This window comes from Trichosurus vulpecula, chromosome 2 (genome assembly GCF_011100635.1).
Source record: "Trichosurus vulpecula isolate mTriVul1 chromosome 2, mTriVul1.pri, whole genome shotgun sequence".
NCBI lineage: Eukaryota > Metazoa > Chordata > Mammalia > Diprotodontia > Phalangeridae > Trichosurus > Trichosurus vulpecula.
Window position 1 is genome coordinate 143,601,247 of NC_050574.1, and position 72,089 is coordinate 143,673,335.

General features: G+C 37.1%; 1 protein-coding gene and 1 pseudogene across 1 annotated transcript; both read right to left on the reverse strand.

Annotated features, from left to right (window-relative positions):
* Positions 1-31,707: 31,707 nt before the first annotated feature.
* On the reverse strand, positions 31,708-32,166 carry LOC118839397 (biogenesis of lysosome-related organelles complex 1 subunit 2-like). The gene has a single exon (XM_036746855.1). The coding sequence runs from the start codon at positions 32,005-32,007 to the stop codon at positions 31,708-31,710; it is 300 nt and encodes a 99-aa protein (XP_036602750.1). The 5' UTR covers positions 32,008-32,166.
* Positions 32,167-36,944: 4,778 nt separating this feature from the next.
* Positions 36,945-37,265, reverse strand: LOC118835892 (annotated as a pseudogene).
* Between the last annotated feature and the right edge of the window lie 34,824 nt (positions 37,266-72,089).

Consider the following 72,089-nt stretch of genomic DNA (forward strand, 5'->3'; position numbering starts at 1 on the left):
CCTAAACCTACTCACTTTTCATGACCCAACCCCACCTCAGCTATACACAAAGATGGCCGTTCTTTTGATTTTACCATCACCCACAAATTTACCACTTCCATGTTCAAGATATGTTAAATCCCCCTATCCAACCAGAATCTACTAGCTTCCCATCTTCTCTGTGCCTTCCCACACCAAACCTTTCATCCACATTGTGACCTTCAATCCTTTGGGTGCTCAATTCTCTCCCAGCCCAACGATCTCAAACTAGACACTTTCTCTTCTGGTCAATCAGTTCTAATCTATACTGTTCCCTTCTTTTGAGTTCTTTGCCCCATTATCATATCTTTGGTCGCTCTCTGTCAATTCTCAGCCTTGACTCACTTCCATAATCTGCTTTTGAGCTTTTTCTTACATGCTACTGAACATAAGTAGAGAAAATAAAGCCATTGTTCTGGTTGGATTCACTAACATTTTTGCTTACTCAATCTCACCTGAGTTATCACTGCAGCTAGACAGTCCTAAATTTCCTTTATGAACACATTATTCCACTCTTTATAGTAGCTCTTCTAAAACTTTGCATCCATTTTCAAGTTATCCATCAAGGCTCCCCTCCAGTCATCTCAGCTGAGAACCTTGGCCCATAGCTCACATAAAAATTGATGGAATTTGTCAAGAACTCCCTGTTCTCCCCTCTTCTTTCCATATCATTCAAATATCTTCTTCAACTATGTTTTTCCTTCATCACTTTCTTACATGAAGAGTTGGACCTACTTCTTGTCAAGGCAAACCCCTCCACCTGCACAAGTAATCTCATTCCATCCCAACTTTTCCAAAATAATTCTTTCTGTCATTCCCACTTTCTCACGTATCTTTAATCTCTCCTTGTCTACTGGATCCCTCCCTACTGCCTACAAACATGCCCATGTCTTCTCTATCCTCAGCAAACCCTCACTTGGTTCCTTCTATCCCTTATAATTCTATCTCTTCTGTTCTTTTGTGGCAAAAGTTCTAGAAAAAGGTAATTTACAGTTAATACCTCCACTTCTTTCCTTTCAGTCTCTTCTTAAACCCCTACAATCCAACTTCTGACCTCATCACAACACCAAAACTGATCTCTCCAAAGTTGTCAGTGATCTCCTAATTGTCAAATCAAATGGACTTTTCTCAGTCCTTATACTTCTTGACATCTCTACATCCTTTGACATTTTCAATCATTGTCTTCTCCTAGATCTTCTCTTCTTTTTAAGTTTTGAGGCACTATTCTCTCCTGGTACAGCTCCAACCTCTCTGACCACTCTGACTCAGTCTTCTTTACTGGATCCTCATCTGGATCATGCCCTCTAACCATAGGGGTCCCACAAACCTCTGTGATGGGCTTTCTTCTCTTTTCCTTCTATACTTATACACTTAGTGATCTCATCAGCTTTCATGGATTTATCATCACATTTTTGATTCTCAGATCTACACATACTGAACTCCAATCTTGCTTCAATAACTGTCCTGCCGACATCACAAACTGAATGTCTTGTAGACATTTCAACTTAGCATGTTGAAAACAAAACTCATACTCTTTCCCCCTAAACCCCACCTTCCTACCTTCCTTATTGTTATAGAGGGAAAAACCATCCTACCACTCTCTTCGCCTCCCAATATAAGAGTTGTCTTGGATTCCCCATTATGTCACATCACCCCACATCCCACATCCAAGATGTTGCTAAAACCTGTCAATTTTACCTTTATAACATCTCTTGAATACACCCCTCTTCTCCTCTGACACTGCCACAATTCTAGTGAAAGTTCATTCCAAATCAGCATCCATTCATCCATTTTCCTAAAGCATAGGTCCCAATATATCACTCTGATGCTCAATAAACTCCACATACTCCTTATCATTTCCGGAACAAAAAATATAATATTCTTTGTTCGTTGTTCAAAGCCATTCATAACCTACCCTTCCCCACACACATTTTTGGTCATGGGGGTAAGAGAGGAGCAATATAAGACTATTTTATGTTCCTCCTCTCTTACCCCCATGCCCATTCTTCAATTCAGTGACACTGGCCTCTCCATACTGATCTACAAATGAGGTATGCCATCTCTTGGCTCTGGACATTTTCTCTGGCTGTCTCCCATGCCTGGAATGTTCTTCCTCCATATCTCTGCCTCTTAGTTTCCTTGACTCCTTTAAGTCCTGGCCAAAAATCCTACCTTCTATTAAAAGCTTTTCTCAATCTTTATTTTAATTCTAGTGTCTTCTCTCTTTTGATTATTTCCTATTTATTCTGTATATAGCTTATTCATATATATTTGTTTGCTTGTTGCCTCCCCTGTTAGATTGTGAACTCCTTGAGGATAGATTGTTTTTTGCACTTCTTTGTATCCTCAGTTCTTATCACAGTGCCTAGCACATAAGTCGGTGCTTAATAAATGCTTATCTTGGAGCCAAGATGGCGGCTGGTAAGCACGGACTAGAGTGAGCTCCGTACCCGAGTCCCTCCAAAAACCTATAAAAATGGCTCTGAACCAATTCTAGAACGGCAGAACCCACAGAACAGCAGAGAGAAGCAGGGCTCCAGCCCAGGACAGCCTGGATGGTCTCTGGGTGAGGTCTATTCCACACGGAGCTGGGAGCTGGGAGCTGGGAACGGAGTGGAGCAGAGCCCAGCCTGAGCGGCGTGGACGATCCAGACCAGAAGCCGGGTGGAGGGGGCCCTAGCGCCCTGAATATGTGAGCTGCGGCAGTTACCAGACCCCTCGACCCACAAACACCAAAGACTGCAGAGAAGGTTAGTGGGAAAAGCTGCGGGAGTGGAAGGAGTTCGCGGTTCGGCTTCCAGCCCCAGGGGACAGCGGAGGTGGGGCAGCTACAGCTGTTGTTACTTCCGGCTCCAGGCCCACCTGGTGGGAGGAATTAAGTGGCAGATCAGAGCAGGAGTGCAACAGCCTGCTGAAGATCTAAGCCCAGTCTGGACTGGGGGTCCTTGGGGAAGGAGGAGTGTGGCTCTGATAGAGCTGGCACCTCCCCCCCAAACGTAGAACATAGAACTCGTAAGTCTACAAGCAGTCATACCCCACTGAAAAACTCAAGGGTCAAGTTATTTGGTTGGGAAAATGGCAGGCAGCGAAAACGCACCCAGATTCAGTCTCAGACGTTGGATTCTTTCTTTGGTGACAAAGAAGACCAAAACATACAGCCTAAAGAAGACAACAAAGTCATAGAGCCTACAACCAAAGCCTCCAAGAAAAACATGAACTGGCCCCAGGCCATAGAAGAACTCAAAAAGGATTTGGAAAAGCAAGTTAGAGAAGTAGAGGAAAAATTGGGAAGAGAAATGAGAAGGATGCGAGAAAACCATGAAAAACAAGTCAATGACTTGCTAAAGGAGACCCAAAAAAATACTGAAAAATACACTGAAGAAAACAACACCTTAAAAAACAGACTAACTCAAATGGCAAAAGAGCTCCAAAAATCCAATGAGGAGAAGAATGCCTTGAAAGGCAGAATTAGCCAAATGGAAAAGGAGGTCCAAAAGACCACTGAAGAAAATACTACTTTAAAAATTAGATTGGAGCAAGTGGAAGCTAGTGACTTTATGAGAAATCAGGATATTATAAAACAGAACCAGAGGAATGAAAAAATGGAAGACAATGTGAAATATCTCCTTGGAAAAACCACTGACCTGGAAAATAGACCCAGGAGAGAGAATTTAAAAATTATTGGACTACCTGAAAGCCATGATCAAAAAAAGAGCCTAGATACCATCTTTCAGGAAATTATCAAGGAGAACTGCCCTGATATTCTAGAGCCACAGGGCAAAATAGAAATTGAAAGAATCCATCGATCGCCTCCTCAAATAGATCCCAAAAAGAAATCTCCTAGGAATATTGTTGCCAAATTCCAGAGCTCCCAGATCAAGGAGAAAATAATGCAAGCAGCCAGAAAGAAACAATTTGAGTATTGTGGAAACCCAATCAGAATAATCCAAGATCTGGCAGCTTCTACATTAAGAGATCGAAGGGCTTGGAATGCGATATTCCGGAGGTCAATGGAGCTAGGATTAAAACCTAGAATCACCTACCCAGCAAAACTGAGTATCATGTTCCAAGGCAAAATATGGATTTTCAATAAAATAGAGGACTTTCAAGCTTTCTCAGTGAAAAGACCAGAACTGAATAGAAAATTTGACTTTCAAACACAAGAATCAAGAGAAGCATGAAAAGGTAATCAAGAAACGGAAATTGCAAGGGACTTACTAAAGTTGAACTGTTTTGTTTACATTCCTACATGGAAAGATGATGAGTATGATTCATGAGACCTCAGTATTAGGGTAGTTGAAGGGAATATGCATATATGTGTGTGTGTATATATATATATATATATATATATATATATATATATATATATATGTATGTATATATACATGTGTATATGTGTATATATATGTTTATGTATATATATAAGTGAATGTGTATGCATGTATCTATCTATGTGTATATGTATGTATGTATATGTATGTGTATATATATATATGTGTTTATGTGTATGTATATATATATATATATGTAAAAGAGAGAGAGCAGACACAGGGTGAGTTGAAGATGAAGGGAAGATATCTAAAAGAAATAAAATGAAATTAAGGGATGAGAGACTAACATACTGAGAGAGGGAGATAGGGAGAGATAGAATGGGGTGCATTATCTGGCATAAAGGTGGCAAGAGGAAGCAGTTCTATGGGAGGAGGGGAGAGGGCAGGTGAGGGGGGAATGAGTGAACTTTGCTCTCATCAGATTTGGCCTGAGGGGGAATACCATACATACTCAGTTGGGTATCTTACCCCACAAGAAAGAAGAGGGAGGAAGATAAAAAAAAAATAAAAGGCGGGGGGATGATGGAAGGGAGGGCAGATGGGGGTGGAGGTAATCAAAACAAACACTTTGGAAAGGGGACAGGGTCAAGGGAGAAAATTCAATAAAGCGGGATTGGTTGGGAAGGAGCAAAATGTAGTTAGCCTTTCACAACATGAGTATTGTGGAAGGGTTATACATAATAATACATGTGTGGCCTAGGTTGAATTGCTCAACTTCTTAGGGAGGGTGGGTGGGAAGGGAAGAGGGAAGAGAATTTGGAACTCAAAGTTTTAAAATCAGATGTTCAAAAACAAAAAAAGTTTTTATATGCAACTAAAAAATAAGATACACAGGCAATGGGGTGTAGAAATTTATCTTGCCCTACAAGAAAGGAAGGGAAAAGGGGATGAGAGGGGAGGGGGGTGATAGAGGGGAGGGCTGACTGGGGAACAGGGCAACCAGAATATAAGCCATCTTGGAGTGGGGGGGAGGGTAGAAATGGGGAGAAAATTTGTAATTCAATATGTTGTGAAAATCAATGCTGAAAACCAAATATGTTAAATAAATAAATTACATTTAAAAAAAAATAAATGCTTATCTTATGCATTTGATTACATATGAACTCACTGGCTAATCATCAAAGTAGTATCGTAACACCCAGGATTTAACATAACATCTATTAACTTGCAACTCTTGTGCCTGTTATCTCATTTTCACTTCACTCTACCTATCTGTGTCTCTCAACTTTATCATAACCAATCAGTCTAATTCAAAGTAGAGTTAAGAGATGACAATAAGCGAACATTATGCACAGATTGTATGCTTTGCAGCCACATTGGTTTTAAGGCATTGTTGCTAAAATGCTGCCCTCTAATTGTATAGGTTTTTATTGAAACAATAGACAATATATTTTGATTTGCCATTTTAGTGAGAGCTCTGTGGTAGCTCAGCTTCATTTACTAAAGCATTTATGTAAATTTCTATGCTTGTAGGGGGGCTGCATAAATCAAAGTACAGGCTCCCATCATTTTGGACAGCCCTGGTATAGCACAAGTGTTTACCTTCTCTTGTCAGGTGAGTATTTAGCACTTAACTTATTTGGTCATTAGTTCCCACATTAAAAAAAATAGTCTTCCTTCTGCAAGTCAAGCTGAAGAGTATGGGAAGGTATTAAAGCCTTGTGAACTATAAATGCCATTTGCATGGCAAACTTTAAAAAGAATGCAATTTCTGGTCATTTCTGGCCATGTTCGCTGTGTCACCCTACCACAAATAATCAATTTGGTTCAAAAATAGTGCAATAAGCCCTGATAACCATAGCTTGCAGGTTTGAAAAAGCTTAATCAGTTGCCTTCACATAGTCTTGGCAATCTGTGAGTTATAAATTTTAAGCCATCATTTCAGATGTCAAGTAGCTATTTTTTTGTTCTCAAATGAATCAGATGCTTATTTATACAAGATTCAAGACTGAGGATTTTGCACTCCAGAATAACCTCAAGAATGTACATTCTGGGCCACAGGAATGCTTCCTCATGCCAAGAGGCCTCAGATTTTAAGGCTAAAGTTATTTTTCTTCAGAAAATTTAAAATTCAAGGAGATTCTTCCCCTTCTTCACCCTACCCCTCCAATCCATATACTTTCTAGGTGTTGAGGGGTAGAAGAAGACACACACATGCACTCGCAATGCAGTGTTTTTTTTGTTTGTCAAGTTCTTATTGAATAGAATGGACTCCAAATTTCTTTTATTTTCTATCAAGAGGACTGCCTGACATTAGGGCAGATGATTTAAGGAAATATTCTGAAATATCATAGAATACCTATCCTTGGGCTGCTTATTTGAAATATCATTTTTCCCTACCATTTAAGCTCTTTGAGAGCATGGATGATTTTCTTTGTCGGTCTTCATATCCCCAAATCCTGAGAGATTGTGTGACACAGAGAGCTTCTAACTTTTTTACTTTAGAGCCAGAAATACCTGGATTCAAATCCTGTCTCAGACAAATTCTGGCTTTAGGAAAAGTAGTTGGGATGGAATGAGATTACTTGTGCAGGTGGAGGGGTTTGCCTTGACAAGAAGTAGGTCCAACTCTTCATGTAAGAAAGTGATGAAGGAAAAACATAGTTGAAGAAGATATTTGAATGATATGGAAAGAAGAAGGGAGAACAGGGAGTTCTTGACAGATTCCATCATATAGCCTCGCCCAAGAACACTCTCAAAGAATATAAATTATGGGAAAAGTTCAAATCTATATTAGTAGAGAGAGATTACTCTCTGGGATTTCCTTCTACCAATGAAATGACAGACTAGAGGAGAAAAAATGCTAATGCCACCCTCTCAAAAAAATTGTCCAATGCCTTACACAGTACAAGGACTTCTAAGAAGTATTTCCTAAATCACAAATGATTGAGCTGAGTTGAAACAGATACATTATTTGGTTTCTTTGCTCAAATATCCTTTTGCCAAATTTTAGGGCTTTTGATACTATTCTTACAAAACCTTATTAGTCTTTTTGGTTCATCAGCTATAACCTTCTCTTGCTTCCATTTTCTTAGTGTTGAATGAATTCCCTGTGCATCTGTATCAGTGTCTTTAAGTACCCTTTTCCTCATCATTTTAATAGCATCCATTTATGGTCTCTTCTAGGAGAAAGACAGGTGTGAACTTTCAGCACCAATAGTGGCTGCTGAGTTTTGGCAGAAATGCAAATACTGAAATATCTATAAAATCTATAAAATATCTATAAAAATAAAATATCTATAAAAGTCACTACAAATTTCTGTTTGAACTCCTTACTTCCTATAAGTGAGATTGTCAGTCCTTGGCCATTATTATAATAAGCTTCTCTGGAAGCCTGCCGTGGCAAGCTTCTTTCAGGTTTTTCATCTTGGAAATTTGCATTCATAAGCATTTCCTGTCTTGTTCATCAGGCAGCATGTGAATAGGAGCAATAGTGGTGTATCATGTGAGTAATGCAAATTTGGAACGTACCAAGTCATAATCAGTGCTAGAATAAGAGGTTAAGGCACTCAAGTAAAGAGCATGTGTAGATCTGAACTGGTTCACCAAGCAGGTGAGATAGGAAAAGAAGAGCAATGTAGCTAACTTAAGAGAGAGTATCTGGGAATGAATTGAAGAGAGAAATTGGAGTTCAAGGGGAGGGTGGAGAACAAGGCTAGAAATTGTAAGGAAGAGAATAACAGAATGATCAAAGAACTTCAAAGTTCAAGAACATGGAAGTAGAAAACTTATGGGTATGAAACTTGTGGTATTAACATGATCAAGAGTATGAGTATCTCTGTGTAGCTGAAATGGTATGGCAGAAAGTCTGCTTTGAGCTGATTCTTGAAAGAAATTAGGGAAGTCACTAAGTGGATGTGAAGAGGAAGAATAATTTATGCTTGGGAGACAAGAATTCCTTCCAAGATGGAAAATTTTTAAGTATGGAGACAGAATTAATTGTCAGAGGACACCAAGCCTAGGTAAGTTTGAAGAGATTCATGATCAGAGGAGGCTGTCTACCAGATAATGATTTTCTTTGTTGGCCCTGGCAACCCATTCTCCCAAGGTATAGAGGTGCTTCTATAGGGGGAAGTCTTCACATGCTTGGGGTAGACACTCCCATAACCCACCAATGGGTTTCAGACCCCTTGGTTACCCTCAACCTGGTTTAGTCAGTCTGCCAAAATGGTTTACCAAGGTGTAGCCACTGTGCATGCTACAACTTCTTGGAAACAGGTGAGAGTTGGGTGGAACAGGTGTACACCAAAGGTGGAAAGTAGCCCTGAAAAGGGCTCAGCAGCCATCACATCAGAGGTACCAGTCCTCTCTGAACATACCCTATACCCCAAAGTTTGTAGATCTGACAAAGGCCTTTGATGCTGTTAGTTGTGAGGACTTATGGAAAATTATGTCAAAATTTGGTTGCTCAGAGTTCATCAGCATTGTATGTCAATTTCATGATGGCATGCTTGCCCACGTTCTCAATAATGGACAAATGCTCTCATGCTTTTCCAGTTACCAATGTAGTGAAATAAGGCTGTGTGCTTCCTCCCATGCTCTTTAGCATGATGTTTTCAGCCATGTTGTCAAATGCTTTCAATGAGGATGAACACGGAATCAAGGTCAGCTACTGCACTGATGGTAAATATATGGTATATACCATTCACTTAGTTCAGGGGGAAACCCAGAACTTCAGAGAATACAAACAGAAATCACAAACAGAAAATATCAACAGATCAAATAACCCAAACCGTTAGACAGGCTTATAGCTTTCTGTCCAACATCTCAGTACATAGTTATCAGGGAAGCACCAGCATCTGGATTTTCAAGCTGGGGGTCTCCTCAACAATGGATACCCAGAGCCCAGAGTCAAATCACACAACACCCTTCCAGTGAGAGAGAGCCCCAAGCAAAATGCTAACCTCTGAGTTTATTTACCCTGTTCAAGGTCAAAGGGTGTTACAACCATGTGACCCAAACCTATGTGAACTAGGCTTTCTTATTTCTTAAGCAGGTCATCAAAGACTCCTGGATTTAATCAAAGAAACAAATGCCAGACTCATCAAAGGCACTTGATTACTTCAGTGCCCCAAAAGGGAAAGCAGTAAAAAAGTCCCACCTTTGTACCCATAGTGGCATAAATATATGATGAAATAATTGACACAAAATGACAAAGACATGGGGCTAGGCGAGTCGTATAATCATACTATAAACTGATTTTAATGGAGTTACTGACAGTATTTTATACAAGTTAATTACTGAGTCATCCTGACTTCAAAGAAAAGTACAGTAAAGCATTGATTAAGTTTTTTATCTCCTTGTTCCTAGGAGTGAGACACTATTGTTACTCAAGTCTAACCAAATTGAAACGTTTATGTTCTCTAGCATATAGATAACCAGACTGAAACCTTTCTGTCATCACCCATGTGGGCAATCAGCTACAAAGGCAGGTTTTCTTTGCAAAGTCTTCTTATCCTAAAACTGGCCTTGCCATGCACAGGCCCATTTTCAATTGACCCTGCCTTGCAGAGGTCTAAGAGGCCTAAACAGGATATAGCTGGCTCCCCACACACCTTAAATACCATTACGTGGCTACAAGCCAAGACCAAAGAGGAAGGAGTGTTGGTGCATGATTTTCTGTCTGCAGATGATTGTACACTCAATGCAGCCTCTGAAACTGAGATGCAACAAAGTATGAATCACTTCTGTGCTGCTTGTGCTAATTTTGGCTTAACAATTAACACCAGGAAAACACAGGTGCTCCATTAGCCATGACCACACCATCCATATATGGCACCATCAGTTACAGCAAATGGAGAAGTTTTGAATGCTGTGGATAAGTTCACTTACCTTGGTAGTGCACTTTCCAGGGATGAACACACTGAAAATGAGTTTGATGAACGCATTGCCAGAGCTAGTTCAGTGTTTGTGAGGCTCCAAAGGAAAGTGTGGGAGAGAAGAAGTATTAGACTGATTACCAAACTGAAGGCCTACAGAGCCATTCTACTGATTTCATTGTTGTATACCTGTGAAACCTGGACAGTCTACCAGTATCATGCCAGGAAACTGAATGACTTCCATTTGAATTGTCTTAGGATGATTCTGAAGATCATCTGGCAGGATAAGGTATCAGACACCTCAGTGTCAGAGTCCTTACTCAAACTAAATGGCCAAGCTTTCAAACTCTGCTTCAGAGAGTGCAAAACTGATGGGCTGGCCACATTGTTCAAAAGCAAAATATACACTTGCCAAAAAGACTATTTTATGGAGAGCTCACATAGGTCAAGCATTCACTTGGTGGTCAGAAGAAGCAATACATGGAAGGTCTCTCTCAAGAACTTTGGAACCGATTATGTGACATGGGGGACACTGGCACAGGACCACTCAGTACTGTGCTGTATAAGCAAAGCAGAATTGAAACAGCTCAAAGGAAATGCAGAATGCAAAAATTTAGAGTATCCACCTCAAATATTCAGATGGACTATTTGTGCCTGACCTGTGGTAGAGCATTCCAAGCTTGTATTGGTCTGATCAGCCACAGTTGGACACATTGAAACTTGACGCTAGCATAGAGATGTCAATTTTGGTCCTCTTCAAGAACAAAGGACAACAACCAACCAACCATTTTCTATAGGAATTGATGAATAGATAGTCATCTTAACTAAAGCATGGAAACATGATGAATTAATATAACCATATGTATCATTAAACGCTATTTTATCATATTAATGTTTAGAAAAGAGTCAAGATAAAACAGAGACAATGGAGAACTTCTCAAAGAAGCAAAACTTTTATTCTTAGCTTTCAGTTAAAAGGTCTTCAGTGCTTTCTAATGATATTATGTAACTGAGTTTCTGTGGCATAGTTTATAAAAGTTTACCTTGGAACCATGAAAATATGAATTCATAACCTGTTTTGACACTTAGGGGGAAAGTGACCCTGAGTGAGTCATTTGGACTCTAAGTACTCTAAGATTATAAGTTGTGGGGAAATGCAATCTCTATGCTATTATTTATATTATAAATAGATAGACATCCATATATATGTGTGTATATATGTATGTATGTATATGTATATAGGTACATATAGATATGTATGTGTATGTATGTATGTATGTATGTATGTATGTATGTATGTATGTATATGTGTGTGTGTAGAGGAAACACCTGAACCCAGGTCTCTCTGGATCCAAGGGCAGCATCTAGATACTCTTCCATGCTATGATATAAAGCCAATACTTGTGTTTAAAACAGTAAATTCTATTTAGCTTTTATATAGGTATATAACTTCCATGTATATCTATTTATATGCATATACAATATAGATGTCTATATTCATATACATGTGTACACTTATCTAACTATATATATATATGTATATATATGCCCTTATATCTATGTGAGTAGATAGATGCACATTCTGTTGTCATGAAAAGCTGATACTTGTTTTAAACTATTGAATTTTAGAGAGTTTAGTCCATCATTGTTAGAAGTATTGGGACAGAAAAAAAATTATACATGATAACCAGAATAATTTATTTCCTAAAATTATTTTCCTTGAATATTATTTCTGTATTATTTTAATAAGATGGGGAATTTGATCTGAGCCATTAATCGATTCATTCATTCATTTGCTCATTAATTCAACAAATATTTGAGTGTCTAATGGGATCAAATCAATGAGTGAGTCATTGAATAGAGGAGGAAGACAAAAATATGACCAATGCACTTAGGGAGCTAAAAACCTAGGAGGATAAGCTTTCACTTCCAGAAATAATTCTTACATGGTACAGTAATGAGTAGATGACATAAGACAAGTAAATAGTATAAGTGTTATAAAGGTTCAGAAGGAAAAGTCAATAATTCAGCTAGGAAGATCAGGGAAACTTACTTACATAAGGTATAATTTGAGCCATTCCTTGAGTCATCTTTTCCTGGATTTTGGCTGTTGGGGATAGACTTGAGAACTTTTTTGAAAAGAGGGAGAGGAATAAACAAATAAAATCAAGGTAGGAAATTACAGGTCTTTAATATGGAATATCCATTAGTCGAGTTTTGTTGGAACAGATCACATAGGGCAGTAGGAGGCTGGAAAGGTAGAATTTGGATTTGTTTCACTAGGCAATGAGGATCTATCAAAGATGTATTAGAATCCTGTGATGTCATAAAATAGCTAAGTTAAGCTATATGTGGATGGGTTTCATATAGTATGTAAATTACTTAGATAATAACTAACCAGCTCTCATAACACACCATATTAAAGTAGAGATGTGTGTTGGAAAACAGGACAATTAAGTGTTCAAAATTGTTTGAATGGTCAAGATCAGCACCTAGGTTTTTTTTTTTAAATTGGTTTGACACCTTGAAGGAGTTCTCCAGTGGTGTGGCCACAGGATCACTGCTTGATCCTGTGTTATTTCACAGTTAATTTATGACTTGGATAAAAGAATAGAAGCAATACTTATTAACTTCAGAGGTGACAGAAAGTAAGAAGAGACACCTAACACATTGGATAATAGAATCAGTATCCAAAAAAGATATTCATGGTCTAGAGCATTGGATTCAACCTAATAAGATGAAATTCAATAAGGGAAAAATATAAATTTTGATAGTTCAGCTGAAAAACATTATTCAAAGGTACAATTGGAAAACAGTGAGACAGCCATTTTCCTTTTTTTAAAAAATGGAGTATTTAGTGACCGTAAAGTAAATCTGAGTTAGCAGGGTGATAAGACACCAAAAACCTGATAAAACTTTGGGCTGCTTTAAGAAGCAGTTTTCAGGAATAAACAGATAATAGTCCCTGCAGTCAGAACACATCTTGAGAATTATTTTCAGTTCTGGGTGCCATAGTTTAAGAAGGACATTGATAAGCTAGAAAATGACTAGGAGAGGTCAACCAGAATGGTGAAGGGCCTTGAGTCTATGTTATGTGAGAATCAATTGAAGAAACTTAGGATGTTAAATTGGAAGAAGAGGGGCCAGGTTTAGGCAAAGAGTGGAGGAGAAAGGATAGCCAAGATAGTTGTCTTCAAGTATTGGGAAAAAAATCTATCATTACTAAATGATTAGACTTGGCATGATTGGCCCCATATGGCAGAACCATAATCACTGGGTGGAAGTTTCAAAGAGACAAATTTGTAATAAGTAAAGGAAAAAAAACTTGCTAATAATTAGAGTTATCAAAAGGGAAATGTGCCAAATGACATTGTGTGGTTTCCATCATTGGAAGTCTCTAAGCAGAAAGGGGATCAACAATAGTCAGGTATATTGTACTAGATATTCATTTTCTGGTACAAGTTAGACTAGATGGCCACTCAGGTCCCTTCCATCTCTGAAATTTTGGGACATTGATTTGGACTTAGGGGTTATATTCAGGATTACTTCTAGGTAATTCTTTTATGATATATGTTCACTTTTGCCTTTTTGTAGTATTTTTCTGTTAAATGAGTTTTTAATAGATTCAGAGAAAGTCTTTCTACAGGTAGGAATTGTATGGTAGGCAGAGCACTGACTCTGGAATCAGAGAATCTGGGCCACCTCGTGACTTTGGGCAAGTTACACAAAATCCCTAGACCACAGTTTATTCAACCTTTGAAAGAAGGTGGCCTAGGTAGCCTCTGAGGTCAGTTCCAATTCTCAGTCACTGATCTAAGTATCCTATGAGAATTTTCCAAAATTCAGTAATATATCCTAGATCTAGGAAAATTCTCTTAAAATCATCTTTACTTTCAAAATTCATAAATGAAAAGAACAGTTGCAGCATGTCTAAGCATCAAGCAGAGGCCGGATTAAATTCCCCTTCCTTTACATTGCCACCAAAGTATATGGATCATTATTTAAATCTTTCAGCTAGCATGATTTATTTCTTTTCCAGAAGTAAGAATAACTCAAAGAATTCAAAGAAGATAAGGTTCAACCAACTTAAAAAAGCTTATATTTAAAGCCTGCTATTCAGGGTGTCATTCCAATAGCTCTTTAGGTTGAGAATTGGCAAATATTACAAGCTGTTGGAATCTGCTTCTGTTGCAATTGGTGTTGACACCTGAAGCCTTTATTCAGTCCTTAGAATTGTAGTTGCTGCTCTGGGAAAAAAAAAAAAAAAAAAAAAACTATCCAAATCTGTAATCTAGACAATGACCAGGAAAATCATTCTCTGTTTCAAGAGCAAAATAGATCATAAGTCAAGCAATTTCCATCTTGTCTAGTCTGAATTTTGTAATAAACCTGAGAATGGGGTATCAGACTTCTACTAAATGTCTGTGACAGTTTAGAAGTATTATTATATCAAAGAAAGGGGCTTCATTTTTCAAACTGAAAAGAATATATAGAAGAGATTAAATTAGCCAAATTGCTGCCTCTGAGGAGAAAAAAAGGACTATAGATGTAGTCATGGAAGCAAGCCCAATCTAATGATATAGGTATGAGTTAGGGAATCAGTTTCAATCTTGGTTTTGACACTGATTCCCAAGGTGACCTGGGATGCATTGCTTATTCTATCACGACGGTTTTTGAACTCAAAGAATACAAAGCCAGGTGCCCACTGAATGAGACTTTATTTACAAATCTTTACAATTTCTTTTTCGATAATGATAGCAATAAATATTTACTAAGTAACCATAATTTACAAGGTGTTGGCATTGGGTTTTTGGCTATGCAAACCCAGGAATTCTGATCCAACTTCTTCCTCCAAAGGCTTAATAGCCTATTTAGCATAAGAAAAAAATATTCAATGTGAAAATGACAACAAATGATGAAGTGGTAATAATGATGATGATATTAATAATTAATAACGGTTATATCATCTGGCAAAAAAATTTATACATATCTGCATCTCACAAAAACCCTGTGAAATAGAAGCTAGTATTATCCTCATTTTTACAGAGAAGGAAAATAAAACCCAGAATTGTTAAGTCATTTGCATAGGGAAATAAACTTAGTAAGCATCTAAGGCATTATTCAAACTCTTTTTAGTGATTCCATTTCTTGAGTAAGGTTTATCTCTTTCTGTCCTAAGCTTCTTATTCTCCTAATTCTTTTCTCCAGAGCTTTTATTTCATTGTTTTATTTCTTACTTCATTTTGCCCAGATATTCATGGAGTCTTTTTTGGGAAATCCATTCCTTTTTCTGCAAGTCTTTGATCGCATTTGTTAAGGGTTTGGATTTTCAACAATTTTTTCATGTGGGATAGTGTTTTTTTTAATACACTCATCTCTTCAGCTTTACTTTGAGAATCTGGGCTCAAACTTTTGGAGTGCAGTGATCAGCCCTACTAGTTCTCACCCTGGTTCTCCAAGATTCTTGCCCTGAACCCCACCTCCAAGCATTTGTCCACACACCCTCTCAAATTTTTAGATTGAAAGTATCGAATCATCAGGGCCACCTTTGGCATTTCAGAGACCTCAGAGTCACTGAGTATAGACTCTCCAAGTCTCATGCTATGGAACCATGCTGATCACTATCCATGGCCGATCCCAAAGGCTTCCTAGATCCTTGCTTTGGGGTTTTCTGATCACCCTGGAGCTGTCTCAGGGAAGTTCTCCACTCTTTCTTCTTCTGGTCTTAGATCCTTAGAGTCCATAAGTGCCACTGGCCAGTTTTGGTCACATTGTGGTACTAATCTTTTGTAGAGTTCATGGTTCCATTTTGCAGTTCTGAAGTTGAGGAAGGAACTTACTTTTGTTTCTCATGGGCTTTCTTAATCATTGTTCTGTCTGATGTGAACTTCAGAATGTTTTAGGGTAGGTATGTGAGAGGTAGGCAGTCTGCCTCCAGTTCAGGTTGGCATTTTGTCCAGTAGGCTTTCTTAATGAAGTTTTTGCCTCTCAGCTGTTAGAAAATCCTCTCCCCCAAATGACCATGTACTCATGCTGGATGTATTCTGTTTACACTTGCATGTGTGTTTTTCTCCATTAAAATGGAAGTTCTTTGAGGACACGGACTTTTTTATTTCTGTGCTCATGTCCCTAACATTTAGCATGATACCTGACATATAGTAAGCATTTAATAGATACTTATTTGTTGACTAATTGATCACAACAAGTATACCAATGAAAACAATTTAAAAAAATAAATTAAAAAAAAATTAAAAATAAAAAACAAGAATAACAATGTAAAAACACTAAAATGTAAAACTAAAACTAAACATAAGCTGCAAAATATTTGCATTAATGAAAAGTAAATGTGCAAATTTTAGTAAGATGGTAACAATAACATTTTAATTGTTCTCTATACCTTTCCAATCTTTTTAAGTAGTCCCAATGAGAAGTCATATATTTATTTTAATTCTGCTTTCTTTGTTCCATAACTTGCAAGAACGTTTCTGCATATCTTTATATTCTTTATGTTCATTATTTTGTGGTACAAATAATATTCCATTATGCCAACAAATCACAATTTATTTAGCCAATCTCAAATCATTGTACCTATTGGTTATTTTTTTTTATTTTTGCTATCATCATGTATATTTTATGTAGGTAAATTTTTTCGCTTTTAATATCAATTGGTATGTACTCCTAGTAGTGGCATCACTGGAATCAAAGGATATGGTGAACTTGTAACATTTCATTCTATACTGCCAAGTTTCATTCCAAAAAGATTTTGCACATGTCCACAGCTCCAGAATGTCATAATCCTGTTTCCCTCTACTCAAACAACAATAAAGTGCAAGGTTATTAATGACTTTTGCCAATTTGAAGATTATAAAGTATTAGTCTGAAAGTTGTTTGAATTTTCATTCATCTAGTCATTAGAGTTAAACAAGTTAAATTTGTTCTTTACAATTTATTTGCTCCTTAAAGACATGACTATTCATAGATTTTGATTTTGCAGTAAATTTGGGAGGAAACAGAACAGTAAATACATCAATTTTAATAAATTCTGTCCTTCCTTTGGATTGGCGTTCAGAATATATAACACTGTTCTCAGTATATAACAATAGCTAAATAAATAGTAAATATGTAAATAAATAGAATTGACCTTGAATAAAAAACAGGAATTTCAAAATTCATGCTTTCTTATCTGTCAAGTTATTGATCAGTATGATTACCATATTTCATGTTTCCATAGCTAATTATATCATATTAAATACTTTATTCTTAAATGTTGCAGTCATTGAGTTTTTTTTTAATTCTGGTTTTTTTGCTAAAATGTCATTTTGCGAGGTTGTTGATTCATACCAGAAGTGTAATCACTATTTCAGCATTCTGTTTCTCTATATTGCAAAATATTTGGACAGGGAATTTTTTCATTGTAAACAAATTGAGCTTTGCAAGCTAAATGAGTGAATAAGTGAAATTCTGACTGATATTTATACCTATTAGAAATGCAGAATACAATGATTTTTTTTCTTTCAGAATTAATATACTTACATGGTTTCATTTAAACTTCTACACCATTTAAAAGCTGAAAGAAAACTTTGAGATCATCTACTTCTATCCCCCTTCATTTGAATGATGAGGAATGTAAGACAGATCCAGGTGAAGTGACTTGCCAAAAGCCACAAAGTTAGCTAACAGTTCTTAACATCAAAATCATTGTGTCAGATAATGATTATTTAATCAGAGAACACTCTGACTAAATTAAAAGACATAAAACAGATTAGGATCCACTTTGTGTTATTCTGGAATGATAAACATTTATATTTGTTTTTAATGTCAATTTATTTCCTAACACAATTACATAAAATGTTTAATTGTCTTTGACTGGTACACTTGAGAAGGTTAATATAGGCTCAATAATTCTGAACAATCCATGAGCTTATCAGTTATTCTAATAATTTCAAAAATTGAATGAGATGAAAGCTATATTAATCTTATCAATTCCTTGTTAATGAATCCTGTTTGTGCCCCCTCCCAATACTAAATCATGGGAAAGTCATTGATTTTGTCATTCTGTTAGTTGAGCCCATATGTAATATAGTCTTACTGCCATTTATATGAGAAGTGGTGATAATTATCCTTCATAAAGAACTAGGGTCTCAGAGGCATTGACCGACTTTCCTAGGATAATGTACACAATATACCAAACTAGAAACAAATACTAGGCCTGTGTTCAGAATTAAGAGCATAAAATCTTTTGACTTATTAATAAAATTTCTTGACTATTTTAAAGTGTTCTATCCTATTGAGAACTATGAGTAGATAGTCTAGACTCCATCATGGTAATGGAGCTGAACATAAAGTGCACAAATATTTATTTACACAGTTGAGTTGTCACAAATTTTGATAGAAATTCTATAGATTTTAAACTTTTACATTTATCACTTATAGACTATACATGGTGTGTCATCCTGCCAGTTGTGTATTATCTATCAGTAGGAACATAATCATTTCCTCAAGGAAAAAAATCCAATAGCTCAAAAAAGAACAGATGTCCTGCCATGTGCAAACGTGCCCAAACCCACATTTTGACCTATAAATGTGTCCATAAAGTTTTTGTGGGTTAACTTATGCAAATAGGCAAACTGTTCTGATTTTCAGTGACTTTTAGTGACCTCCCTATTGACAAATACCTCCAGATGTCTGCTTCATGGCAGAAATATAGTTTAGGACAGCAGCATCGTATCTGTGTTCTCCTCTGGAATACTATATACCTGATCATGCTTTATGCATTTTGTCATGTATTTAAATTCCTTTTTTAGTGGATTGGGATAGATGAGTAAATCAAATGATACTGTTAAGAAAAGGCAATCGTTTTATCTACATTAATAGATAAGGGATAAATCATTCATAATTTTCTCTGCTGTGGCAACACAACAACCAGCCAATCTAAGCAACTTTTCTCAGGTGTCATTATACTATATTTATCTATCAACTAGTCAGACTGCTTTTGCAAAGTGGTCTTTAAATTATCACTGACCCTTCTAACAAGGCACATCAGAGATGACATTGCAGTGATGCTTGCAAAAGCATTCTTTAAATCACACATTTTGGAGGAGCTATAGGAAGGCAGACACATTAAAATGCTGTTGGTGGAGTTGAGAATTAGTTCAACCATTGTAAAAAACTTCTTGGAACGGTCAGAAAAATTTACAAACTATTGATCACCTTAGAACAAGGGATATCACTATAAGAAAACACAAGGATATTAAAGACCAAAATAAAGGTCTAATATGCTAAAATATTCATAGCAGCACTTTTGATGGTTGCAAAGGCTTAAGGATAAAATGAATGCCATTGATTATTGAATGCCTGAACAAACTATCATATGTGAATATAAAGAAATGTTAATATGTAGTAAGAAATTATAAATATGAGAAATTCAGAGAAATATGGGAAGGTACATGAACTGATGTAGAGTGAAAATCAGAAATATCTCATAGACAATGACTTCAAAAATAAATTAAGATTAAAAGATATCAGAAATAAGATTAAATTCAAATATCGATCTTGGTTCTTGAACACAAATGAGGAAGCATAATTCCTTGGTAGCCAGGTTGTGGACAAAGGGCATGTTAAGCTTAAATAATACATCAGTTTGTCTTAACATAAGAGAAGTTTCTGTTAGAGGTTGAGGTTATTGGGAAAAGTTTAAATTATAAGAAAAAAATTAAAAGTAGGTGGCACAGTGGATAGAGTCCTGGATCTGAAGTCAGACGAACCTAAATTCAGATACTTACCTGGATTTAATACTACATCTGGATCTCAAATAAATCAAATAAAAGGGAAATGAAATTATTTACACAGACACACAAATATTTATAGTAGTGCTATTTGTGGTGATAAAGAATTGGAAATCAAGGGGATGCCCATCAATTGGGTAATGGTTGAACAAGCTGTGGTATTAAATTGTGATGAAATACTACTGTGCTATAAAAATGATGAATAGAATGATTTCAGAAATATCTGCAAAGACTTATATGACCTGATACAAAATGAAATGAGCAGAAGCAGAAGAACATTGTGCACAGTAACAGCAATATTGTACAATGATTAGAATTGTAAGGATAATTACCTGTGAAAGATTTAACTACTCTCATCAAGAAAAAGACCTGAGACGACTCTGAAGGTCCCATGATGAAAAATGCTATTTACATCCAGAGATTGAACTTATGAACTCTGAATGCAGACTGAAGCATACATTCTTTTTACTCTGTTTCTATTGTTTTATTTTATGTGTGTTTTTTCTTGGTGTATGTCTGATAAGAAAATATATTTTTCATTACTTCACATATATAAGTGATAACAAATTGCTTTCTCAAGGATAAAGAGAGAGAGAGAGAGAGAGAGAGAGAGAGAGAGAGAGAGAGAACTGAAGTCAACTTCTTAAAAAATATTAACTTTTTTACATATAATTGGAAAATATTTAGCAAAATAAATATTTTTAATTTTTTTAAATGGTTAATATGGGGCAACCAGGTCCACCTTCAGAAATTTACTTTACATTGATTTTTAACAGAATACAGAACATTTAGACCTAATCAGGAAAAAGTAGGTGTTTGGTGTGTGTGTGTGTGATGTGTGGGTGCGCGCGCGCGTGCGCGTGTGTGTGTATACATAGTATTGTATGATTCCTTAGTGCCAAACTTCCAAAAAGTGGTGAGAGCCTAAGTACAGAGAAAAGCTTCAAATATATGGGAAGTGAAAGATGTTAAAATGTTAAAATTCATTAGATGGCAATACTAGCTAGCAGTTATGCTATGTTTTAAGATTTTCCCACATTATCTTATTTGATAAGACACAAAATGATTCATCATCAAGTGAATTAAATAGCTTATTACTCCTAACCAAGGTTAGAAGATGGGAAACCACTTTTATTTGGATAGATTAGAAGAATTTTGTGCCAACAAAAAGTCATCTAGAGCCTAAAGAATGGAATAGCAAGAATTTATGGAATCTCTGGTTCATTTAATCAAAGACTTTGTCAGGTAGAGATCAATACTAAGTACTTCAGACAATGATGTGAAATTCCCCACAATGCTGGAAGTATTATAGGTATCACTGTCCATTTGTACCATATATATCTTATATGTACAAGTTTTTTTGCATACTGTTTCCTCCTTAGAATGTAATCTCTTTGGAAGCAGAAGCTGAGTTTTATCCCTAGTGTTTATCATAGTTCTTGACCCATAGCAAGCATTTAATAAATTCTTGTTGGTCACTGATATTGGCAGATTAGAAATGGGAAAATTGGTAAAGCAAAGATATTCTTTGGAGCAAAGGGAGAAAAGATGGAAACTTTTTGATAACATTTTTCAAAATTAGAAATCCTTTATTTTTTAAAGTTGAATTGGAACTGTTTTTATTTATTACTAAGTTTCAACACCACAAAGAAAAATTTCCATACATAAAAACATACAAAATAATAGAACTGTATATGAAACTATGAATTCTACCTCATACCATTTGCTTTAAATACAATTTTGAAACAGTTCTGCTTGTCATCTTAGTAGCTGAATTTCCCTTGTGTGAATTTATGCAAAATATTACAATGCCCTTTAAGACATCATTTTTACTATTATCACATTAACTAACTCCCACCACCTTTCATTGACCTCCCTTTCTTCCTCCCAATTAAAAACACAAAAAGGCACTGTTACATTGTTGGTGGAGTTGTGAACTGATCCAACCATTCTGGAGAGCAACCTGGAACCATGCCCAAAGGGCTACAAAAATGTGCATACCCCTTGACCCAGCAACATCACCTCTAGGGCTGCATCCCAAAGAGACCACACAAGGGGGAAAAGGGACCTGTATGTACAAAAATATCCATAGCAGCTCTTTTGTGGTAGCAAAGAATTGGAAATCAAAGAGATGCCTCTCAACTGGGGAATGGCTAAACAAGTTGTGACACATGAATGCAATGGAACACCACTGTGCTACAAGAAATGGGGAAGATACGGATTTCACAATCTAGAAAAATCTATGTGACACAATGATGAGAGGAGCAGAACCAGGAGAACACTGTACACAACCACAGATATATTGATTTTGTGATGACTAACCCAGATAGACTTGGCTCTTCTCAGCAAGTCAACGTTCAAAGACAACTCCAAAGGACTCATGATGGAGAGAGAACTATCCACATCTGGAGAAAGAACCATGGCATCTGAATGCAGATAGAGGCAAACTATTTGCTCTCCTTTTTTTTCTCTTTGGTTTTCTTTTTTTCATTTTGTTTCTTCTTTCTCATGATTAATTCCATTGGTCACAACTCCTCTTTACAACTTGACTACTGTGCAGATAAGTTCAATGCGAAGTTATGTGTAGAAGACATATCCAACTCCATGTCGTCTTGGGGAGGAGGAGGGAGGGGAGAAAATCTGGAACTCAAAAAATCATGCAGAACTGAGTGCTGCAAACTAAAAATAAAAAAAGAAATCTCAATTTAAAAAAAAAGAACACGAAAAGGAGGGGTGGGGTGGGGTGGAACAGGGTAGAGAGTTGTAACAATTAAATCCACAAAGTGACCATGTCTTAAAATGTATGCTTTTTCCATCTTGTGTCATCTTTTGTCTGAAGGAGTGTTTTCAGGTCTTTCTGGAGAGTTGCTTGTTTCAAAAGTTGTTTCTCTTTGCATTGTTGTTGTACCATTTTAAATTCTTCTGATTCTGCTTATTTCACTTTGCATCAGGCCACACTACCCAGGATTCCATGAAATCACCTCTCATTTCCTTTCTAGATTTCTCTGAACTCATGTGTTTGTATTCCAAAATTCCTGCTCAACTCTGGTCTTTCCATCAAAAATTCTTCAAAATCTTCTATTGTGTTAAATGTCAATTTTTCCCCATATAGGATTATACCAAGTTTTGCAGGGTAGCTTATTCTTGGTTGTAAGCCTTTCTAAATACTCTCATTTATGGTTGAAGCTGATAGGTCTTGTGTGATCCTGACTGTAATTACTTGGTACTTGAATGGCTTCATTCTGGATTCTTGTAATATTTTCTCTTTGACATGGGAGTTCTGAATTTTGACTATGGAATTCCTGAGAGTTTTTATTTGGGGATTTATTGGAGGAGGTGACCTAGGGATTCTTTCTATATTTATTCTGCCTCCTGGTTCTAATAAACCTGGGTAATTTTCTTTTATGACTTCTTGAAATATGGTATCCAAGCTTTTTACTATATCAATGTTTTCAGGGAGCCCGTTAATTTTTATATTATCTCTTCTCTCCCAGTTTTCCAAGTCAGTTGTTTTTGTTACCAGATATCTTACAGTTTCTTCTTCAAGTTTTTCAATGTTTTCACTTTGTTCCAACATTTCTTGCTGTCTTATGGAGTCATTGATTTCTGTTTGATCTATTCTTGTTTTCAAGGACTCCACTTCTTGCATAAGGCCTACCATTTTCTCTTCTAAGTTATCTATTCTACTTCCAATTCTTTCCTCCAGGTCTTTTATTTAATTTTTTTATGCCTTCCTTCATTTCTTCTAGGAATTCATGTAGTCCTTGTGTAAAATCCATTTTTTTCCTTTGAATCTATGTTTATAGTTGTTATGGAATTGCTTTCTTCTTTTGGAGAATCTCTAGATTTGATACTGGTTGATATTTTCAACTTTAATCAACCAAAACTCCAGGTTTTGGTTCTGAATTGTAGCTTTGTACTAGGCCCAGGCTATGACTCCTGGTGGCCCTAACCAACCAGGCTGCCTCTTATCCTCAATTCCCTGGGTTCCTGCACTGACTTAATCATCCTGGGATTAGGCCTCTTTGGATTTTTGAGGTTTAGAGCTGAAACCTCAGCACTCTAGCACTTACAATCTCTCCACCACAGGGATTTTGCAAGGGAAAAAGTACTTTTGCAGGCTACAATCAATGTGAACCCTTTGGTTAGACTGGGAGATGCAGACCCTAGTTTTGTTTCCAGGCCCTGTTTTCTATTGTCTGCAGTTTCTCCTTTTTTGCAGTTCTCAGGTAGAAGAAATCCCTTTTAGTTTCTCATTGGATCTCAACTTAGAGATGACTTCATGGAATGTTGGAGTAGAAATGTAGGAGGTAGGTGGTCTGCCTTGAGTATCAAAGCTGAGACAGCTTATCCCAGATGCTAAGTTGTTGGAAATTTTGGAGAAAGAATTCTTATCCAGAACCGAGCTGGCTTAGATGACCTCTTTGAACTATGAGATTCTTCAAAAGGAGTGACCTCATAAAGCTCCTCTTCTCTCTGATGTCACAGGAAGAATTCCTATTTCCAAATTCAGTTCCCTCAAGGAGTCATTTTGGTGATTTTATGAGACAAGGAAATGGTCTAACTATTGAAAGACTTGATAAAGGTGGAATTTACCTCATTGCCTCCCTAGACCAGGTAGGTAGGTATCTCTCTCTTTAGAAATGCTTTAAATGCCAATTTATAAGGACTGTGCTGAAAATTCAAAGATAGTAACTTAAGGGAGATGATCAGCCTGTCAGAGCAGTGATCTTCTGGGAAAGTATTTAGGGGTGCATTGAATGAAGACAATAATGGCCATGAAGAATATATTTGGGAAGAAAAAAGTAAGTGGACGAGATGGGATGATAAAATATGATTAGATAAAGGAAATTCAAAATTCTTGAACATGAAATTGGAATAGTTATGAGAGTGACTGCCAGATAAAGAGCTTGACCATCCTTATGTGTAGCTGAAAAGGAGTGGAGGAGTAGATCGTGGGACTTGAGTAGATAAAGGAACTTAGTTTTTGAGGGAACATCAGTATGACTGTTGAAGTCTGTTATTATGAAATAAGAAGTTGGGGTAGAGAAGGATTCTATGGGCCAAGCACTGAAATCACAGATAAAGGAGAAAGAACATTCTTGGAGGTAGGTAGCTCATGGCCACTAGTATCTGCATTGGGCTATAAATTCACATAGTGAAATTAAAAGGAGGATAAGTTGCTTGGTCATGGCAGTAGAAGGAGAGTGTAGAAGTAGCAATGAGAATCTAGGGGTGTTCTGACTCACTCACCATGATCAGTGAAAAAAGTGGGAGAGGAAGCTCAGAAAGTAATGGAAAGAATAGCCAGGAACAAATTATCATGCAGAGAGAGCCATGTCTCAGGTCTTGATGAATACAGAAGGTAGAGAAGCAAGCATAGAAGACTACTAAAATGAAAGGAAGGATATTGGTGGTAGAATGAGAATTCCAGAGGGCACAATGAAAGAAGGCCAATTTGGAAGGGGGCATTGGGGAAGTAGAGTTGAAGTGTATGGGAATGAGACAGCAGAAAGCTGAGGTTAGGGATGAGGCTTAGGTTTTTAGCAGTCAGGAGTTTAGTATCAGTAGGATGGGGATAGTAAGAAGTGTAGTATTCTAAACAGAACATCAGGGAATGGAAGGAGACCTATTGATAAAAGTAGTGATTAGAAGGCTGATAGTAGGGGGGAATAACCAAGATGGCCACATGAAAACAGTGTGTTACTGGAGCTCTCTCATGAGTTCTGCCAGATACCTCTAAAAAAGTGAATCTGAGCAGATATGAGAGAGTTAGAAGACACTAGTAGACCGAGTGGGGCAAATTTCCAAACCAGGAGAGTCAGAAAGGTCAACGGGATGGATCTATAGGCTGGGAGAGCACTTAGTGTGTGGAGCTGCACTAGTCAGTACCAAAGCACAAGTAGCTGCAGAAACCAGCCAGCTATCCAGGCTGGGAGAAAGCTGGGTACTCGAAAACCTGCGGAGATCCCCAGGCCTCCCAACACAGGACAGTAGTCTGTCAAAGCGATGGAAGGCAGCAGCGCAGTGCCTGTGGCTGTGAGACATCTACTCTTGAGGTTTGCAGCCCAAAGGTTTGAAACATGCCTTCTTGAACTTCTGGGAGACATAATGGCCAAGTAAACAGCTCTCATCCCTCCCTCCCTCACTGACCCAGGGACTCCCACACTGACCCAGGGAATTCCTCTGGAAAATTGCTGGAACAAAAACCATAATCGTACAATATGTTATTTAAGAGAAACACAATTGAAAAAGGGGAGACACGCACAGGGTAAAAGGAAAAGGATGGACTTGAATATATTGTCTTTCTGCTAAAGTTAAAAAAAAAAGCAGGGACAGGAATCCTAATCTCAGACAAAGCAAAAGCAAAGATAGATCTAATTAAAAGAGATAAGGAAGGACACTATATCCTGTTAAAAGGCACCATAAACAATGAAGAAATATCATTATTTAACATACATCCACCAGGTGGTGTAGCATGCAGATTCATAGAGGAGACGTTAAGGGAGTTACAGGAAGAAATAGACAGCAAAACTACAATAGTGGGGGACCTCAACCTCCCCCTTTCTGAACTTGATAAATCCAACTTCAAAATAAACAAGAAAGAAGTTAAGGAGGTGAATAGAATTTTAGAAAAGGCAGATATGATAGCCTTATGGAGAAAACCAAATGGTGATAAAAAAGAATATACTTTTTTCTCAGCAGTATATGGCACATACTCAAAAACTGACCAATGTACAATCCAGTGCAGAAAGGCACAAGTAGTCAAAGCATCCTTTTCAGATTATGATGCAATAAAAATTATTTGCAATAAAGATCCATGGAAAAATAAACTAAAAATTAATTGAAAAATAAATACTTTATTTCTAAAGAATAAGTGGGCCGGGGGAGAGGCAGAGCCTAGATGGTGACTGGAAAGGAGGAACTTGGGTGAGCTCCTGCCAGGTCCCTCCAAAAACCTATAAAAATGGCTCTGAACAAATTCTAGAACTGCAGAACCCACAAAATAGCAGAGGGAAGCAGGGATCCAGCCCAGGACAACTTGGATGGTCACTGGGTGAGGTCTATCATGCACGGAGCTGGGAGTGGAGGGGAGCTGAGTCCAGTGTGGGCGGCGGCGGGACCAACCAGATCAGGAGCAGGGTGGAACAGACCCTAGCGCCCTGAATCAGTGAGCTGTGGCAGTTACCAGACTTCTCAACCCACAAACACCAAAGACAACAGAGAAGGGTAGTGGAAAAAGCTGCGGGGGACAGAGTGGAAGTAGTTCCCACTTCCAGGGCAAGTGGGGGTGGTGCAGCTACAGAACTACAGCTGAAGTTGCTTTTGGCCCAAGGCCCACCTGGTGGGAGGAATTAAGTGGCAGATCAGAGCAGGAGTGCAGAGCCTGCTTAAGATCTGAGTCCATTCCAGGTTGGCAGTTCATGGGCAAGGAGGAGTGCTGGTGCGGCAGATCTGGCTGTATAGAAATAGCTCTGAAAACAACAGCACATCCCCTCAAGCTTGGAACAAAGTACTCTTTACTCTACAGGCAGTCATACCCCGACAAAAACTCAAGGGTCAAGTAAGTTGGCTGGGAACATGCCCAGGCAGTAAAAACACACTCAGATTCAGTCTCAGACAAAGGAGACCAAAACATACAGCCAGAAGAAGTCAACAAAGTCAAAGAGCCTACAACAAAAGCCTCCAAGAAAAACATGAACTGGTCTCAGGCCATGGAAGAGCTCAAAAAGGATTTGGAAAAGAAAGTAAGAAAAATAGAGGAAAAATTGGGAAGAGAAATGAGAAGGATGTGAGAAAACCATGAAAAAAAGTCAATAACTTGCTAAAGGAGAACCAAAAAAACACTGAAGAAAACAACACTTTAAAAATAGACTAAGTCAAATGGCAAAAGAGCTCCAAAAAGCCAATGAGGAGAAGAATGCCTTGAAAGGCAGAATTAGCCAAATGGAAAAGGAGGTCCAAAAGACCACTGAAGAAAATACTACCTTAAAAATTAGATTGGAGCAAGTGGAAGATCGTGACTTTATGAGAAATTAAGATATTGTAAAACAGAACCAAAGGAATGAAAAAAATGGAAGACAATGTGAAATATCTCATAGAAAAAACACTGACCAGGAAAACAGATCCAGGAGAGATAATTTAAAAATTATTGGACTACCTGAAACCCATGATCAAAAAAAGAGCCTAGATATCATCTTTCAAGAAAATATAAAGGTGAACTGCCCTGATATTCTAGACCAGAGGGTAAAATAGAAATTGAAAAAAATCCACCAATTACCTCCTCAAATAGATCCCAAAAAGAAAACTCCTAGGAATATTTTTGCCAAATTCCAGAGATCCCAGATCAAGAAGAAAATACTGCGAGCAGCCAGAAAGAAACAATTTGAGTATTGTGGAAACACAATCAGGATAATACAAGATCTAGCAGTTTCTATATTAAGGGATTGAAGGGCTTGGAATACGATATTCCGGAGGTCAATGGAGCTAGGATTAAACCCAAGAATCACCTACCCAACAAAACTGAGTATCATGCTCCAAGGCAAAATATGGATTTTCAATAAAATAGAGGACTTTCACACTTTCTCAGTGAAAAGACCAGAGCTGAATAGAAAATTTGACTTTCAAACACAAGAATCAAGAGAAGCATGAAGAGGTAAACAAGAAAGAGAAATCACAAGGGACTTACTAAAGTTGAACTGTTTTGTTTACATTCCTACATGGAAATATGATGTGTATAATTCATGAGACCTCAGTATTAGGGTAGCTGAAGGGAATACATATATATATACCTACACACACACACATACACACACACACACACACACACACACACACACACACACATATATATGGACAGAGGGGACAGGGTTAGTTGAATATGAAGGTATGATATCTAAAAAAAATCAAATTAAGGGATGAGAGAGGAATATATTGAGAGAGGGAGAAAGGGAGAGATAAAGTGGGGTAAATTATCTCACATAAAAGTGGCAAGAAAAAGCAGTTCTGTTGGGAGGGAAGAGAGGGCAGGTGAGGGGGAATGAGTGAATCTTGCTCTCATCGAATTTGACCTCAGGAGGGAATACCATAAACACTCAATTGGGTATCTTGCCCCACAGGAAAGAAGGAGGAAGGAGACAAAAAAGGGGGGATGATAGAAGGGAGGCCAGATAGGGGGAGGAGTGTTTGAACCATCTGGCTAGCAGCTTCTGTGGGGGCATAAGATTCACCCACAGCCAGCACCCAGAAAGCTACCACCAGCACAGGTTCTTCTGATCTGCTTAATTACGGAAAGCAAGGTGAAGGGGTTGACAAGCTTACTTTTAATTCAGCATTCAAATATCATTCAGTTAGTTCAGAGGAAAAATCCAGCACCCTGAACTTCAAAACAAAATGCAAACAAATTACAAACATCAACAGACTTTGTCTGATTCAATCCCAGCACATAGTTACCAGAGTTCAACAAAATCTCAACATCCGGGTTTGCAAGCTGGAGGGCTCCTTAGCTACAGCTGCCCAGAGTCTCTTCATCAACACCATCTCCAGAGCCCCACACAAATGGCTCTGTCTTCCCTTCTTATAAGGCTTCAGACATCAAACATCATCTGACTCACCAGAGCTCAGGCTCTGGTGATTGGTTCTTGATTTGGCCCCTCTCCTTAGGACCCTGAGAGGTTCACATCCACATGGATTACTTAACACCTAATGGGGTTTGGGCCTGGGGCTTAGCACCTAGTAAAGCTCGCTGAGATAAATTGAGTCACTCAAAGAAAACAAAGTCCAACAAGGCAAACAAGGAGGTAATCAAAAGCAAACACCTTTGGAAAGGGATAGGGTCAAGGGAGAAAATTGAATAAAGGGGGATAGGATAGGGAAGGATCAAAATATAGTTAGCCTTTCACAACATGAGTATTGTGGAAGTGTTTTACATAATGCTACACATGTAGCCTATGTTGAATTGCTTGACTTCTTAGGGAGGGTGGTTGGGGAGGGAAGAGGGGACAGAATTTGGAACTCAAAATTTTAAAAGAAAATGTTCAAAAAAAGCTTTTTGCATGCAACTAGGAAATAAGTTATACAGGCAATGGGGCATAAACATGTATCTTGCCCTACAAGAAAGTAATGGAAAAGTGAATAAGGGGCTTGGGGTGACAGAAGGGAAGACTGAGTGAGGAACAGGACAATAAGAATATATGCCATCATGGAGTGGTGGGAGGGTAGAAATGGAGAGAAAATTTGTAATTCAAACTCTTGTGAAAATTAATGCTGAAAACTAAAAATATTAAAGAAATAATGATTCTACAAAAAGGATATGAACAGGTAGTTTTCAGAGGAAGAAATTAGATATCTATAGCCATATGAAAAATGCTCTCAATCACCATTGATTAGAGAAATGCAAATCAAAACAACTCTTAAGTACCACATTTCTCCTTTCATATTGGCTAAAATGACAAAACGGGAAATTATATATTCTGGAGAGGATGTGGTAAAATTGGAACATTAATACATTGTTGGTGGAGTTGTGAAGAGATCCACCTGTTTTGGAGAGCATTTGGAACTATGCCCAAAGGGCTATAAAAATGTGCATACCCTTTGACCCAGCAATACCACTCCTAGGGCTATATCCCAAAGAGATCACACAAGTGGGAAAAGGACCTGTATTTACAAAAATATTTATAGCTGCTCTTTTTGTGGTAGCAAAGAATTGGAAATCAAGGGGTTGCCCATCAATTGGGGAGTGGCTGAACAATTTGTGGTATATGAATGTAATGGAATACTATTGCGTTATAAGAAATGGGGAAGTTATGGACTTCATAATGACCTGGAAAGACCTACATGATCTGATGCTGAGTGAGAGGAGAAGAACCAATAGAACATTATACACAACCACAGACATATTGATTCTGTGATGACTAACTTTGATAGACTTGGCTCTCCTCAGCAATACAAGGTTCAAAGACAACTCCAAAGGACTCATGATTGAAAAAGCTAGCTACATCCTGAGAAAGAACTGTGGAGTCTGAAAGCAAATTGAGGCAAACTATTTGCTCTCTTTTTTTCCTTTTTTTTGCTTTTGTTTCTCCTCTCTCATGATTCATTCCGTTTGTCATAATTCTTCTTTGCAACTTGACTATTGTGTAAATAATTTTAATGCGAAGGTTTATGTAGTATTTATATTAGACTAAAAGCTGTCTTTAGGGGGAGGGTCCAGGGGAGGGGAGGGAAGAAAATTTGAAACTGAAGAATATGTAAAACTAAGTGTTGTAAATTAAAAATGAAAAATCTAATGAAAAAAATGAAAAAAAAATGTTGATAATCTCCCTCGTGCTAAAATCCTTGAAGTTTTTTTTTTCAGGGTCATATGTTGGCATTTATTATTTAAGTTCAAGAACAGGTTGTGAAAGGGGTAGGTGTGGGAGGGCCTAGAGGAGAGGGAGGGAAGAGACAGGGAGACCAGAGTCTCTCCTCTGTGTCTGCTCTACACGGGGTTGATCCTGATTTCTGAGCCTTGGTCCAGGGCACACAAAGAAGCACGCGATTAAGATAAGGTTGGGGGGTACAGGTTTAGGAAAACACGGCGGGGGTGGGGGTGGCCAGAGTTACACATCCAACCAGAGGTGGGAGCTGGGATTCTCCTTGGATCAGCAGCACGGCTTCTTTTTAGGAATTGAAGCATAGTGATAAGTTCCATCCCACTTACTTCAGCTCTTATAAAATATTCTTGTAGTTAAAAGTCTGTGCTAAAGAATTCTTTCATCGCCTCTCTAACTTCTTGTACTTTGCTTCTAGTTTCTTTGAATATGCATCCAATTTGTAAGCTGCCCACTCAAGAGCTGCAACTTGCTCCTCAATTAGAGTGATCTGACCCAGATAAGGCTGAAGTGCTGCATATTTCTGGTTTAAGTCCTTTAGGTTTCTACTTATGTTTACTGCAATATCTTTCATTTCTAGATACTTCAAGCTAGTCAGTTTGTTCATATTTTCCAGAAGTTTATAGTCTTCACTGGTAGCTGTGAGCTCGCCCGTCAGGTACGTGGCCATTTTGGAGAACATGTCCTGGCACAGCCTCGTGATGTCCACCTCGGCGGGCTCCGTGGCCTCCTCCGCTGTCTCCACCACGGCATCGTCTAGGCCGGGGAAGGGAGGTAGGAGAAAGGATGGAGGGAAGGATGGGATGGCGAAGAAAGGGGAAAGGAAGGGGGGAAGGGAGGGGGAGGGAGGCGAAGGGAGACGGGCAAGAGTGGAAGGAAAGGGAGAAAAGGAGAAGAGTCAATAGTCTGAGAAGAAGATATAAAGGGCTATGTCCTTGAAATTTAAGCACAGTCCTTAATTCCTCAGCTTTTTGGCAGGTAGTATTGAAGTGTCATATGGTGTTATTTTCTGGGACATCCTGGAGATGTTATTTACCTAATCAATGACCAGCTTTTCTCTATTATTTTAGTAGTACCAACTGTTTTCATAATTACTTATTGCTAGATCCCTTCATTCTTACTTTTTCATTGTTTTCATGGAGTCTCTTGACCTTTGGATTGCTCTAATAATTATATTACTTTGACTATTTCTTAGGGGAATATCTTGATAGTTTGATTTATAAGGCAATAAAACTGTAAGTAATTTAGATAATATGATCATTATATGCCCCAACCATGAAGAATCAATAATTCTCCAATTACATAAAATTTTTGCAATTCCTTTAATATTTTTCCTTCCTCAATTTTTGTAGTTATATTGAGTGGGATTTCATTTTTATAAAAAGTAATGTCCATAAAGATTCATAATTTTACAGATTTATTTTATATTTTGTCAACTTACATGTTGCTTTATTTTAATTGAAACTCTGGGTTTCTCTAAATAAATCATTATATTGTTGGTAAACAGGAATCATATTACTCCTTCTCTTTGTCCATGCTTATTTCTTCAATTTCTTTTTCATCATTTTATTGTTATAGCCAGCATTTCTATCATTCTATTAAATAATTGTTGTGACTGTGGAAATCCTTAACTTATTCCTGATCTTACTGGAAAAGCTCCTAATACTTCTCCTTCATTACAGGTGATGCTAGTAATTATTTAGACATAGTGCTTACCACATTAAGGAAGATACATTTATTTTCATGTTTTCCAGAGTACTTAACGTACATAAATATTGTATTATGTCCAAAAAATATACAAACCTCCCCCCACCAGTATCAGATACAATCATAAGCATTTGTTGTTTGTATGTGGTCAGAAATGTTCATAGTTTTCCTAAAGTTGAAACAATACTGTATTCCCAGCATAAATCCCAACTGATCAGAATGAATAATCTTTTTTATTGTGTTGCTATTTTCTTTACAAATACTTCATTCGATCTATGCATAGTTCCATCTCCCTTTCTTTTTAGCCACCTCTCCTTTGTAATAACAATGTTGCTAACAGCTATTGTGGGGGTGAAAGTCCAGTAACACCAGCACGCAGAAGGGCTGCTAGCACATGTCCTTTGATCTGCTTTTCTAGGGAAAGCAACTTTAAGGGGTTAACAATCTTACTTTAATTAAACATACATATATCATTTTCTTAGTCCAGGGGGAAAAGCCGGCACCTTGAACTTCAGAGAAAACACACAGAAATTACAAGTAGAAATTGTATAAACAGCAAAATAACAGAAATCAGCAGAAAGGCTTCTATCTGTCCATAGCAATACATACACCAGGGAGAAAAGCACCAACATCTGAGTTTTCAAGGCTGGGGTGGGGGGTGCGGTGCTCCAATGGCTACCCAGAGTCTTGTCTGGCCAAATAACCAACACTTTCCAATTAGTGTGCCCCCAAAGGCAAGACACTAACCTCAGAGTTCTTATATCCTGTTCAGGGTCCTAAGGGCTCAGAGCCTATTAAACAAGAAGGTGTGGGGCCTGGGGCCTGGGGCTTTCTTGTTTCTTAAGCAGGTCATCAAAGACTCTTTATTCAATCAAAGACTCCCAATTGAAACAAAAGCACTTGATCACCTCAGTGAGAAGAAGCACTCAAACAAAAGATAACAAAAAGTCCTCTTTTGCTTGCCATTACATTTGAAAGGCAAGACTCATCAAAGGTACTTGATTACCTCAGCATTCCAAAGGAGAAAACATTAAAAAAAAAAGTTCCATCCTTATTACCATAACATCCTGCAGACCAGAAACCAGGACCTAGAGGACTTAACCTTCAACTACTGGAAATTTCCACCCTGGTCACCACCTTTCACTCAAACATGCAACTACATCTAGGCTTGATGCCAGTCATGTTTCACTTCACTCCCCAGCCATATTCTCACTCTATTTCTTGGTGCCACACACTTTCTCTCACTTCTGTACTCTTTCCAGTTCTTGAAGTATAGTAAAATAACTCTTTCACTGCTCTTGGGGAGAATGTGCCATTCTAGTCTGTCATTGCTCATGATACCATGATACCATTCTAACCAAAATATCTTTCCCTGGCGACCTTGTTTCTCTACATATTATCTACTGCAAACAAAATGTAAGCTCCTTCAGAGCAGGGTCTATCTTCAATTTTCAGTGTCCCTAGAATTTAGTACAATGCTTAGCATGTAGTAAACTATCAATTTATCTGTCTGTCTATCTATCTATCTATCTATCTGTCTATTTTTCATTCATGCATCAAAGACCTTGTGAAAAGATTGGATTTTTGGGGGTGGAGGGCTTCTTAATATCTCCCTAATTTGGTTATCATACTTATATTTATTTCCTAGAAGGAGTTTGGTAGCACTCCTTTATTTTTGCAAATGATTTATATAATAATATAGTGATACTCTTAGAATATTTGATAGAATTAACTGATAAACCATGTGGGCCTGTTTTTATCCCGTTGATAAGTTTGTTTATGGCTTATTTAATATCCTTTTCTTAGATTAGGTTACTTAAATTATCTTTTATTGTTCTGTTATTCTGGTGATTTGGTCTTTTTATGAGTATTCATCTACTTCATTTGAGTTATCCGTTTAATTGGCATATAATGGGACAAAATTGTTCCTAATCATTTCTTTTATTTCTCCTTTATGACTTGCGATTTGTTCCTGATTTGGGTAAATTGGTTTTCCTTTCTATAAAATCAATAGATAATGACTTGTCTTTATTACTTTAAAAAACCTTCCAATTAATTTATTCATCTTTTCATTTTAATCTTTCCTTTAAATTTCAGATTTATTTTGTATTTGTTTAAGTGTTTTGATTTGTTTTTTTCCCCTAGCTTTGTTGTATATCCAACTGATTTATGAATTGTTTTTCTCACTTTGGTTCATGAAAGTGTTTAGAGATAAGAATTTTGTCTCTACAGTGTATTTTGGCAATATCAAAAAGTTTTGTTATAGTGTTTCATTGTTGTCATTTTTATTGTTCTTTGATAAACTTATTTATTGTTCTTGTGATTTGTTGTTGTTTGACCCACACATTCTTTAGGATCATATTATTTAATCTCTATGTAAATCTAAATCCTTTCTTCAAATAAAGTTTATTAATGATATTTTGTTGTATTGTGGTTAGATGAGCAGTTGGGGAAATGAAGAAAGATCATGGAGAAGGTATGGGTTAAACTGTGATTTGAATGAAGGAAGGGATTTTATGAGGACTCTATAAGGTATGAGTGTATTTGGGGCATGGACGTCAGCTAGTCCAAAGGTACTGAGATGGGAGATAGGATGCTATTGAGAAATAGAAGGCCATTTGGGCTGGACCACAGAGTACAGTAAGGGGAATAATGGGCATTTAGCCTCAGAAGATAGAGTAAAATAAGTCTGTAAAATTAGGTTTGCTGAAATTTAGCTTTAAAGGTGAAATGGAGGAGTTTATATTTTATGTTAGAGGTAATAGGAATCCAGTGGAGTTAATTGAGTAGGGGAGTGACATGGTCTTATTAAGAAAAATCACCTTGGCAACTAGGAGCAGTATAAACTGAAATGGAAAGATACAAGCCCAGAGCCTAATTAGGAGGCCATTGCAATAATCACACCTCCTATTATGTAAAGTAGAACGTTCCTCTTTCTTCTTCCTCATGTTTCCTCTAGTGTATTTCTTTTCTTTCCCCTTTTTTTTTACTCTCCTAAAGCAAATAAAATAGGGCAAACTAGATCAATTTTCTTAGTTCGTCTTTCTTTTCTCCTTCCATTACTTCAGAATACAGTGGGATCCTCAAACAACAATGACCACTTCTACTTCTCTAGGATGTAAGAGTCTGATTGTCACTTACCCTCTTTATTTTACTATTTGTTTAGTGCATTTGTGTTTGTAGGTTTTTCTAACGTCTTCTTTTGTGCTTTGAATATTCTACCCAGTTCTGGTAACGTTAACAAGAGTTCTTTAATGTCTCTATTCTGGTGAAGTCCAATTTTTCCCCCTGTAAGATTATTTTCAGTATTATAGGATGCTATTTTTGGTTATAATCTTTCTTTTCCTTTTGGTGTATCATTCTCCTCCTTTTCCTTGTCATTGGATTAATTGTTGAATAATCTGGTGTGAGCCTGACTGTGGTTCTTTGGCATTTGATCTATTTTTACTTGGTTGCTTTTTTTGTTTGTTTTTTTATTTGCAAACTCTAGATTTTAGCTTTCACATTTCTCTGTAAGTTCAGTTGGGGGTTCCTGTGTGATGTGACCTGTGATTTTTTTTTCCCTTTATTTTAAATTTGCCCTCTCATCTTAATACTGCTGAGCAGTTTTCTTTCATGATATCTTTTTTTTTTACACTGGTAAATGTTTACTTTTCAAAATGTCTATTTTCAGATACAGGCAGAATCACAGATCATATACTGGAGGGTGAACTACTGCCACCAACTTGCCTGGTGTGGTTGTCCTAATGGCAAAGTACAGAGAGAACTGGGGCTGGGAAAAGCAGGATGATTTTTAACCTTTGGAAGGAGATGTCTGTTTTAAGAAATATACATTTCCAGGGGACAACAGGGGATATACTTTCATCCCATCACAAAGAATGAAGCCACCCAATGTCACCACTGTCTGGCTGGTCAAGGCCTTGGCTCTTTCTTGCCTGAGTGGTGAGGTGGGGGAGTATACTTCCCTGCTTTCATTAGCTTCTCCTTCTGCTTCATGACTGCTCCCATGCGTTCTATCATTTTCTGCCTATACAAACATTCAATGAAATCCTCATATTCCAGTCTGCATTCTTTCTTGGCTCAGGTCATACCAATTCCATGGGCACACTCAATGAATTCCTTTTCAAAAGCATGGCATTGGGCTGGCATTTTGTAAGGTTATTCAGCACTCATAATTATCATCCATTTGTCAATATCGAGGCCCAGCCGGTTTTGATTATCAAAGAATGGCATGGCTGTGGCCTAGTCCAAACGCTGTGTCCCTTTCTTTCACGAGTCTCTGTAGTCCTACCCTTTCATGATATCTTGACACATGACATAGAAGTTTTGGGGGTTTTATGGTAATGATTTTAAGAATTCTAATGTGTCAAACTATCTTTTCTTATTCTATTTTTAAGGTCTGTTTACTTAATGATAGAAATTACATGCATTCTATTTTTTAGCCTTTTATTTTATTTATTTATGTTGTCTTTGTTGTCTCCTCAAATTTTTAAGTTCTCTTTTAAAATTCTGTTTTTTCACTGTGTCTAGTACTTAGGAAAAGGTTTCTACTTTCTATACTAAGGTGCTTGCTTATTCTTTTTTCATGTGTGCTAGTCTCATTCTCTATCACCTATTTCAGTGGTTTTCTTATTTCAACCATCCATTCCTGTCATCTTTATAGCCAACCCATTATATTTTTCTACAAAACTTGGCATTGTAATTATTGCCATTTTTTTGTCATCTGAAATTTTGTCTTCTCACAGTACTTCTTCCAGTTTATTAGAGATTTCCTAATGTTTTCTGAGATTTTAGTCTCGGTTATAGGAAACTGTCTTTGGTCAGAACCCAGTATATAAAATGCACTATACCATCTAATTGCCCTTAGCATGTATTCTAATGTTCTATTAATGCTCTGCCTCAGATAGATGAGTTGAGTACTGGTCCCTCCTCCCCTCTTGTTAATTTGTCTGGGGAGTTATTTAGGTTCTAGTCTTTCCTGTTTGTGCAACCTTGCATAATTATTTAATGTTTTAATATTTTATTTTTCCAATTACATGTAAAAACAAATTTTAACGTTCTTTTTTTTAAGTTTTGAGTTCAAAATTCTTTCCCTTCCCCTCATTGAGAAGACAAGAAATTTGATTTAGGTTATACATGTGTAGTCATGGAAAACATATTTCCATATTAGTAATATTGTGAAAGAAGACATGCACACACAAGAAAGTTAAATAAATTGTGCTTCAATCTTTATTCAGACACTTTCAGTTCTTTTTTCTGGAGGTGAATGGCATTTTCATCTTAAGTCCTTCAGAATTGTCTTGGATCTTTATATTGGTGATAATAGCTAAGTAATTCACAATTAACCATTGTACAATATTAGTAATACTGTTATAATGTTCTTCTCATTCTGCTTACTTCATTTTGAATTAATTTATTTAAGTTTTTAATAGGCTTTTCTGAAAGCACCTTGCTAATTCTTTCTTTTAATTTAATAGTGTTCTATCACAATCATATACCACAACTTATTTAGCCATTGCCCAAATTATTGGCATCACAATGACACCACAAAAAGAGTTGCTGTAAATATTTTTGTATGTACAAATCATGTTTCCTTTTTTAATCTTTATGGGATACAGACCTAGTGGTGCTATTTCTGGGTAAGGGTTATGCACAGTTTTATAACCCTTTGTGTTTAGTTCCAAATTCTTCTCCAGAATGGTTATATCAGTTCACAATTCTACTAACAGTGCATTAGTGCCCCAATTTTCCCATATCCCCTGCAACATTTATGATTTTCCTTTTTGTTATGTTAGCCACATTAAGTGTGAAACTGTACCTTAGAGTTGTTTTAATTTGAATTTCTCCAATCAACAGTGATTTACAGAGTTTTTCCATGTCTATCAATAGCTTTGATTACTCTATCTGACAATTGCCTGTTCATACCCTTATCCCCTTTATCAATTGCAGAATAACTGGTATTCTTGTAAATTTTATTTAGTTTTCTATATATTTGAAAAATAAGGTTTTTATAAGAGAAATTTGATGTAATTTTTTCATAGTTTCTCACTTTCCTTCTAATCTTGGATGCATTGGTTTTGTTTGTGCAAAAAAAAATCTTTTAAATCCAATGTAATAGATACAGTACTGTACTCTATGTCTTATTTGGTCAAAAATTCTTCCCCTCTCCATCCAACAGGTAAACTATTCTATGATCCCCTAATTTGTTTATGTTATCACCTTTATGTATAAATGTTCCCATTTTGATGTCATCTTTGTATATGATGTAAGATTTTGATCTATACCAAGTTTTTGCCCAACTACTTTCCAATTTTCCCAGTGATTTTTTTCAAATACTTCTTGTCAAAAAAGCTGGATTTTTTTTACTTATCAACATTAGATGACTATGGTAATTACCTGCTCTGTATTGTGTACCCAATCTATTCCACTGATTCTCCACTTTTTCTCTTAGCTGGTACTGATTGTTTTGAAAATTACTGGATGTACTACACTATGAGATCTAGTATGACTGGGCCACCTTCCATCACATATTTTTTTCATTAATTCCCTTGATATTCTTAATTATTTGTTCTTCCAGATGAATTCTCCTATTTTTTCTAATTCTATACAATAATTATTTGGTAGTTTGATTGGTATGCCACTGGATAAGAAAATTAATTTAGTTATATTGGCTCAGCCTTGTTGTTATTGTTCAGTCATTTCAGTTGTGTTCAATTCTTCATGATCTCATTTTGGAGTTTTCTTGGCAAAGATAGTGGAGTCATTTGACATTTCCTTCTCCAACTCATTTTATAAATGAGGAACTGAGACAAATAGGGTTAAGTAACCTGCACAGAATCACATAGCTTGTAAGTTTCTGAGGCAGAATTTGAACTTATGAAGATGAGTTTTTCTGATCCCAAGCCCATTGTGCACTTGCCCATTGACTGAGCCTATCTGTGAGCAAATATTTTTTTCCAGTTTTTCAGATCTGACTTTATTTGTGTGAAAACTCTTTTGTAATTATGTTTATACATTCCCTGGGTTTGTCTTGGCAGGTAGACTCCCAAGTATTTTATATTGTCTACAGTTATTTTAAATGGAATATCTCTTTCTGTCTTTTGATGCTAAATTTTGTTGGTGTTTTATAGAAATGCTAATTTTATATCCTACAACTTTGTTACAGTTATTAAGTATTTCAAGTAGATTTTTTTTGGTTGATTTTCTAGGATTCTCCAAGTATACCATCATATCATTTATAAAGACTGATAGTTTTGTTTCATCATTGCCTATTCTAATTCTTTCAATTTACTTTTCTTCTCTTATTGCTATATTTCGCATTTCTAGTACAACACTGAATAATACTGGGGAGTGCCTGGCATTCTTCCCTCACCACTGGAGGGCATCTAACTTATCCCCATTACATATAATACTTGCCAATAGTTTTACATATGTGCTACTTATGATTTTAAGGAAAGCTCCATTTATTCCTATGGTTTCTAGTGTTTTTAAAAGAATGTATATTGTATTTTGTGAAAAGCTTTTTCTCCATCTATTGAACTAATCCTATGTTGTTGTTTTGTTGGCTTTGTTATCGACATTGGTGGGGGCAGGATACTATTTTATTAAGGTCTTTCAATGCCAAAAAAGGATTTTATATTTAATCTTGGAGGTGACAGGGAGCCACTGGAGTTTCTCAAGTATTGGAGTGACATTATCTAACCAGTGACTTAGGAAAAAAAAAACATTTTGTTTACTGAATGAAGGACAGACTAGAATTCAGAAAGAATTGTGGCAGGCAGACCAACCAACAGACTATTGTAATAGTTCAGGCTAGAGCTAGTGAGGACTTGTACAGTATAGTGTTGTCAGTATCAGAATAGTGAAGAAGGGGTATTTGAGAAATATTGCAAAGGTAAAATCTTGCATATAGGAGCAAGAGGCTGGTTACCTGTTTCCAGAAGAGTTATGATGATGTGTGTTGCTGTCATTGTTTCTATCTGTATCAGTAAGGCAAGATTCATGACCTTGAGGATGACCATGAACATGCTTGTATGGTTCAGAATCACAAAGTATGAATAACTCTCTAGGTAGAAGGCAGAGGAAGTATAACATTTATTTAGACACCAGAGGATCCAGTCCCAAGACCAGTTACTCCAATTCAATATAGCAGTAATTAAGTAAGCCTACCTCAATGTAGCAACAAGGAAATTATAACACAGTATTATAGTGAGAAACAAAGTCATCCTGTAACCTTCTCTGCTGTTAAGGCCTTCCTGTAAACAATCACTCATGAATCCTAACTCTCTGCTCGGCACTCTCTTCTGCAGCTCTGTTGATGCTGGCTCTTTCAATATCTGCTCTTCAGCACCCTCTTGATGTCTGCTGCCTCAATGTCTTCCCAATGTCTGCTTTTTCATTCTGCTTCCTTGAGTTCTGCTTCTATTCAGTTCTGTCCCTCTTCAATTATGGTTCCCTCACACTCTGGGCTCTCCTTACATACAGTCCTAGTCGAGTGTCTGATTGGCTAGAACTCAGGTCTCTGATTAGCTGAATTCATAATTGACTAGAACTCAGTACACATACCATTGGCTATGTTCTTAGCAACTCCCCGTAGGGCCCTGAGGGCTTCACACCCAAATCTGCTTAGTACCTGGTAAGTAAAGGCTTTAGGCCTACTTCCAAATAAAGATATAATCAAGCTTTCCCACCTAGCCCCACCTGAGGCCTATTGAATGGGTGGGGAAGATCTTTGATCACATTAATACCACACTATCATTGTCCGTTGTCGTAGTTGTTGTTGTTGTTGTTGTTGTTGTTGATGATGAGTCATTCTTGGTCATGTCCAAATTTAATGACCCCGTTTCGGCTTTCTTGGCAAAGGTTCTGGAGTAGTTTGACATTCTACATCTTATTTTACAGATGAGAAATTGAACAAACAGAGTTAAGTTACTTGCCCAGAGTCACACAGCTAGTAAGTGTCTGAGGCCAGATAAATCAGGATGATGAGTCTTCCTGACTCCTGGCCCACCACCTTATCCACTGGCCCACATAGCTGCTCCTGTAATGGAAGGACCTGGGGGAAATTTAGAGCATGTGAAGATGGTCTTTAACTGGTTGTTTTGGTGTTTTAACTACATGATAAAGAGCAGCCTTTTTAATTTGGCTATGTAGCCAGGTGTACTGGGGACATATTTAAAGGTGCTAGTTTACTAGTTCCTTGTCCTTCACTTTGGCTAACTTTCTTCCCATCTCTTGACATTCCTATGAGGGAAGAGAGAAAATGCTCTAAGGAAAATGGCCATGAATTCTGAGCATCCAAAACTGACCTGTGATCCATGAATATGGGCCTCAATTCTTTACCTTGGTATTTTTCCTTTTGTTTTAGGTGAATGAGATTGGAGACTATGGTCACGTGAGTTTCTAAAGGCCTAGGCATCAAATCCAAGTCACTTTTTAAGTCAACCAATTCAGCTTTAAGGCTAAGAGATATGAGAAGTGACTTTCAGGCTATAGCCTAACACTAACTAAAATAAGGCCTCATTTAGTAGCTTTGCCACATTTGGGTGTGAACTTAGTGGAACTGATGTTACATAGAAATTTTGTTGGCCCATTCTCCCCAGGGACAGATGTGGTGTCAGTAAAAATGTCTTTTGATAGTATTGGAGTCAATATCCATATTTTCTTCCCTTCTATATCTTCAAAGTAAATAAATCTTTAGAAAAACCAATTGATATTAATTGTTTAAATGGAACTGTGTCACAGGTTACCTCTGTTTTATTGTAGGTGGGAGGAAGGAACCATACTGGATTGAGGCCTAGAACTAATGCATTAGAGAAGCAACATCCTAACCCCTTGGGGTTTGGGGGAGTCCTGTCACTAGAATCCAAAAAGGGTAATGTTACTGGTTTCTCTCTGGGAAAGGGAGGTCAGAGTATTCTCTTCAGTCATCATTAATAATTTGATAGGACAGCTACCTGGTACCTTGGATAAATTGCCAGGCTGGAGTCATGAAGATTCATCTTCCTGATTCATCTGGCCTCAGCCATTTGGTAGCTGTATGACTTTAGGCAAATAATTTAACCTTATTTGCCTCAGTTTCCTCATCTGTAAAATAAGCTGGAGAAGGAAATGGCAATTTTCTCCAGTATCTTTGCCAAGAAAACCCCAAAAGGGGTAAAAGAGTTAGAAAAAATCTGAAAACTGACTAAACAATACCAAAATAATAATTTGATGTCATTTTGCAGGAGGTCTCCAATGGGGTAGGCCAGGGATTTGTGATTAACCCTGTGCAGTTCAACATTTTTTAAACCGATATCTTTGATAAGGAGAGAAATGGTAACCCTATCAAAATTGCCAATGACTCAAACATGGAAGAGACAGCTGATACATGGGGTGATAGAATCATGATGCAAAAAGACCCTGACAAGCTAGTGCATTGGGCGTAACCTAATGAGATGAAATTAAATAAGAAAAAAAACATATAAAGTTTACATTTGGATTTTTTAAAAAAAATCAACATCATAATTATACTATTTTATGAGACATAATTAGAAAGCAGTTTTGGGTTTTCTTTGTTTGATTGTTTTCTCTGAAAAAGGCCTGGGAGGTTAATTGACTTCATGCTAAATATGAGGAAACAATGTGTATGATTTGGCAATCATAAAAAGCTAATGAAATCTTGTGTTGCATTAAGAAAAGCACAACTTCCAGGAATTATGAAGTGATAGTCCCCTATACTTTGCCCCCCTCAGACCACATTTAAAGTATTGTGAACATTTCTGGTTGTTATAGTTTAGTAAGGCTATTGCTAAATTGGGGAGAGTGTCTAGAGGAGGGCAACCCAAATGGTGATTAACCTCAAGTTCAAGACATATGAATATCAATTAAAGGAACTGGAAATGGTGAGCCTAAAGAAATTCAATCTCTGTTTCTAATATTTGAACTTTTATCATAAAGAAAAGGGATTAGGTTTGTCCTCTTGGTTCCCGTGGAGCAGGACAAAGATCCACAAGTGAAAGTTGCAAAGAGGTAACAGGCAGGATGTGAAGAAAATCTTCCTCATAATTGGAGTTAACTAAAATCATTGGGATACCTTGTAGTTGATTCCCCCTCTTGTTAGATCTTCAATTATAAATTACATAATCACTTATTGAATATGTTACAGAGCAGATTTTTTTCCAGAGGAGCATAAACTGGACAGATGAAACACTATGAAATCCTATGAACCTTTGATTTGTTTACTTTACATTAGCTTCTCAATGCCAGTGAATTCTACTGGTGTGCCCATGCATCCTGTAAGAGTCAATACCTCTCATTTCTAGGTACCTTCAGTTTCTTTTAAATCAAATGCATTCTTTTGTGCATGCATAGAAAATACCCTAGCAATGAGAGTAGGGGGTAAAGGAGGTAGTGTGGAAGAAAGCAGAGGAATTAATCCAGAGAAGGGAATCCAGGTGTCTTCTTTTCATTGTATACAACTGGAACACAGATGTTGCAATGTAAATGTTAAAGGCTGAAGAATGAGGCAATTAAGCTTCAAAAGGGGAGACAGGAAAGCTATGAGAATGCACCTGACACTAAATAGTAGGAGAGATACTTATTGCAGCTGTCATTGAACTGACTGTTTGAAGGCAAAGCAAAGCTATTTTGTACAAACAATATAAAATACTTAGGGAGAGGCAATTAGAATCATCAGGCCTTGCCTAAGTGAATGGCGCCTGATGGTGTTTACTTGGGAGTGGATTGCTAGGGTTTTGAAGGAAAAATAAGCCCTGAAATGTACATTGGCAATATCTCTTTCCAAACATTAATGTGGGAATGAGCTTGTGAAGTAGGGAATCCTAAAGAATAAAAACTGTGCTTGTATTTATAGGTGTCTTCCCTGAGATTTGACACCTATCCACCATCTGTTTCCATAGAAACTCCAGGTTTTCCATGAGTTCTACGAATAGAACCCAATTAATGACAAATAGTTAAATGAAAGAACTTATTTGATAGAGAGAATGTTCTGTGTGCCAAAACTTTTTGTATTGGAAATTCCATGTGCATTTAAACAACAGTTAACAGATATACATATTCTGTGGAAGAAAATGGTAATGGTTGATTGGCTATTTCTCCACTCCAAAGTCTGAAGAGATCCAAGGCAGAGTTTTTCAATTCACTTAACTCCAAAGTCAAATATTTACCAAGCCTATTACTGATAAGAATAGGCTGCTATTATGGAGACAATTTTTTGAGTCTTCACTACCCCCAGTTTGCACCTGATTTTTGTTTTCCTTGACTGACCTCAGATTGAGGTACAGACTCACCTAACTGTTTATCCAGTAAGTATACATAAGGTTGATGGTTGATAAATGTATTTTTTTCATTTATAGTCATTATGAATCACTGAATTGGAAATATAAGGTACTTTATAGGTCATGAAGTCCTCCTGTCTCATTTTACTGGTGGGGAAATGGAGGCCCAGAGAGGTTAAGGAACCTTCTCAAAGTCAAATAGGTTGTAAATCAACTCTAAAGTTCAAACACTATTCCTTTGATTCCAAATGCAGCAGATCTTTCACTTTATTCTTTTTTCCCCATTGGTTAAAGTTCTTCCATTCAGTGATTTTTGGCTTGAGAAAATAGGAATAATTTTAATAATTTATGTGAATAGATAATTATTTGCACAAAAATAAGGAATAATTCCCATTTGAGTGAACTTTGTAAAACTTAAAATTTTTTTACAACAATCCCATGAAGTAGATAGTGTAAATATTCCTCTCCTAATTTTAGAAATTAAAATGAGGCTAGGATAAATTAACAAACTCGTCCAAAGTCAAGGCAATACTAAATCATAGAGCGAATACTTGAACAAAGATTTTCCAACACCATGTTACTGCTACTTCAACTATGTCATGTTAGGCTGGAAGCTCCTTGAGAGCAATATCTGGTTTTCACTTTGTGTATATATAGGTGTGTACTTAGAACACCCTGGCACAGAGTAGGCACTTAATAAATGCTTGATAACTGACTGATTTCTCATACCATTGAATGTATCCTGTTAACGTGCTAAAAATGTTAATTGATCAAAGTAATAAATTAGCCAATTGCAATCAAGTTGATGGACCTTCAGTTACAGTACCTGAATATGAATCCCAGCTCTCCTTTGAGAGACTGGGGAATGCTCTTAATCTCCCTTTAGTTCAGCAACCTCACCTGTAAAATGAAGGGACTAGACTAAATGACCTGTAAGACCTCTTCCTGCTCTAGATCTATGATCCCATGATACCACAAACTCATGCTTGCTCTTCAAACTCTGTTGCTAAGATAGCCTGTCAGCCCTTCTTGAAAAGAAATGAGGGAATGAATGAATGAATGGGAGGGGGGAGAGGGAGAGAGACAGAGACAGAGACAGAGAGAGACAGAGAGACAGAGACAAATAAATACACAGAGACACAGACACAGAGAGACAGAGATTGAGACAGATAAAGATACAGACAGAGAATATTACAAGTAATTGGTTATTGTTGCTTTTTATGGTAAAAGGAGCTGCAAGTAATTCAAATTTCCTCAAAATGTGAGATACATTTAGTTAAATAAGGAAACCCACATAGAAGACACAGACAGCAGGTGGAAATATTGAACCCCAGGATTTAACAAGCTGTAAATCCCAGAGAAACACAAAACAGAATGTTGGAAAACCAGGTGTCAGGTAGTGTAATTAAGTGGCTGGTGGTAACTCATCAGTGTTTCACTTAAGATTCTAAATGTCAATAATGGATACAGAATCGATTTGTAGAATAGTGCACTATACAAAATTTGGAGGCAGTGTAACCTTTCTTTGGGTGAGACAGGAGTTTGGTACAGGCCCAAGGTCAATACTAAGGAACTACCAGGAAGTCCTTGGCCAAGCTGTAATTTGAATGTAGCCTCTTAGGCTTTTTAAGGAGTCTGTCACCCAGATCTCATTTGGGCAGGGGAAGGTGCCAGGGAGTGTAAGGTACTAACATAATTGCTAGGATTAGTTTTTTTCCCCATGATTTGTAGAAATCAGAGACATGAAATTTTCTTGTATATAAAACGAATAACAACAGAAACATACTATAGATTACTTTTTGTGTTCATTTTGATCCCCATCCATGACATTCCTTTAGATAGCATTCTATCCTACCCCTTCTATCTTCCGCCTATATTCCTTTGCATTGGCTTTCCACAGAGTCAGGAATATTTTCCACCCTCATGCCTACCTCTTGGAATATCTATCTCCCTTAAAGGTTCTGGTCAGGTGTCATCTTCAATCCCCTGTATTGTTAGAGCTCTTTCCCTCCCAAAATTACTTGTATTTATTTTGTTTATATTTATAGATATGTTTCTACTTATGGGTTCCCCCACAGCTTCACCCTACCCAAGTAGAACGTAAGTTCCTTTGGTTAGCTGGTATTTATATAGAGGATGTGCAAAGTGCTTTAGATATATTTTCTAATTTGATCCTCACAGCAATCCTGGAAGGCAAGTACTATTATTATCCCCATTTTTCAGATGGAGAAAATGAGGCATATAGAAGTTAAGTGACTTCTCCAGGGTTGCACAGTAAGTATGTGTGTGAAGCCATATATTAACTCAAGTCTTCTTGAGTCCAAGTCCAGGACTCTATCCCCTGTGCCACAAAATTGCCTCTAGGATGTTAAAGACTGTTAAGGGGTCACCTGAACTTGTCTTTTTGAGTTGCTGTATTTTCCAGAAACACTGGACCCAGAGCACACAGGAAGCCCTGAAAGTGTCAAGGACAAACCCCACCCCCCAGATGACATAGCTTGTTTGTATCCAAAACTGGACTCCCTGTTTGTCGTTAGGAATCAAGAGAGGTGCCAGACAGTTGGCACTAGGTTTGTGCAGCTGGGACCCTTGTAGATAAGGAGACCATCGTATCTTCATGATCTAGCAGTTACCAAGGGAAATAATGTGGCATTTACCATCACCTTGCTCCTCCCCTTTGGGTGCTCCTCCCCTTTTCTCACCATTACTGCACCCTTCCCTTCCCATGCCATGCCCTATTAGGTGGGAATTCTGGTATCTACTTCTTCCTTTGTACTTCTATCATAAATATGAAAACTTCTATGTGAATTGTGAACTCTTTGGATTCCACATGCATGTTCATTTCTCTTGTAATAAACCCCGTTTTCACAAAAGTTTCATAAAGTTGTGATTCCCTGCTGACAAGGGCAAAGACTAGACCTTCACTTTTGTCTTTGCATTCCCTAGAACTGAGTACTTAAAATGTGCTTAATACACACGACAAACTGAGCTGAATTTAATTGAATTGCTTGACAACATGAAAGTACAGATCCATCAAATCATCAAATGTCAGAACTGGCTAGTTTTCACCAAACTATGATACTGTTGCTTTGTCATATCAAGTTTAGGATTTCGCAATCCCATCTGTACAATGGATACTCTTCCTAGTCTTTCCTTTATTCGTCAGTCTGCTCATTGTCTCTTTACATATTGACTATTCTAAAATGTGTCTGCCTCCTCTGAACTTTAGAAGAGCTCTTCATTTCCTTGTCAATAATGCGCATTCCCTGGGGTGGGGGGAGCAGCTGGGTGGCACAGTGAGTAGAGCCCCGGCCCTGGAGTCAGGAGGACCTGAGTTCAAATCCTGCCTCAGACACTTGATATATGTACTAGCTGTGTGACCTTGGGCAAGTCACTTAACCCCAATTGCCCTGCCTTCCCCCCTCCAAAAACAAAAAACAAAAAAAGTAATATGCATTTCCTGCTGAAGCCTCTATATTGATAAGGAGGCTCAGAGAACTCAGCTAGCTCACATTTTCCAAGGGTTTGTGGTTGCTGACCTCTAAAGAAGTCTAGCAAAACTGGAAAGTGATCAACCAAACCCTGGATCTCTTGGGTAGCATAATAGTAATGCCAGACAAAGGCTGAAACAGAAATGAATATAAGAGATACTTTCCTGTGCTTTTCCAGTAAGAAAGATATGACAGAAAAAAATTATCTGGTTACTCAACAGGAAAAGTGCACCTTTAGCTGAAAAGAAGTCATAAAGCTGATCTCTTTAATGGATGCCCCCCTATTAACAAGCAGAAAAGTTTTCACATTAAGGAAAGAGAAATGACATGAACAGCTCTGTCCATAAACTGTCAAACATAAAATTAAATGTATTTGACATTTTCCAGCTTGGTGAGAATTTCTGGGTGACTTTTCCTGCACTGTTCAGAATTGGGCAGAGAGGGCTGAAGTTATATATGTCCAATGAAGTGAAGAGTGATTTCGAAAGAGAAATTATGCAGTCATTTTCTATTATGGTCAAGCAACTTCAGACTGATGAAAAGTCTGACTAACCCAGAAGCATATGAATTACAGCCATGATGTCTCTAATAATTTCATTGTCACTGTTTATACAAAGCCAGGTTTCTGGCTCTAAGGAAAATGGAAGAATGAGATTTAATGAAGGGATTCTTACTGATGTAGTGATTGGCTTTTGAATCTTAGCAGGAAAACAAAAAAAGATTTGAGCATATTTATATGGCCAAAACCCTTAGGATCCATCCAAGAGTGGCCAAGATTCAGTTGGGAATCTTGTTTCCATCAGCTGTTTCAAATCACTTATTACTGTTCTGGTCAATACCATTTCCCTATTTTTTAATATTATGTCTAAGGAAGGAACCATGTTATACTTAATACCGCATTCATGTCTTCCACCCTTTGGACCAATTTTTATTTTTTATCCTTCCTATTGGTTCTCTATAGTATTTTTGGTTCTATTTCCAAATAATATAGAGCAATCAGACCCACCCAAACAAACCTCTCCTCTTCACCTGACATAGGAAAATGGATGTAACCTGGGCCTAAAAGAAATAGGTAAAAAAATGAATTCTGGCTTAGATACTTATTACTTGTGTAGCCTTGAACAAGTTGATCAAATCTCTGGAACCCAATTTCCTCATGTGTAAAATTAGGGAGTTGGGGTAGCTCATCTATAATTCTCTTCCAGATCCACATCTAAGATTCTAAGATAAGTAAATGGATAAGCAAGCAAACAAACTGGGAACTATAAAGTATAGTGTTCCAAAAGAAACAATATATTCCATTTCACATTTTCACTCCTGTATGATTTAGTTAGTTTTCAAGTCACTTAACCATGTATGCCTTGGTTCTTCATCTGTAAAATGAGCTGGAGAAGGAAAGGCATACCACTCCAATGTCTTTGCCAAGAAAACCCTAAATGGTGTCAAAAAGAGTTGGACATGACTGAAACGACTGAATAACAATAACTGAACAAATAAGAGATGTAGCCTTTGTATACATTTCTTAAGTCAGAAAGAATATGTATGTTTTAAGTATCTGAAAGTACTGTTTGAAAATGAAGTGTGTTTATTTGGGGAAATATTGTCTTATTCTTCAGCCTTATCTTCCAGAAACTAAGTGATCCTTGTTCCTTTCCCTTTTCCTATTTTTCTACTCCTTGACTTACCTTTGAGATCTAAGACTCATCTCAAGACTTTTAATCACTTTTTAATTTATTTGAAACAGGCCTTCACTAATGCCAAAGATGTGGTCTGATAACTTTATGAGATTGGTTACTAAAAGATAAAAAGAGAAAATCAGAACTATCTAACTGCTTGGTATTTCTGCCACTGTGTTGGCAGAAGGGGAGATTTTTCTAAGGGTACATTATTCTCTTAGGTATGATCATCCTAGCTGGATGGATGGAGGTTTACCTCTCCAATTGACACCGTGCCATCAGTTGCCTTTTTCACAGCACCTTAAGGCTTTTACAGATGTCATTTCCAATGCCTGCTATAGGACCTGACACATTTTCTCCACACACAAGCAAGTATATAACTTTATTAATTTGTAGATAACCATTCTGGCTGGGAAATGTTCCAGAAACTTTCAACACGAATAATGTTTTTTTATCAGTAGAGTCTAAATTAAGCCAGCCAAGGAAACATTCCAATTGTTCACTTTTTCCTCCAAAGACACGTCAGCTTTGTATCTGAATCAGCAAAGATTTTGAGTCTATGAGGAGGATACAATTTACATCAATGACCATTAAGAGATAATGACAGTATTCTATTTCCACTCTGTAGAAATTGTACAGACTGATTTATACTCATTTTTTACAGGACACAGAGTGCTCCTAAGAAACAGTTCTCAGTTCTTGGTCATAAATGTCTTTTGCACAGGGAATTACTAGCTCTCACACAATAGCACTTCCATCAGAGAGACAAAGAGAGACATACATGCAAAGTGAGACACAGGGAGACAGAGAGACAAAGAGACAGAAAGAAAGACAGAGACAGGGAGACAGAGAGACAGGGAGAGAGAGAGACAGAGAGATGAAGACACAAAGATACAGACACATAGAAAGACAGAGACAGAAAGAGGGGAGAGATTTTCTTTTAGACTATATTTGATTTTATGCATGTAAGGAAACACCTTCTACAAATGTAGAATAGCACCAGATCCATAATTTATGGTTTTAAGAGAGATGCCTGAGACACTGAGATTGCATAGATCACACAGTCCTTGTAGGTCAGAAAAAGGACTTGAACCGAGATCTTCTTGGTCTGAATCCCAGAGCCAGCTCTCTCTATCCATGACAATAATGTGACTCTCTCATAGAACCTGACATAGATGCAGACATGAACATAAATGTATATGTAGAGAACTATAATTATCACAGTCATTATCACTATAGATATGTATATGAGTATACATACATACACACATATATATGCATGTGTATGTGCAGAAGTGCAAATAACATACCCATGTGTGTATATATATATATATATATATATATATATATGTATAAATAAGTAAGTATATATGTCATGGATGTAAAACATGATACATAGGCATAGACACACAATTAGAAATACAATTTGTTGTGATTCAATAGCAAGTGAGAAAAAATAAAGCATTTTGGGAAGCTTCTTAAACTCTCCATCAAGACTGTGATATTTTTTGCCCTAAAGAAAATTGTAGCTATTTGTTTAATCAGTGAAGTTTCCATCTGTTCTATCTTGATTTAAAGATGCAGTTGTTTTCTTTTCTTTTAAAATATAACCTTAAGGCAAGGTACTGAAAGCATAAGATCTCTCTGAGTATTTATCACCCAAGCAAAGTATGGACTGCAACACTCAGTTTCGAAAGAGGATTTACACAATACCAGTATCAATTCTAGGTGGCACAGTCAATAAAGTGAAGAGGCTGAGGTCTGAAAGATGCATCTTCCTGAGAAAAAGAAGAGAAGTGTGCATGAATGATAGCCAATAAGCAGATGTTAATCCAGATATTCCAAATTTAAACCCTGGTGTTTTTCTGCTCTTTCATAACGTCTGAGTTTATGGCCTGCTGAGATCAGTGGGGCAAGATACCTGAGCAGGTGTGGTACTGTGGAGAGAGGGCCACATTTGGCATCAAAGGAGCCTGAGGGTGGAGACCTAGAGTGATAGAAGGAGTTCCATCATTTGGGAATTCCATATGATAAGAAATCACAAGGTCAAGTCCATATGCCATTTGAAATAGAAATGATACTGTTTTCACTGCCTATATCAGTAGGGTTGCTCAAAGCTGAATTTAGATAATATATATGAAAGTGATGTCATTAAACATTACTAAAATAAGCTTTGGTTAACTTCAGAATCAAGTGAGAAGGGACTAAATGCACTATACAATAAACAGATGCCCATGAAATGTGAAATCAGCATTTTTACTATATGCGGGTCCAGATAATTTAAAACATTTTCTCCTAACTGGCAAAGGAACCTTAGGGGCAAGAAAATGGATTGGTTGAATTATAGCAATATCATCGTGAAATTAGCACTTTGCCTTTTGAGTGGACCTAATAAGTGATAATGTTCCTTGGCAGAATTTCCCCTAAAAGTTATTTAATAGCTTATAATGAGGATGCCTGAAATGAAGAGGAAACGTTTAGACTAAATATCTTCCTTATAAGTGACTGATTCCCTAGGGGCTCCACTGCACCATGTACCAAATTACCCAGCCAGGGCAACGGCATAGGATTTAACGATTTAAAAGTTTTCACAATCAATTTGCCTTAATCACTCCCTTTCAAGGTCACAGTGATTCAACCCATTTTACTATTTCAGACTTAAAAGTTCAGGAAAATTAAATGGTCTGACAAAGGTTGGCTATCAAACTCTGGGACAGAAACAGTTTGAGTTTTGAATTTATCCCACTGCCCCTGGAAGGGCCCAGAATTTTGAACAGGGCTACACTGGTTTTTAGCACAAAGAATGATGCAGAAAGATAAACAGAATAATGAAATGAGGATGAATAAGAAAACAGGCATCCTGGTAGGGTGAATAGAGTATTGGACTCAAAGTGAGAAAAAGGAAGCTGATGCCTCCTTTAACCACCATGAAATTAAGTTTAAAAGTGCTTACTATGTGTAAAGCACTATGATAAGCCCTAAGGATACAAATACAAAAGCTGGACAGTTCCTATCTCAAAGAATTCACATTATAAGGGAGGGGATATATGTGTGTGTGTATATGTGTATATACACACACACATATATTCACATATACACATATGTACATATATAGAATACATACAACATACATATGTGTGTCTGTGTGTCTCTGTGGGTATGTAAGTATATATACACATATGCATATATACATATATGTATATATGTGTACATGTATGTGTCTGTATAAAATTTCAGTCAAAAGGCAGATCAAAAGACCCCATGTTCCTTAGTTTGCATTTTGACTTGAGTTTCACCAACAACATCCCATTTCCTCCTATGGCCTTTTTCTTTGATTTTCTCTTATCTCACTGAAGGGTACACATAGCAAGGTGAGAGATGATGAGGGCTTATGGGAGAAAAGTAAAGCGTATTCACCTTTATGGAGATAGAAGACTTAACGTTTTCCTTATCATGTAAAGATATACTCATCTGCTTTTGCAACCATTGCTCTTGATAATAGAAAAAAGCTCTTTTGTAGCCATGTGTTTTAAGAAATAAAATACTTTTTGTGACTCCCTTTCTCTATGTTTGTATTATGAGGATTGTCTTCAGCTACATCTTAAGACTGAAGAGTTGTTTACACACCTTTCAGTGAAGGTAGTCTGTGATCATTCCTATCTTTAATTATTTCTTCAGGTATCTGTTTTTCCCTCCACAAAATGGGAGTCATATGTTGACTTCAAAAAGAATCCCTTGTTAATTAACACATACAGACTCATAATTCTTTATATAGTTAGAAGTCGCCTTAGAGACTTAGTCCATTGGACAAAAGAGGAAAGTTGATATATGTGTAGTGAATTTCCTCAAATCGTATAGTGGCAAAGTAGAAACAAAACCCCAAATCATCTGTCCTGAGCACTTATACTTATTCCATGTAGTCAAATTTCCCTAGATATAGTCACAGCCTTGGAAATTCAAAGTAAATAATTAGCCATTTCCAAAACTATGAACACTGAGAAAAAAATTCCCTACCAATACAAGGCATCATCATTCTGAAAAACTTTTGCTTGCTTTCTTTAATTACCTATGTTCCAACATAAAGGACTCAGTTTACTATTTTTTTTTTCCTAGCAGAAAGCTGATAAAGAGCTCCCATTACCTTGAAAGAGAGTAGTGACCTTACATTGGGGTATGGGACAGTCAAGGATGGTGAGAGTAAGACAAGACAGGTAGATAGATAGATAGATAGATAGATAGATAGATAGATAGATAGATAGATAGATGTGTATATACACACATACATATATACACGCGTATATATGCATATATACACATTAATATACATATGTGTGCATATGTCTATACATATTGTATACATATGCACATAGATAGATAGATAGATAGATAGATATGTGAATGTATTACTCTGACCATCTCATTCAGTCCCTCTAATGCACTCAGGTCCTCCACAATCACACTAACATTTTCAACTGAAAATCTTTGTTAGACTATGATAGCCTGATTCTTTCTTTTCAAAGGACCTTGGACGCAATTTGTTAAGTGGTAATTGTGTTACCCTATGCTATTGATTCAGGCCCTCATCCTGTAGCTAGCTTGGCGGCTGGTACATTTTGTCCTGCAGCCTTTCTTGATGTAGCTCAGATGGACACAATGCATTTAAGCGCTTCAATTACCTTCATGTACAGAAATTTCAGAGATAACTAATGTTGCTCAATAAGAAAGAGCCATAAGCCTCCATTCTAGTGCTCTGGCCATCACACAAACATATCATGATCTGCAATGCAGTTGCTTTTAAATAAAGCTTTGGAAGTCAAAGGGTAGGGAAAGGTCATTAATACTGCTTCTTCAACCTCACAGATTCTTAGACGGTTTGGGCTGGAAAAGACCTTAGAAATCATCTAATACTAATTCCTCTGAACTCCAGAGTGAGGTGAATAAATTAACCCTAAATCCCTCAGGGCAAAAGTAGAGACTGGAACTCCACTCTTCTGACTCTCAGCTCAGCTCAGTGTTGTGGCGAATTATTTTCATTCCATTGAGATAACCAAATATCCATTAAAATACCATGACTAATATAGTTAACTATAAAATATAATACATGGGAGCAGATGTTAGAATTATGCTTTGAACATATCCAGGTTCAGGTGGCTCGTTGCTTTTTTCACACAATTATCTTCTTCTGCAAACCAAAGAAACCTTTTTTAATCCTGCAACTGGAGGGTTTAGTCAATATTACTACAGAATACAATGAGGTATGTAGACACTGGATGTTCACATAGTTGTAATTTCCTATCAAAATTTTATATGACCTATGCATTCAAGGTATAATTATAGTGGCATGACCTTATCATCCAATCCCTCACAGTATCACAGGATGTCAGAAAAGGATATACACAAACATATGTACGCATGTATGTATATTACATATATGTGTATGGTACATATATTACATATGTGTGTATGTAATATACACACATATGTATACATTTCTGTATGTGTATATAGGCATATATACAGATACATACATACTGTAATAACAACCACACTGGCACACCCAGGATGGCTACTCATTCAAGTTCTTTTATTTGCTTTCTAGGAAAGCAACTTAAAAGGGGTCAATGATCTTCTTTAATTACATAAACTACAAACACAGAAAATACAGAGAAGAGAAATAAAGACCAACAGACAGGGCTCTACTGCTTCAATCAAAACAGTACTGCTATGTATACTTTACACTCACCACTGGATCAAGAGAGTCTTTACCTCTGAGCAGTCATGGAACTCTGCACATACAGCTACTCAGAGTCTCAACCAGGGAATCACAAGATCCTTCTTGTAAGCAAGCCCCCAAAGAAAAAGCTCATCTCTCAGAATACATATTCTTTTAGCTAATAGGCTCAGAGCCAGAACTCTTGTGACTCAGTGCCTAATTAGGAATTAGCAAAAGGTGTGTAAGCCTTCCTACAAGCAAGCAAGCTTCCCTTTATGGGCTCCACACGAGGCCTATTGATTGGCAGGGAAGATCTTATACTCCATGGACTTTACACATACATACATACATACAAACATACATTTATACTTCCCCACACATGAACAATAGTCTTTTTTTAACCAAGTTTTATTATTTTATTACCTAGTCTTCCCTCATACCTACATACATACACACATACACATAGATACAACCCTCATCTTAAGGTTAATTCTGTCTTTTTGTACCTTCTACCCATTGTTCTTTATTTCCCCCTTGTGGACATCTCTTCAAATATTTTAAGATAGCTATTACATCCCTGCCCCCCCAAATGTTCTAAAGATTAAATATGAACAGTTCCTTCATTCCATCTTTAGATGTCATAGCTTCCACTTACTTCACCCTCCTGACTGCCCTCTTTGCACATCTTTCAAACTGTAATAGCCTTCTTCTAATATATTCATCAGAAATGAATACTAATAACAACTCACCTTTACAAAGCTCTTTAAAACTCAGAGAGGTTGTTATTTACCCAATGCCACACATCTAGTGTTGGATGAAGGATTAAAAGCTCAGGTCTTCCTTACATCAAATCCAAAACTCTATTTGCTAGGAAGGAAAGAAGGAAAGAAGGAAGGAAGGAAACAATCATTTGTTAAGCACCTACTATGTGCCAGGCAGTTCACACCCATACAAAAATTATCTCATTTAATCTTCACAATAATACTGAGAGGTGGGTACTATTATTATCCCCCTTTTACAGTTGAGGAAACTGAGGCATACAGGGATTAAGTTGTTTTTAGACAGTATTTGAAGTACCATGCCTAACATTTTATCCACTGTACTACCTTTGATTTGGTATCTATACTATACTGGCATCCATACCATGTCTCTATGACTTATCCATATGAATATCAGGCTAAACTTTGTCGAGCATCTTGCTGAAGCCAAGTTTCCCTATGTCTAAAGTTGTTCTTCCCAAAAATATTGGATGAAGTCTATTCAGATCTGGTAACTTTAATTCATGGAGGAAATCTAGAAGCCCTTACCTTCTCTTAACATTTATTAATTAAAAATTTTCCATCCAACTTTTTTACATATCTTTCTCGATCTAAAAATAATTTTCTTTGGAAGAGAAAACAAAAAAAAAAAACAAGAGATAAGTAGATTGTACTTTTGTTTGTCGTCTGTTATCAACATCCCAACATTTGAAAGTGTCCTAACTCTGCTCTGGCCTTCTTCTTGAACACATAATATCTTTAAAAGTACAATTTTCTTGTTTTTAGAATTTATTGCAAGCCTTGGTCTGTCAATAGCTTTAGTGCTTCTGGGACTATTGCGTTAGAAGCATGCTATGCTTGTTATAGGATCATATACAACAGAATCCTCCATTTGGTGTGGAAAGGTACCTTAGAGATGAGGTACTATCAGAACTGAACCCAAGTTCTCTTATTTCACATCCAGTGCTTGCGCCAGTATAACATACATACAGTCTCAGTTTCTTTTTCCTGGTCTCATCTTCTTTTCATGGAGAGTTCAAATTCTGATTGAATAAATGAGTTATTTATCATGTGCATAAATCTCTGAACAGCAACCCTTCTCATTCCTTGTCAGAAATCATTTGTCACCAGAATTTTCACCTTTGAGAATATCTTATTCCTCTTAAGCTGATAAGTTGTAGAATTTCAGTCTAGAGAATGCTATTTATCTTTTCTCTGAACTTTTGAACTCTGTTCCTTAAAATCTAGGTTATAGATTATACTCTTCCCAATACTCTGACTTTTTAATTACCGGTGTCTACAAGATCCCATGTTCACATTTTCCCAAGGTTCATATCATTTCTATTTCAGTGACCAAATGGTTAGAATCAGATTTCTACATACCCTTCCTTTATCTTTAGAATAATTAAATTAACAGCAAGACTAGTCAAGAATTAATGTGTTCTACATTTAAGAGAGAGGACTATAGCAGATGTAGACAGGTAGAGTTCCCCATCACTACTACACCATACCTCCTTGAGAACTTTGTTCTCTGCTCCTGGAAACTATCATCCATTTTCTCTTTCTGGCTGAGTAGTCTGTGGTATAGTCCTAACACAACATTATTTTTTTTTGCTTCTTACATCATTATTCACTAATATACCTAACACCCACACCCCCATTAGTCTGTTGATTTAATCATCAGAGCATGTCTTCCTGAAATATATACTGCCTCTTTTCCATCCTTTTTATCTACCTTGACCTTCTTGAATAAGTAACTCACATCACACAAGTCACAGTGATATTTGTGAGATAAAATTTACTTCCTTGCATTGAGATTCTTACTCAATATTGTTTATTATCAATTACTGGCATGTTTATGTAGAAATGAGATTTGAAACCATATATGAATTCTCTGCCTTAAGAATTTCCTTGAAAAATATAAATACATTTCAACAATTTGCAAACATACTAATATATAGTTATGGGCAAAAGTTCCAAATGATGTTAACAAAAAATAAAATTACTGACCTAAAACAGATGAAGTCAAATGTTCTATATGGTACGATATTACAAGATTGATTCTGTGTACTATGATGATGAAATACAAGAGACTGCCCAAATTATTTTGCTGCATTATAACACTGATTGAATGACGAATAGATAACCAGCCAGGTTTGGAAGCCTTTTTTGGTATATGGAGATGTTCAATGTGGTCGCTTTGTAGTCAATGGTCTTTGATACATAATGTGCTCATTTTCTAATGATGACTTTCATGATGGAATAATCTGAGACTGAAAGTTGAAAATGTCCTAGGTAGAAAGAGGAAGGTTTTGGAATTATAGAGCATAGAGAACAGCAATGGGTAGTAGTTTAGAGCTTAGAAGGACCATCAAATCCAATACCATTGTTTTATAGGTGAGAAAGGTGAGACTAAGAGACATTAAACTGCTTGCCAGGGTCGCATAGCTAATAAGCATCTGAGGTAAGATTTGAACCAAAGTCTTCTTGATTGTAATATCAGTACCCACAAGGGTAGCATCTTCCTCACAGAGATATGCAGAGCATATGTGACCAATAAGAAAAAAAAAATCTCTCCTGCTTTTCCACAGTCCCTTTCTGCTTACATTTTTGTCTCTTTCTGTTTCTATGTTTTCTGTCTCTGTCCCTTTCACTCTTTCATACATGTATAAAGGCATATACACACATGTATGTAGACATGTATAAATCTCCCAGAAAAATATGGAAAAGAAAGGTGATGCTTTATAGTAGAGAAGAAAGAGGTCTACTAGAGGGAGGAGCAAGGAGAGGTGGCAACCCAGCTAAACTCTAAACATCCCTCTGCAAACAACTTTGAAATAAGACCTCAAATAAAAATTTTGAGAGGCAGAGCCAACAAAAGGTGATGTCAGACATTGTTCCAGTCTAAGACAACATAGGAGGAAGGGAGAAGAGGTCTGTGACACCAGCATGGGGGTCAGGCCAGAAGTCACTTGGGGTAAGAGAGGAGTGGGCAGCAGCAGCGCCAGGCCTTGGAAATTGCTACAAGAGCATCTGCAGCAGCTTCAGGAACTCTCAACCCAGAGAACATAAGGGCAACTGGTCAGAAAGAGATTAGAGGAGGCCATTTGCTAGCAACAATGTCAATCCGGAGCTGAATGGGAACTCTATTGACCATACAAAGTCCTGGGTCATAGTTCCAGGGCTGAGAGGAGTCTTTATGGACAGTTTCAAGAGTACAGGGACTGTCATCTCAGTTCCAAGGCAGAGAAGAGCACTAATGTTTGTGGCATCAGGGAAGAAGGGGCCCTTTCTGGTTAAAGACCCAAGCCCAGATTAGGAGAGCAGGAAAACACTTTAACCCAACTCACATGACATTGGAAAAGCCTAAAGAACTACCTCTATAAACAGCAACATAATAACCTTAAAGCTTGGGACAGTGCCTCCCCACCCCCACGTAATCGGAGTCCGACTTAGCTTATTTTTATTTATTTTTTAATATTTTTATTTAAAGTTTTGAGTTCCAAATTCTATCCCTCCCCTCTTATCCTGCCCTTCGCCCCACCCCTGAGACAGTAAGCAATCAGATATGGGTTATGAATATGAAATCATGTGAAATATTTCTATGCTAATCATTTTGTACAAGAAGACCAAAATAAAAGAAAATAAGTGAAAGAAAGTGAAAAATAGCATGCTTCAGTTTGTATTCAATACCAGTTTTTTTTCTTTTTTTTAACTTAAAATTTTTTTTCCAAAGTTTTGTTCAAGTTTTCATTTTATTTCTTATTCATATTTTTGGTTAGATTTGTTTAATTCTGGAAAGGGTACAATATGTCCTCTACTTTTATATAATCTTTTCTTATTTACCCTTCATTTATAATCACATTCTGTAGTTTCATACACACAGTGAGTACAGGATAGTTGATTCAAAACCACAGAAAAATGCTGACTACAATAAACTTCAGATCTGTACTGCTTATTAACCCCTAAGACAAAATGAAATTTTTGAATCTGAGGTCTGTTGTCATTGAGTTGATACAAATAAGTAACTTCAGCACACACTATTTATTAACAGAAAATGATCTAAAAATTTTGCTTTAAATGGGACCATCTTGCTTTAAATGGGACCACATTATAACTTAGTTTCAGAACAAACTTCAGTCAAATCAAATAAAATCTGAATTTACAATTATTAATGGTAGCATTCGAAATCTTCATTTTCCCAAGGGTCTTAAGCTGCCAGCACCTCAAATTTTAGAGCCCACCACTTCTTTCAGTTAGCTCACTTTCAAAGATTCATGGGGATAGTCTCACATTTTATTCCCCTCCTTTTGGAGCCCAAGAGGCCCTAAGGATTGGCGCATGCCCTTTCAATGATCCCTCAAAGACAGAATACTAGTGCTGCTAATTTGCTTCTCTTTTAATATTTTATTATTTATTTAATATTTTTAGTTTTCAGCATTGATTTCCACAAGATTTTGAATTACGAATTTTCTCCCCATTTCTACCCTCACAACCCACTCCAAAATGGCATACATTCTGATTGCCCCATTCCCCATTCAGCCCTCCCTTCTGTCATGCCACTCCCCCCATCCCCTTTTCCCTTACTTTCTGGTAGGGTAAGATAAATTTTATGCCCCATTGCTGTATATCTTATTTCCCAGTTGCACGCAAAACCAACTTTTTTTTTTGAACATCTGCTTTTAAAACTTTGAGTTCCAAATTCTCTCCCCTCTTCCCTCCCTACCCACCCTCCCTAAGGAGGCAAGCAATTCAACATAGGTCACATGTGTATCATTATGTAAAATCTTTCCACAATACCCATGTTGTGAAGGACTAACTATATTTTGCTCACTCCTATCCAATCCCCCTTTATTCAATTTTCTCCCTTGACCCTGTCCCTTTTCAAAAGTGTTTGCTTCTGATTACCTCCTCCCCCTATCTGCTTTCCTTTCTATAGTCCCCCCTTTTTTATCCCCCTCCTCCTTCTTTCCTGTGGGGTAAGATACCCAATTGAGTGTGTATGTTATTCTCTCCTCAAGTCAAATCCAATGAGAGCAAGATTCACTCATTCCCCCCACCTGCCCCCTCTTCCCTTCAAATGAACTGCTTTTTCTTGCCACTTTTATGTGAGATAATTTACCCCATTCTATCTCTCCCTTTCTTCCTCTCTCAATATATTCCTCTCTCATCCTGTAATTTGATTTTATTTTTTAGATGTCATCCCTTCATATTCAACTCATCCTGTGCATGATCTCTCTCTCTCTCTCTCTCTCTCTCTCTCTCTCTCTCTCTCTCTCATATATATATATGTATATTCCCTTCAGCTACCCTCATACTGAGGTCTCATGAATTACACACATCATCTTTCCATGTAGGAATGTAAACAAAATAGTTTCACTTTAGTAAGTCCCATATGATTTCTCTTTCTTGTTTACCTTTTCATGCTTCTCTTGATTCTTGTGTTTGAAAGTCAAATTTTCTATTTAGCTCCGCTCTTTTCATTGAGAAAGCTTGAAAGTCTTCTATTTTATTGAAAATCCATATTTTGCCTTGGAGCATTATACTCAGTTTTTCTGGGTAGATGATTCTTGGTTTTTAATCCTAGCTCCATTGACCTCCAGAATATCATATTCCAAGCCTTTTGACCCCTTAATGTAGAAGCTGCTAGATCATGTATTATCCTGATTGTGTTTCCACAATACTCAGATTGTTTCTTTCTGGCTGATTGCATTATATTCTCCTTAACCTGAGTACTCTGGAATTTGGTGACAATATTCCTAGGAGTTTTCTTTTTGGGATCTTTTTCAGGTGGCAATTGGTGGATCCTTTCAATTTCTGTTTTACCCTCTGGCTCTAGACTATCAGGGCAGTTCTCCTTGATAGTTTCTTGGAAGATGCTATCTAGGCTCTTTTTTTGATCAAGACTTTCAGGTAGTCCAATAATTTTTAAATTATCTCTCCAGGATCTATTCTCCAGGTCAGTGATTTTTCCAATGATATAGTTCACATTGTCTTCCATTTTTTTCATTCCGTTGGTTCTGTTTTAGAATATCTTGATTTCTCAAAAAGTCACTAGCTTCCACTTGCTCCAGTCTAATTTTTAAAGGTAGTATTTTCTTCAGTGGTCTTTTGGACCTCCTTTTCCATTTGCCTAATTGTGCCTCTCAAAGCATTCTTCTCCTCATTGGCTTTTTGGAGCTCTTTTGCCATTTGACGTAGTCTATTTTTTTTAAGGTGTTACTTTCTTCAGTATTTTTCAGGTCTCCTTTAGCAAGTCATTAACTTGTTTTTCATGGTTTTCTGACATCATTCTCATTTCTCTTCCCAATTTTTCCTCTATTTCTCTAACTTGCTTTTCCAAATCTTTTTTGAGCTCTTCCATGGCCTGAGACCAATTCAATTCATATTTTTCTTAGAAGCTTTTGATGTAGGCTCTTTGACTTTGTTAACTTCTTCTGGCTGTATGTTTTGGTCTTCTTTGTCACCAAAAAAATTCCAAAGTCTGAGTCTGAATCTGAGACCGTTTTTGCTGCCTGTTCATGTTCCCAGACAACTACTTGACCCTTGAGTTTTTCGTGGGGGTAAGACTGCTTGTAGAGTAGAGAGTACTTTGTCCCAAGCTTTAAGGGCTATGCTGCTGTTTTCAGAGCTACTTCTACACAGCAAGTTCTGCCACACCAGCGCTCCTTCTCCCCCAACAACCCCCAACCAGGATTGCAGCCCAGATCCAGGCAGGGAATAGCAGGCTTTGCACTCCCACTCTAATCCACCACTTAGTTCCTCCCACCAGGTGGGCCTGGGGCCTGAAGCAACTGCAGCTATAGCTCTGGAAGCAGCCTCAGAGATGTACCACCTCTGCTGCCCCTGGGGAGGTAGCCTATGGTGAACTCCTTTCACTCTGTCCCAGCAGCTTTTCCCACTAAGCTTCTCTGTTGTCTTTGGCACTTGTGCGTTGAGAAGTCTGGTAACTGCCACAGCTCAATGATTCAGGGCCCTATGGCCTGTTATGCCCAAGTTCCCAGTCTGGTTGCTCCTGGCACAGCCCACACTGGGCTCTGCTCCACTCCCAGTTCCATGAGATAGACCCTTTCCAGCAGCCATCCAGGCTATCCTGGACTGGAGCCCTGCTTCCCTCTGCTATTTCTTGCGTTCTGCAGCTCTAGAATTTGTTTAGAGACATTTTTATAGGTGTTTGGAGGGACCTGGAGGAGAGCTTAAGCAAGTCCCTACTTTCCCGCCATCATCTTGGCTCCACCTAATCAGTTTTTTTTTCCTATGGAGGCAAATTACATACTGAATTCTCAGTCCTTTTGAATTGCTTTGGATCATTGTACAATATTGAACAATATTGCTGTTAGTCTGTACAACATTCTCCTGGTTCCGTTTACTTCACTATGCATCAGTTCATGTAAGTCTTTCCAGGTTTTTCTGAAATCATCCTGCTTGTTATTTCTTAGACCACAATAGTATTCAATTACAAACATATATCACAGCTTGTTTAGCCATTCCCCAATTGATGTGCATCCCCTCAATATCCAATCCTTTGCTGCCACGAAAAGGGCTGCTATAAATATTTTGGTAAATGTGAGTCCTTTTCCCATTTTTCTAATCTTTTGGGGATATAGACCTAGCAATGATACTTCTGGATCAAAGGATATGCACAGTTTGTTTGCATTTGGGCATGATTCCAAATTGCTCTCCAGGATGGTTTGATCAGTTCACAACTCTACCAACAGTGTCCCAATTTTTCCACATCCTCTCCAATATCCAGGATTTTCCTTTTTTATCACATTTCTCATTCTGGTAGGTGTGAGGTGGTACCTCAGATTTGATTTAATTTGCATTTCTTTAATCAATAGTGATTTGGAGCATTTTTCATATGACTATAGATAGTTTTGATTTCTTAGTCCAAAAACTGCCTGTTCAGATCCTTTGATCATTCATCAATTGGGTAATGCCTTGTATTTTTTTAAAAAAAATTGACTTAATTCCCTATACATTTGAAAATGAAGTCTTTATAAGGGATACTTGTTGCAAAATATTTTTCCCAGGTTTTTGCTTTTTTATAATTTTTTCAGTGTCATCTGGCTTTTTTTTTTTTTTGAGGATCAGAGAGATCCAGGCATGTTTATAGTCAGTAAAGAAGGAATTGTGGATAAAGAGAGACTGAATGTTTAAACAAACAAAGAAAGATGAAATTAATTAAAAGGGAAGCTGCTGGAAGATAGAGTAGTTGGGAGTAGGATGAGATTAGTCTTGGCAAGATAGACAACTTCATCTTCTGAAATTAGAATATGGGACAAGAAATTAAGTTATATTGTTGAGGTAATTTGAGGTATAGAAGTACAAAGAAGAATCTTACAGGCAGCCTCAATTTTTGTTTATTTTTTAGTAAACTGAATTAGGGTCCACTGCTGAGAAGATGGGTGACATAGAGAAGAGAAGGTCTGGAATAGAAACTGCTTTGGGCAGAGAGATGTGGACGTACTCTGGGAAGACTAAAGGGACTGCCTTATAGCCCATTTAACATATTATATAATGTGTATCATTTAATAATCATTATTATTATCCATATTCCAAACTAATGGAGAATAGCTCCATCTGAGCTAGAACTGATTATCAAAGAATCTACAGAAAAAGGAGCTAAAGTAAATGATAGCAGTCCCTGTACCCTGCCACCAGGAAAGGATTATTTTTTAATTAGCAAATTACTGAGGTATACACATAAAATATTAATGAATTCAGAGCAAAATGAATATTTGTCATTCAAGTATTTAAAGTAATTCCAGATATTTCACAGTAGATGTACTTGAAAATCATGACATCATATGCATTTGCTGTGTGCTTTCCTATTTTTCAGTTTTAATATTCTCTGTTTCCAATTTAAGGATAGTCGGAAGGCCTAAAGAATATTTCTAATATGTTTAAAATTCCATTGCTGTCTTAAGGCTGCCTTTTCCCTCAGTAACTCCTATCTTAAGTAACCCCTATCTTAAGGGACTATAGCAAGGAAGAATAATTATAGTATTATAATTTGGGAATTCTGATTTTAGACACATGGCTTCAAGGCATATTACACTATAATCACAAACTGCTGGAGTACCTTTGTGCCTTCCTCTGTTCTATTCATTTGAACTGGAAAGATAATGAATATGAGCCTTCAGCTCTTATCACAGCACTAGACAATTGTAGTCAATTACATTTCACAGTTAGGCACTCAGCCAACAGAAACAAACTACTGTTGCTTAAAAATTTATCTTCTCCATTCTTAGATCACTTATTCCAAGTCCTATCCACCAGTACCCAATACTTACAGAATCAGGATATTAGGACTTCAGGAGATCTTAGAGGTCTTCTAATCTAGGAGTTCTTTACCTATTTTTAAGTCAAGAACTCTGTTGACAGTCTGGTAAAGCCTATAGACCTTCTTCACAGAATGCCTTAATACAAAAATAAAATACATAGGATTAAAAAAAGATAATTATGTCAAAATGATAGTTATTGTCGCTGTTGGGTTACTGTTGCTGTTTAAGTTAAGGTATGCCAGGTTAAAAAGCCTCTTCCTTTTTTCCAAGGCTGCTAGGTACTACAGTGAATAGAACTCTAGGCCTACAGTTAGGAAGACCTGAGTTCAAATTCAGAGTCAAACACTTACTAGCTGTTTGACCCTGTGCAAGTCGCTTAACTTCTGTTAGCCTCAGTTTCCTCATCTGTAAAATGGAGGTTAATAATAACACCTCCCACCTAACAGGCACTTAGCTAAGTGCTTTATAATTATTATTTCATTTGATCCTCAAATTAACACTGGTAGGTAAGTGCTATATCAGGTACGACACTTTGTGTCTGTTTCTGTGCTGATCAGGCAGCACTTCAAGCCCATATAGCAACAAATAAGCAGTATGAGACAAACTGGTCACTTTTCAGTGTAATATTTTGGCTCTATGATTATGTAGTTCCCAAGGATAGTTTGAAGATGAAATTCCTTTCAATTCAAATCCATAAAGCATTTATCAAATACCTAGGTTAAACAGTAAAGACATTATCATAGGTTCTAAGTATATAAAGATAGAAATAAAAAGCAGCTCATCTCTTCAGTGACTTCAGTTCTATGTGAGTTGGGGTGGGACTGGGGTCTATGACAATGAACCAGATATTTAGTTTGAGGAAGGAATGAACAAAACCACCAAAGAGATCATGCGAAGCTTCCAATAAGAGAAGGTACCTGAATTGTGTCATAAAGGAAGCAGCTTACATGGTGTGTATACAGGGAAAACAAATAAACAAAAAAACACACACACAAAAACACCAGCAGCAACAACAACCAAACAACTATTGGCTTCACATTTACTTTTATTGTCATACCTGAAAGTACTGACAGATTTTAAATAGGAGAGGTTTTGACTGACATGACTATACATGTGTGTCTATGTCTGTGTGGAATTGTCCTATGGAAGTGAATTTGGCTGTTGTTCAATTGTTCAGTTGTGTCTGACTCTTAATGACCTCATGGCCTATAGTACACCAGGCCCTTCTCTCCTCCATTATTTCCTAAAGTCAGTCCAAGCTTGTGGTGATTGACTCCATGACACTCTATCCATCTCATCTTTTGCTGTCCCCTTCTCCTTCTGCCCTCAATCTTTCCCAGTATAAATCTTTTTCCAGTGAGTCCTGTCTTCCTTTTATGTGGCCAAAATATTTCATCTTCAGTATTTGACCTTTCAATAAATAGTCTAAATCAGTTTCTTAGTATAGATGTAGATCAATTAAAAAAAGATTTCCACAGAAAAATGAGCCTTTACATAAAAAAGTCTCTCAATAAGAAAATACCCTCCATTTTTCTAAAAGTACAAACTTGTTAACAGATAACTCTGAGGTTTGAAATTCATTATACAAGACTCCTACTATGAATTTTCCAGAATAATTACTGAATAATAAGTCATATTTATGTAGTATGTTAAAGGATGTAATATACCTTACTTATTGTATTATTTTATTGTTTTTCAACCCTGAAAATTAGATACCTCAGCTTTCCTTTTATGGTTCATAAATGTGTCTCACTGCTCCCCTCTTGACTTTCCTCATTCTTTCACCTCCTTTCCAGCAGGCTTCTCAGCCTGGGGATAATTCTGCCCCCATGGCCACCTTCTCTGATTGGTGAGACTATGATTTCGTGAAGCCATCTGGTCATCTGTATCAATTTATCTCTTGACTCCATTCCTGACCCTCTAGACTTTTCTACCTTTGCCTCATATGAGCACCCCTATACTCATTCTAGTTTCTAGTTCTGTTTTATGTGTTGTTTTCTTCTATTAGAATATAAACTTTTTGAGAGTAGGTATTATCTTTTGTTTTAGTTGAATTTATATTTCCAGTACAGCAGCACAGTGACTGGCACATAGTAATCCCATAGTAAATTCTCTCAGTCTCTCTCTCCCCCGCCTCCCTCTATCTATCTATGTATCTATCTATCTATCTCTCTGTCTCTCTCTGACAACAATGTTACTTGCAGCTACTGTGGCTGTGTTAGGCCAATAACACCAGCACACTGGAGGGCTGCTAGCAGAGGTTCTTTGATCTGCTTTTCTAAGGAAATCAACTTTAAGAGGTTAACAATCTTACTTTAATTAAACTTACATTTATCATTCACTTAGTTCAAGAGTGAAAGGCAGCACCCTGGACGTCAGAGAGAATACAAACAGAAATTACAAGCATACATTATACAAACAGAGCAAATAAACACGAATCAGCAGACAGTTTTCTAGCTGTTTGTCCAAGCAATACACCAACAGTTACCAGAGAGAGAAACACCAACACCTCAGTTTTCAAAAGGGGGAGGGGCCCTGCTTCAAGGGCTACCCAGAGTCTCATCACCAACACTCTTTCAATGAGTGTGCCCTGCCCCAAACCCAAATCACCAACCTTTGAGTTAATATACACTTCTTCAGGGTCAAAGGGCATCACAACCATGTGACTCAAACTCATGTGACTTAGGCCTTCCCTTGACATAAGCAGTCATCAAAGACTCCCAATTCAATCAAAGATTCTTTAGTGCTGAGAAGCACTCTAAAACAAAGACAACAAAAAGCCCACTTTGCTTGCCATTACATTTGAAAGGCAAAACTCATCAAAGGTACTTGATTACTTCAGCATTCCAAAAGAGAAAACAGTGAAAAAGTCCCACCCTAATTACCATGACACACACCTCTCTCTCTCTCTCTGTCTGTCTCTCTCTGTCTCTCTCTGTCTCTGTCTGTCTCTCTCTCTCTCTCTCTCTCTCCAGCTCCCTTACATTAGGCTATAAAATGATTTAAAAACATTTTTTTTTCCAATCAAATTCTATAGGACAATGTGCTCATTCATAATGAGTACAGTATATATCAACTTTCTGAATTGTTTTCTTTAGGTATAAATTGGTAGGGACAGCTAGGTAGTGCAGCTGAGAGAGTTCTGGGCCTGGAGGCAGGAAGACCTAAATTCAAATCTGACCTCAGACACTTACTAGCCTTGTGACTCTGGGAAGTAGCTTAATCCTACTTGCCTTAGTTTCTTCATCTGTAGAATGAACTGAAGGAAATGACAATCCATTCCAGTATCTTTACCAAGAAAATGCCAGAAAAGTTCACCAAGAGTTAGACACATATAATTGTAGTCATGACATCAAACTTATAAAGAGCTTTTGGGAATTCCAGTCTACATATTCTCACTTCCTTTGCAAAATAATTTGAAATTTTGGTGACATTTTTATTTTTTGTTGTGTCTCTTTTATTTTTTAGGTATAATTTTTAAATTAGGTATAATTTTTCAAAAATTTTCAATGACCTGTGGCACCTTAATTTTTTCCTTTTTGGATTTTAGTAGTTTCCCAATTTCCTCTCTTATTTCATCCAATATTTGCTCTAGGGTGTACTTTTTTATGATTGCCATCTACTAATCAGCAATATATCATGTGACTTGAACTTCAGTGTAGTGTTAACAAGAAAAAAGCATCATCATGTTTAGCCTATCACTGGTAAGATAAGTTTGCAATTTTTTGAGATGATATTGGCAAATAATATAATTACTCATGTTTTCACTCCATTTCATGTACACTTGTGACTTGACTTTTTGGTGGTCTATCGCATCTGTTCTGAAGCATTTCCACAAGGGAACATATGGGCATTTCTTATTTGTTCTAGTGTGTCTTGCTTTCTCTAGCTTCCTTAAAGTCTCAACTAAACTCTCATCTTGTACAGGAAGTCGTCCTCGACCCCACTTAATTGCAATGCCTACCCTCTGTTAACTATTTCTTACTTATCCTGTATAAAGCTTGCTCTGTATATATTTGTAAACTCCTTGAGGATAGGGGCTTTCTTTTACCTCTTTTTGAATCCCTAGCACTTGGCACAATACTTGAAACATTGTAGGTGAGTAATAAATACTGATTGATTGTAGTACTAGAACATCCAGGCCCACTACTTGTTCTACTCTCTTTTGTGCCAAGCTCATCAACTTGATTGTTCTAAGTAGGGCCAGCTTGTAACGTCTGTGCTGCCAGATATATTTATGGGCTTCTTTATTCATATTTTAATCAAGTACTAACTTAATTGGTCATCTTGCCAGTGTCTCTGATTTCCTGCAAAGATTTTGCACCTACCATGAAAGTCTAAGGACACATGAAATCCCTACTGTACATCACCATGACTAATATTTCCCTACTTTGCCATTGTACTGCCCTCTCATGGCATGTAAGACTTTGAGGAGATTGTAGTAGTAGTAGGAGGAGGAGAAGGAGGAGGAGGAGGAGGAGGAGGAGGAGGAGGAGAAGAAGAAGAAGAAGAAGAAGAAGAAGAAGAAGAAGAAGAAGAAGAAGAAGAAGAAGAAGAAGAAGAAGAAGAAGAAGAAGAAGAAGAAGAAGAAGAAGAAGAAGAAGAAGAAGAAGAAGAAATAGTAGTATGGACCTATGATTTCATTGCTATATTGAACACCACATGAGGAAATTTTCTGTGCCAGTGCAGATCAACAATTATTTTGTGACTTACAGTCTTAAGTAAATATTTCTAGGACACTGAAAGATTAAAATGGTTTACCCAAGGTCATACAGTGAGAGGTGAGATTTTGAACTCAGATCTTCTTGACTCCAAGGTTAACTCTCTATCCATGACACAATCTATGTAATACCTTTTAGATGATCATTATTTAAAACAAACAAACAAACAAATATACTGTTAGAAAATTATGGATCTATTGATTTTTAGAATGGTAGAACTGGGCATGAAGAAGTTTTGATCCAGGGAGGTCAGGTGACTTGTCCAAGATCTAAGCAGATAGTAAATAGCAAAAGTATTAGCAGAACCTAGACATACTGCTTCCCTGTCCTTTTTATGGTACCAAGTAAGTTTTGTTCCACATAGGATAAAAAAAGCAGCAGCAAAATTTTTGAGTTCACACAGTTGACTTCCTTTGACTAGATTACCCATTAGAGCTGAGAAAGTGTGACAAAGTTCTTCTGTCCTGTAATGATTTTTCTTCATGTGTATTCAAGCTTGGCATGGTTTGGTGATGAAAAAAGTATGTCTTAAGCTGCTTTGTTTTACAAAGTATGGTTTTACGCGTGGAGAAATCTGTCACTAGCATTTTATTCTAGAATCAGGAATTCTCAAAGCCATGGAAAGCTAGATACATGTGTGCAAGCAGGGATGGGACAGATATACTAAACAGATTTGGGAAAACTGGGCTTCATCACATTTCTTCTTTGCCTTCTTGTTGACCTTGTCACCTATGGTCCAATTATAAGGCATTTTAATGACAGTGAAAGAATCATCAGACAGGAAAGATAGGATGTACCATACATTATAAATGAATTTTGATGACATAGTCAGCCAAAGATAGGATGAAGCCGCAATGAAATTTTAAGAACATTTGATCTGCTAGATTTTATCCGAAGAAAAGGTCTTTTCAAAAGAGAAGGAGAACCAGGCATAGTGGATCAAGTGCTATGTTTGGAGTGAGGGCTAACTGGGTTCAAATCCTACTCATCTTTATGGCTTTGAATAAATCACTTCACCTTCACATACCTCAAGGAGCTTTCCAAGACTGACCTCTTGGTTTATAGGTGCTGATTTCCATATGTGTTTGCACTTCCACAGGCCTACTAGCCTATTGCAAAATTCTGAGAAGGAA

Coding starts and splice junctions, on each gene's coding strand:
- LOC118839397 (XM_036746855.1), bottom strand. CDS start 32,007: ATGTTCTCCAAAATGGCCACGTACCTGACGGGCGAGCTCACAGCTACC.